Source organism: Gastrolobium bilobum, unplaced genomic scaffold (assembly GCF_033153095.1).
Source record: "Gastrolobium bilobum isolate Gb01-03AN ecotype WA unplaced genomic scaffold, APGP_CSIRO_Gbil_v1 utg81816, whole genome shotgun sequence".
Classification (NCBI taxonomy): domain Eukaryota; kingdom Viridiplantae; phylum Streptophyta; class Magnoliopsida; order Fabales; family Fabaceae; genus Gastrolobium; species Gastrolobium bilobum.
The window spans coordinates 1-62,724 of record NW_026898789.1 but is presented as its reverse complement, the minus strand read 5'-3'; the positions used below and the strand labels follow the sequence as shown (position 1 = coordinate 62,724).

Genomic DNA, 62,724 nt, shown 5'->3' with positions numbered 1-62,724 from the left:
CATCAGATTCGGATTAGGCCGGAGGATGTGCCTAAAACGGCTTTTCGTTCTAAATATGGACACTACGAGTATCAGGTGATTCCATTTGGGCTTACAAATGCCCCGACAGTGTTCATAGACTACATGAATCGTAATTTTAAACCGTATTTGGATCAGTTTGTGATCGTGTTTAACGACGACATCTTGATTTACTCTAAGAACAGAGAGGAGCATAGTGAGCATTTGAGGACTGTGTTACAGGTGTAAAAGGATAAAAAGTTGTATGCGAAGCCGTCAAAGTGTGAATTCTGGTTATCTGAGATACAGTTTCTGGGTCATGTTATTTCTGAGAGGGGTGTCGCAGTTGATCCAAATAAAATTGATGTTGTTATGTACTGGGAACAATCGAAAACTGTTACTGAAATCCGCAGTTTTCTGGGTCTTGCTGGATATTATCGGAGGTTTATTGAGGGGTTTTCTACAATGGTACTGCCATTGACCCGATTGACACGAAAGGATACTCCTTTTGTGTGGACTCAGGAATGTGAGAGTTGTTTTCTGAGCCTTAAAGAGAAATTGACTACTGCTCCTGTGTTGACCCTCCCCGATCCGGAAGGTGAGTTTGAATTATACTGTGATGCTTCCAAGAAAGGTTCGGGGTGTGTGTTGATGCAAGAAAGGAGAGTTGTTGCTTATGCTTCGAGGCAGTTGAGGCCTCATGAAGAGAATTATTCGACACATGATTTGGAGCCAACTGCCATAGTATTTCCCTTGAAAATTTGGAGGCATTTTCTGTATGGGATGAAATTTTCTGTGTTCAGTGATCACAAGAGTCTAAAGTATTTGTTTGATCAGAAAGAGCTGAACATGAGACAACGGAGGTGGGTTGAATTTCTAAAAGATTATGATTTTGAGTTGAAATACCATTCGGGTAAGGATAATGTGGTAGCAGATGCATTGAGTAGGAAGTCTGTCAGTGTATCCCAGTTGATGTTGTGGGATAATGAATTAATTGAGCAATTCCGTGACTTGAAACTGACGGATGTCTTTATTGGGAGTGTGGTTGAATTCTGGACTACACGGGTTGCAGATGGGTTGCATGAGAGCTGTTGGGTGGAAAATAAGTTATATGAGAAGATTAAAGAAACACAGGTACGGAATGACAGTGTCAAATATTTGAAAGGGCAGAGTGGAATATCTGTGAATGAGCAGGGATTGTTATTGTATCAGGGCAGAATTGTAGTGCCCAAGGAGTTAGCAGGAGAGGTAATGGCTGAGGCTCATAAGGGTCAGTTTGCTGTACACCCGGGTGCCACAAAAATGTATCAAGATTTGAAAACTAAGTTCTGGTGGCCTGGGATGAAGAAGGATGTGGCTGAATATGTGTCAAAGTGCTTGATTTGTCAGAAGGTTAAAATAGAACATCAGAAACCGGCAGGGTTACGTCAGCCGTTAGATATACCAGAGTGGAAATAGGAAAGCATCTCTATGGATTTTGTTATTGGGTTGCCTCGGACTCAGGCTGGTCATGATTCGATTTGGGTTATAGTGGACAGACTTACGAAGTCTGCACATTTTCTTCCAGTGCGAGTGGACTTTTCTACTGAGAAATTGGCAAAGTTATATGTGAAAGAAATTGTAAGGCTCCACGGAATACCGGTTAGTATTGTGAGTGACCGAGATCCGAAGTTTACTTCTTGTTTTTGGGGAGCCTTGCAGCAGGCTTTTGGCACTCAGCTTCGGCTGAGCACTGCGTATCACCCGCAGACTGATGGTCAGACTGAGAGGACCATACAGACACTCGAGGATATGTTGAGAGCTTGTACACTAGAGCAGGGCACTGCTTGGGACAGATATTTATCACTGGTAGAATTCTCTTATAATAACAGTTTTCACTCCAGTTTGGGCATGGCTCCGTATGAGGCATTGTATGGGCGTAGATGTCGTACTCCGACTTGTTGGACAGAGGTAGGCGATAAAGAGAGGTTTGGGCCGGATTTTGTGCAAGAAACTACAGCACAGATTGAAATGATCAGAGAAAAACTTAAACAGGCACAGAATCGGCAGAAAAGTTACTATGATAATAGACACAGACCGCTTGAATTTGAAGAAGGTGATCATGTGTTTGTACGGTTATCTCCAGTTACCAGTGTTGGACGTGCATTGGGCGTGAGGAAGCTGAGTCCTCGCTTTATTGGGTCGTATCAAATAATGAAAAGAGTAGGACCAGTGGCCTATCAGCTTGCCTTACCCCCACAGTTGTCAAATCTGCACGATGTCTTCCATGTATCGCAGCTACGACGTTACATTCCGGATGAATCACATGTGGTGATACCGGATGACATTGAAATCAGAGAGAATTTAAAGGTTCCTATAGGTCCTAGTGAGGTCCTTGACCGCAGTGAAAAGAAGCTTAGAAGCAAAGTGATTCCAATGCTTAAAGTTCAATGGGAAGGACGTACACCTGAGGAGGCTACTTGGGAGCGGGAGGATGAGATTCTCCGGCTATGTCCTGAGTTAGCAGACAGGTATGATTTAATTTTGCGGACAAAATTCTAAAAAGTTGGGGTGAATATAACACCTCACAATTTTAAATCAAGTAATTAAAATATTAAGTGAGCAATCAAGTGATGGATTAGTGAAAATTCTAAAGATTAGGCCAAAATACAAAGAAAGGGCCAAATGGTAAAAATTGAGTAAAAGGTCTCATAGGGTAAAAATTACCCTGGAAATGGGTTCAGAACGAAAAATTGAGTGGATAGGCAAGTTTCAGAAAAATCATTGAATAGTGTTTTTCGCGGCTAAAATACCGCGTTACGATTGCACCGTAAAACGTGCCAGTTGAATTTTGAGCTCTAGGTTTCAAATATGAGTTACAAATGGTCTAATGAGTTAGTAAATATGATTATTGATAAAATTTGATGAAAGTAAGTCATTTTGGGGAAACGTGCCAACGGCGCGCGCGATAGCTTAAAAACAGTGTTTTCTCCGAACGGATGGAGGACTCTGAATTCATCTGATCAAGCCTAATTAAAGTGGAATAGTTAATGTTAAAAATTAGAGTTTCTAGATAGGCTTGATGGTATGATGATATAATAGGTTGTGTGAAGGTTAGAATGATTAAAATTGAATGGAAATTCCTTGGAATGCCATAGGGTAAAATTCGAACCTTTGAGGAAAAATTGAGGAATTGATGTTGAAAAATGATTTGGATGATGATTTGTGTAGTTATATAGTTTTTAGATGGGTTGTGTTTTGGTTGGAAAGTGTTTGAATCAATGGGAAAAAGTGAATTGTGTTTAGAGACCTAAATGAGCCTAAAGTGAAAAATTTTGCAAAACGATGCGTAAATGTTGTAAAACAGAAAAACGACGATTGAACTAGCCTCTAAACAACCTAAGGGAGTGTTATAAAATGAGAAAGAAAATTTAGAAAAATAAATCCCCAATTAACACCTATATGGTCGAACTTCCAAGGGAAAAAAGGGGGATTTTGCGGTTTTCGCGTTCTGATGTAATCCGACGCGAAAATGACGAACCGGCACTTGAATTGGCCTATTGACAATCTAATGAGACGTAACAAAATGAGAAAGAAAATTTAGAAAAATAAATCTCAAATTTACACTTCATTTGCCGAACCATCAAGGGAGGATGGGGAGGATTTTTGTGATTTTGCGTTTTGATGCTATTTGACGCGTACTGATGGTTGTACGTAATTGTATAGGTTGCCGTACTTTGATTTGAATCCCGAAACTTGAATCTGGGAGTTACCCTTGGTCTTGGACCAAGTGGATTGAGGTATGTATTTAGTTCAATGCATGTATAATTGTAAATTAGCATGTATTGTTTGAATTATAAGAGATTGGGAATGTCCTCTGTGTAGGCATTCCGCTGTGTACCAAGTTGTGGGATAAGCTGCTGCGGAGCTAGTGAGGAAATTACTTAAGGTAACCTCTTGGTACTGGGGCTTGTTCCCCTTTTATATTCCACCTTGCCAGTTGATGGCAACGGTAGGAAGTGTGCATGAATAGTATAGAACACATGAGCATGCATGCATTATTGCTATGGGTACTGCGGTACCGAGTCTCTGGCCAGTAGACAGTTTTATTAGCCTTCGGGCATTTTCGGAGTTCCGCTGGATAGGTCTCCAGGAGGGAGTTCCAGTTGACTGCGTGTCATGGTGTGTGATCCGGGTAGGAGCACACTAGGAATGTCTTTGGCGTTTTGGTTGGTTTGGGCATCATGGTTGTGGTTTCTGTGAACACACCTTGGATGATACCCATAGGCTTATATATGCCCAGGGCGTACGTGGAATTGAGGTTACCATCCCGTATCGTCGTAGTTTGTTTCTTTATATTCCCCATTTCTCTAAATCCCTTGCTATATCTCGTTTTCAAAGTGGTTGTTTTATTCTATTGATATGCATCGAAGTGAACCATTGGGTGGAGTTTTCTCCAGAACCTCTTGGTTACTGAGATATATTCGTATATCTCACCTCGTCTCGGGGCATTTATTACAGGAGGTAGCAGTGGAGCAGGAGCAGCAGACAAGAGGCCCGTAGAGTGAGCATTGGAGTGCTTCATGTTTTGTTTTGTTGGCCGTGTGGCCTAGGCTAGACTTAAGGCATGAACATCTCATATGTATGTTGTATGAGCTTCATTAGCATATTTGTTCATGCCATTTTGCCTAAGTCTAGTAGTTATGTATTTGGTTATGTTGTCATTTGAATTTAAGTTGTAATATTGGAAGAAGGTAAGTTTAAGTTTAAGTTTCAATTTGTAAAGTGTAAAGCAATATTGTAATCATATTTGATGCATGACTATTTATTATGGAAGGGCCTTAGGCCTATTTTAGGGTATGATTACATGTATGATGAAAATATGCATGAAAAAGGTGTTAGTGATTGAAACTACCTAAGAATGATTAATATGAACTATATGCCTAATGACTATAAACTGGATTGGGTTGTAAGTGCCCCAAGGCGTTGTTGGTCCTTGAGTGTGCCACCCATTGGATTATTACTGTATTATCATGTGATTATTAGGTACATTTGAGGTTTAAATGAATTTTACAAATTTGAGATTATTGGAAAAACAAAGGAAACTCTGGCGAATTTTCTGTAGAATTGGCAGATTTTAGGCGAACTTCGGGAGAGCATATCTCCCTCCATAGAGGTCCAATAGGGACGTGCCATACGCCATTTTGAAGGTTTAGATGTCCTCTACCTTGTGTCATAATTTGAGGAAATTCTGGGTTGATCTTAGGCCTGAAAAAAATAGAGAAACACGGACTGCTCATGTGCCCCTGCACCTGAGGCAGATTCTGGACCGGATTTAGGAAATTAATTCCCGCTTCGTTTCTCAGTAAAATTAAGCGTGTGATATATCAAAATAAAGTTTGAGATGTCTAGTTTGTAGTATAAAAATTTGAGAGAAAATGGTTGAATGTATTGAGTGCAGTAAATCGAGTAAGGTGAGTGGTTTGGAGCTGTTTTTGGGGTTGTTTGGCTATTTGCTGATCCAACTTCAAACAGCGATAACCGGAGCTAATGAGCTCCGAATTGAGCATATGATAGCTTGTTAAAAATTTAATTAAGTAAGACAAAGATCTAATCCGAGAAGAAGGTTTGGTTGCGAGCGGTGTGGTCGCAGAAAAATTAAGAGTGAAACATGTCCGAATAGGTAAAAACGTAAAGTTTGGAATTTGGCTAAGTGAGTTTATGGGAACTCCTTAGTAACTTATAATAAGTAATGTGAGTTATAAAAATAGTATAAATAAGTCTTCCGCAAGAGTTTACAGTTACGGTCACAGCTTTTAATTATTACGCCTTTTTATGTTTTAAATGCTCGCGTAATAATCGGAAAAAGTTTATTCGCATTTTTATAAATGAACTGCTGTGATTGTAACTGCGCTTAATATCATAATTAATGTTAACCATACCGGTGTACAATGGGCTGTTACACTAATCTAATCAAAAGATTGTCTCTAGGACATCTATATACTAACAAGCTTCCACTTGGCCTAAAGCCAATGTGACCTAAGTCGTATACCTAAAGCCTCATAATGACTATTATGTTTTCTCTGAGAAACAGTCTTCGTCAGAGAATCGACTACGTTATCATCTGTGGGAACATAATCTATCTTTACATCCATTCTATCAATGATTTCTCCAATCAGGTGATATCCGCGGAGCACGTGCTTAGATCTTTGATAAGACCTAGGTTCCTTTGACTGCACAATGGCTCCTGTGTTGTCGCAAAGTAACTGTATGGGCTCATCCACGCTTGGAACCACCCTTAGTTCAGATATGAACTTCTTGATCCACACGGCCTCCTTAGCCGCTTCTGAAGCAGCTATGTATTCAACTTCTGTCATTGAATCTGCTGTAGTCTCCTGCTTGGAACTCTTCCAAGACATTGCCCCACCATTTAAGGTGAATACGAATCCTGACTGTGACTTACAGTCATCTTTGTCACTCTGAAAGCTGACATCAGTGAATCTTTTCACTGAAAACTCATCAACCCCACCATAGACCAGAAACACATCCTTAGTTCATCTCAAGTACTTAAGGATGGTCTTGACCGGTGTCCAGTGACCTTCTCCAGGGTCTAACTGGTATCTGCTCGTAATGCTCAAAGCATATAAGACATCTGGTCTCATACATATCATGGCATACATGATGGATCCAATAGCCGAAGCGTATGAAATTCCACTCATGCGATCCTTCTTAGACTGTGACTTAGGACACATAGCCTTGGAAAGATGTACCCTATGACTGACGGGAAGAAAACTCCTTTTCGACCCTTCCATGCTAAACCTTTTTAGCATCTTGTCAACATATGTGGATTGAGATAAACCTAGCAGCCTCTTGGATCTATCTCTATAGATCTTTATACTAAGTATAAAGGTCGCTTCTCCCAAATCCTTCATGGTGAAGCTTTTGAAAGCCAGTCTTTCGTTGTTTGTAATGTGGGGATGTCATTTCCTATAAGTAATATGTCATCTACATAAAGTACCAAGAAAACGACATTACTCCCACTAACCTTCTTGTAAACACAAGGTTCATCCTTGATCTTGATGAAATCGTTACTCCTAACGACTTCATCAAAACAAATATTCCAACTCCTTGATGCTTGTTTTAGCCCATATATTGACCTTTGAAGTTTGCATACCATATGATGTTGGCCTTTGGCTTCAAAACCTTCAGGTTGTGTCATGTACACTTCCTCCTTCAAGAATCCATTCAGGAAGGCGGTCTTGACATCCATTTGCCAAATTTCATAGTCGTGATATGCTGTTATGGCAAGCATGATCCTAATAGAATTGATCATGGCAACTAGTGAGAAAGTCTCATCATAGTCAACTCCTTGTCTTTGACGATATCCTTTCGCAACCAACCTATCTTTGTAGGTTTGAACATTGCCATTTGCATCAGTCTTTCTTTTAAAGACCCATTTATTTCTGATAGGAACTATTCCTTGCGGTTTAGGAACCAATGTCCATACCTTGTTTTGATGCATCGAATCTATTTCAGATTCCATGGCTTTAAGCCATTTAGAGTAGTCAACATCCTCGACCGCCTCCTCATAGTTACTAGGTTCATTATCCTCGACGGTTTGTTGATTCTCAATCACAAGCCCATACCTCTCAGGTGGATAGATGACCCTAGTAGACCTACGGAGTTGTGTGTTTACTTCTCCATTGGAGAACGTCGCATGCGGAGCATAACTGGGTTCCTCAATCTGTTCTTGTGGTCCTTGAATTTCTTCAAGATCAATCTTACTCCCACTGGCTCCTTGAGAAATCAAATCCTTCTCAAGGAACTCAGCATTCTTGGACACAAACGCCTTGTGTTCATCCATGGAGTAAAAGTAGTATCCGTTAGTACCTTTGGGATACCCCCACAAATAGAAATTTAGTACTCTTAGCACTAAGCTTGTCTGATGCCAACGCTTTGACATATGCTGGCGATCCATATACCCTGAGGTAACTCAGGTTGGGTCTCTTACCATTCCATATCTCATATGGTGTGGTCTGAACAGATTTAGACGGTACCCTATTTAGAAGGTTTACCGCCGTGTCTAAGGCATATCCCCAAAACGATTTTAGAAGTTGAGTCTCACTCATCATAGACCTGACCATGTCTAACAAGGTCCTGTTTCTCCTTTCGGAGACACCATTTTGGTGTGGTGTGTAAGGTGCAGTAAACTGCAAAAGAATTCCATTTTCTCTCAGATAATCCTGAAACTCGTGGCTCAGATATTCACCACCACGATCTGATCGCAATGTCTTAATCATCTTGCCACGCTATTTCTCTACTTCATTCCTAAACTCTTTGAATTTTTCAAAAGCTTCGGATTTATATCTCATTAGGTACACGTACCCAAATCTCGATTTATCATCAGTAAAGATAATGAAATAGGAGTATCCTCCTCTAGCCTCTATAGACATTGGGCCACAAACATCAGAGTGAATGAGTTCTAATAACTCATTAGCCCTATGACTCTCAAGCCATTTGGGCTTGTGACGAATCATTTTCCCAGCTAGACAAGATTCACATTGTCCATAGGATTCCAAATCCATGGAATCTAGGTATCCATTTGCATGCATCCTAGACAATCTTGTTTCGTTTATGTGCCCTAGTCTACATTGCCAAAGATAAGATTGATTATCTGTCCTAGGTTGTTTCACATCTATATTGAGCACTTCAGTTCCCATTTCCAAAACATATAAGTCATTTATTAAAGAAGCAGTACCAAAAATAATATCATTCGAAATGATAGAAAATGTACTATCCCTAATAGTGAAAGCAAAACCATCTTGTTCTAAACAAGTAATAGAAATAATGTTTCTAGAAATGCTAGGAACATAAAGACAATTATTCAAATGCAATAAAAGGCCCGTAGGCAAAATGAGGTCGGTATCTCCAACAGCATAAGCAAGAACTCTTGCTCTATTACCAACGCGGAGGTCCACCTCGTTCTTCTCCAATCTTCTAGGGCTCCTAAGTACCTGCAACACATTGCAGATATGAGAACCACAACCGGTATCCAATACCCATGAAGTCGGATTAGCACAAGAATAATTTATCTCAATCATGTAAATACCTGAGGTAGAAGCATCACCATGCTTCTTGTCCTTCACACCCTTCAGGTAGTCTAGACAATTCCTCTTCCAATGGTCATTCTTGCCATAATGGAAGCACACAACATCGCTTTTGTCCTTGGGTGCACTCTTACCTTTCTTTTTGCCTTTCTTCTTATTGGGTTTTCCTTTGGGCTTAAGGGAGTTGCCTTTGCAGGCTCCTTGCCCTTACCCTTGGCCTTTTTAGGCCCACCAATCAGAGGAGCTTGTGTCTTATCCTTCTTGATAGACACTTCAGCAGTTGTTAACATACTTAACAACTCTGGCAAGCTCACAAGCATCCCATGCATGTTGTAATTCATAATGAATTCACTGAAAGAAGGAGGAAGTGGTGATAGAACTAAGTCATTAATTAATTCAGCATCCATTATGAAGCCTAAAACCTCTAGCTTCTCAATGAGCGCTATCATCTTCAGGACATGGCGATTAAAAGACATGCCTTCAGTCATCTTGCATAGGAACAATTCCCTAAAGGTCATACCTTTCATGCTTATGCTTCTTATCATACAACTCCTTGAGATGAAGGACAATGGAGGGGGCATCTTATGCTCGTGCTATTTCTGTAGCTCGTGTGACATGGATGCCAGCATGATGCAACAACCCAACACATTATCATCCATGTGTTGCTTGTGGGCCTCGAACTCAAATTTCGCGAACCCATCTTCCCCTTCTTTAGGCGCAATAGGTAAAGCAGTGTCAAGGACATAAGCAACTTTTTCGGCTCGTATAACATTTATGACGTTCCGATACCAATCCATAAAATTAGGACCGGTTAATTTGTTCGTATCGAGTATTGAGCGCAGTGACAGTGGATTAGTCATACTATAAACCAAAAAATGTAAAGATAGATTAATTAATATATATTGTCGTGTAATAAGAGAAAATTATTAAATAATATGCCCCTCCCACTATTTTATCTAAGTCAACGACCCTTAAACTTTGACTTAGGGTTGTTCTACTTTTAGATTTTACCTTAGTGGGATTATAAGAGTGCGATTAATTATTTTAACCCTTGTCTGAGACGCAAGATTAAATTAAATAATGGGTTGATCTTTATCAACAGTATCTCATACCCTCTCTTAACATTAGGTTGAACACTCCTTGTCACATAGTGGTGCATCTCATGCAACCAACCTAGCACTATTACCCTAAGCACATGAGCCTGGCTGAGCTTGCAACTCATGTTCTCAGTTAAGCACTAACCAGCACCGTAAGTGTCTAACACTTCTAATACTACTCTTACTCAACGAAACAGTGGGTCCCAACTGAGTTGTGGAGCGCCACTATTTAGAGGAGGTTTGAGTAATATTGGTGGTGGGAGGTAATAATGCGCTTAATAATTTATTCCTTTTAAGGGTTCTTTTTATTTAGGGTTTATTAAGTTTCATCAAACGCATATGTATTATTATCATGCTAGTCGAAACCTATGTCAAACATCTATATGATTACACTAGTCGTAATTGGACGTGCATAATAATACATACAAACGCGATTTGTCCAATTTCATGCATACTAGTCGTTTTTAAAACATAAAAGCATACATCCGCGATACACTATCTCATGCATACTAGTCGTTTTAAAAACATACAAGCGTATAAAACAATTTTATTTGAGACAGTCATGGTGCTCGCGCATTCTTCCATCTTGCTCCTTAGGCTTCGGCTTCTTCTCGTCTAAATGCCACTAGCCTAATTCTCTAATTACAACATAATTAAAAAACTCCAAAACATCTTTGGAGGGACAAATGAATATACAAAATTTAAAATTCAAATTTACACCTCTATTTTAAATAGAGCAAAATTACACCTTTAATTTAAAATTTAAAATTTAAATTCGGGCACCATGACCATCCCCTTCCCTTTTGCGCCTGGAAATTTAGACAACTTGCAAGCACAAAATATTATATTAAACATGTTCTCACATATATCTTGATAATTTAACAATTAAAATATCGAAACAATAATCAAAATTTCAAAATCTCCTAATTTTCCAAAATGGCCGAATCTTGTATCATTATACATAATTCAAATCCTTTTAAATTCTTTCTCAAAGAACACAAAAATTAAACCATAAACACAACATATCACAATATGGCCGAACCACACATTCACATGTATGAGAAATTTTATCACAAAAATTTATGCTATGATCATGAACAATTCATCTAACCAAAGCCCAAAATTATCAAGATCACAACATCAAGATCAAGAACCCTAACTTTATTCATGTGATCAAGATATGCCATGAACATTTCATGCATCTTGAAATAAAATCATGGAGAAAACCAGGCATTTGAATATTCACATCATGGCAGAATCATATTCCTTTTTTAAAAAAATGTTTCTTTTGAAAACTTTCACAAAGAATTATAAAGAAACTAAACCATGAGTACATGTAGATATATGAACATCATAATCATATTAATCAAGTTCATAAAAGACAATCTTTAACATTTTAAAGTATTGAAATTTATATCCATATGCCAAGAATCAATCTTTAACCTCTTTAAAGAACTTTTGACCGTGAGAAAACAAATTTCACAAACAAAGTACCATCACCCGCCGATAGTAAATTAACTGGGCTCTGATACCACTTGAAACAAAATGGCCTTGAAGGCCGTAGGCATGTGAGGATGAAAACAAATTTTTTTCAAAAACAGAAACACACATGCCAATCAAGATATGTACTTTAGGACGTAATGATATACCTTGTTCGTGATTAAAACTCCAAGGTGATCAATGTAAGGTTTGAAAGGGTTCAAACCCTTTAATGTTGATCCACACCACCCTACGTCAAGATGCAAGAACCCTTCTTGAAAAGCCACCAATTAAACACCACAAAGAAGGTTGGCTAGGCATTCAATAGATGAAGGAGGAGGCAAGGTTAATGTGTTTAGATGAGTGAAATTTTCAACTTAAAACTTCACAAAAGTGGCGCATGGAATTGATGAGAAGTGGCTAGGATATTCTTCAAAACTCTCTTAAGAAAAACCTAACTAAAGGATGACCAAAGGAGATGAGAGAGTCTAAGCATTCAAGTCATATTTTTCACTTAAAAATCTGATCAAAGTGGCACACACCAAGGGAGAAAAAGGTGGAGTTGTTGAAATTCATATTTTTCCAACAATTAAATATACATCTATTCCTAGCATGCATAGTAATTGTTATCTTACCCCCTTTCAAGATGAAAACCCCAATATTCCTATCTAGGATTCTAACCCTCAAACTATCCTCAACTATTAGATTGATCAAGTCTAACAAAAAATATATAAAATACGCACAAGGTAAAGATAAAGATAATTATATGAACGAAAAACCATAAATCAATCCATCGTAACAAGGGTTCATATAGGGTTCGTGACCCTAACTACAATAAAAAGTAACTAGCCAAACATAATCATGGCCAAAAATCAAATATTCATAAAAGCATAAAGTAAAAGAGAAGAAGAAGAAGAAGTAGAAGAAGAAGATCAAGAATTTCTCTCCGAAGCTCTCCTTCTGACGCACGACGGTCTCCTTAGGTCAAGAATACCTAATTCTATGCTGAGCCTCCTTTTTATAATCTTCTTTTTCATCTTCCAAAACTACCCTTTAGGAAGCACGGTCTGTGATTTCGCAATCTGGCGCTCTTAGCGTCAGATCCACGCCAAGAGCGTGGATGCCTCTGAATGCTGACGCCACTAGCGTGGGTTCCACGCTATCAGCGTGGGAGCAATAATGGTTTCACGCCATCAGCGTGAGTTCCACGCTATTAGCGTGGAGGTCTCTGATTCTTCACGCCATCAGCGTGATATCCACGCTATGAGCGTGGATCTTCATTTTGGCAAATCTCCATTTGGCTCCAGTTTTGTCTGCTTTTCCTACAAAATTAGAAGGAAATCAGTTGCACAATCTTTGATTGAGATTTATCAAATTAATAGTAATTCTAGCCCTTTTTCTCCAAGATTAATCAAGATTTCTTTCTCATTTTGGCTAAAAATCATATATATGCTAGAGGCATATCAAATCATTCCCATATTTAAACGTTGTTGTCCCCAGCAATGTACAAGACTCAATCCAGGACATATTCAATTAATCCAACATAACAATCCATAGACACTCTCAGACACAATATGCCATGCATGCCTGACCCAATATCATAAACTCCCAACAATGTCATCAGCTACTTAAAGATACAAGTCTACATTGATTACCCCTCACACAGATAAATAATGTCCACTCAACACTCAGTGTTTAAGGGTATCATGAGCACTCAATCAATCACAGCTATAACACTACCATAGGCTTGATCATATTCTCAAAAATTCTTAAAAATGAAGAATCAAACACATGCATCAATTGATCAAAAGGACTTCACAGGTTATAACTTGGCCGGGTTAAAGGGTAGGAATATATGGACGGTAGCTCAAACAACAATGAGATTGAAAAACTGATATTATTTCACCTTTTATGCACATTCGCCCTTTTTTTCTTTTTCTTGCTTTTTTTTTAAGGGCACAGATGAAATTTACATCCCCTAATTACTTGACCTTGGTGGAGCTTACCTCAATTTCTTTGTTTTATTTTCAACACATCAGTAATTCAATCTCAATCAAGGTAAGTCACATGGATATAAGCTAAGCCATCAATCAGGCACATGTCATTTATCAACAAAATTAAGTTCAGGCTCAAGGGGCTAGCAATGGAAAAATTTCATATAGGTGGATTATTTTGGCCAATAGCTAACAAGAACAAAATGCCTTTATCATATCAACCAATGCATGCTTTACAGAGAAACAGATCAAGTTCTAGAGTGTTACAACAGTGAGGTCTCTCAACAAGAAAATTTAGTGTTTAAGCTCAAACCTCACAGCTATAGTATCAATATAGACTCAAGAAAATTGACTTCAGACATTATCAGAATTCCACAACATCAGTTCAGGAAAACGAGCAATCATGTAATCCAATTGTATCTATGCAATGTCATGCCAGAAAGTCATACAACATGCTTCCAAGAATTCAGTCAAGCACATTAACTAGATAAGCACATTTAAACCTGAGAATTACTTGAAAAACATATCATTTTTTTTTAAATCAAGGGCACACAAAATACTACAAAAATAACTAAAAAAATTAAAAGAGTTAGAATATCTCCCCTGATAGAAGAATTGCAGCAGTTCTAAGATGCAAGCCTACCATTCCCAGATTTAGAGAATTGTTGTCCTCAGCAATAATTAAACCACAAGAAAGAAGAAAAACCTGCACGATGGAACAAACAGTGGCATATAGGATAAACTATAATGCGCACGTTAAAACATCAGAGAGAGATATACTAACACAAAGTAACTAAAAATACGAAACAGAAAAATAAACTAATATACAAAATCTCCGTCAGCAAGGAGATATCAATCATCCACGTCATCCCCCTCAGCAGCGTGGGATGACTCAGCAAATGGAAGATCTGGTGGTACGGGATGCTTTGGTGTATGAGACCACCATTCCCAGATTTGTTCCAAACCATGAAGCCATGTTAAGAACTCTTTGAAGCTTTGATTTTTCTGAGAGATAGAGTCTCGGTGTCTCTTGTCAAACTTCAGCTCCTGGTGTCTCTTCCAACTCGTATCAAAGAGTTTCACCACTTCCTTTCTCATTTCCTTCTTCTTGGTTGGATTACGTCTCCTTTGAGGCATCTTCACCTCTTTGACATCATCTTTTAGAGTTTGAGGAGGCTCTTTCAATTCCACTTTTGAGGTACCATCGTCTTTGTAATCTTCAACTTTTTCAGGAACCTCAACCGTTACATTTTTTTCTTCTTCCTTAAGGACTTCAAGACTAAAACAATCCTTTTTGTGAGAAGACTGTTTTAAAGAATCAAAGACATGAATAGTAATGGTTTCATCACTCATTCTTAGCTCGAGCTTCCCGTTTTCAACATCAATCAGTGCTCGAGATGTAGCTAAGAAAGGTCTACCCAGCAAAAGAGGCATCTCAACTCCCCCTTCCATGTCCAACACCACAAAATCAGCAGGAAAGATGAACTTGTCCACCTTCACAAGAACATCTTCCACTATTCCACTAAGCTTCCTTATAGACTTATCAGCAAGTTGAAGAGATGCCAAAGTAGGCCTCAACTCGGTGATCCCCAAGGATTTACAAATAGAAAGGGGCATCAAATTAATGCTATCCCCAAGATCACATAATGCCCTGCCAATTTTGGTGTTGCCAATTTTGGTGTTGCCAATTTCAATTTGAATATTGAAGCTCCCTGGATCACTAAGCTTGGGTGGAAACTTCTTCTGTATTATGGCACTACACTCCTCAGTGAGTGTTACTGTTTGGCACTCTTGCAGCTTATGCTTTCTTGATAACAAGTCCTTCATAAACTTGGCATAATTGGGCATATTAGCCAAGGCTTCAGCAAATGGAAGATTGATATGAAGCTTTTTGAATATATCAAGGAACCTGGCATACTGTTGCTTCTGAGCATCCTTCTTGAACCTTTCAGGATAGGGTGCCATGGCTCTCACATATTCAGGACTCAGCTCAAACTTCTTCTTTTCAACTGGCTTCTCCACTTCAGCAGGTTTTTCAATTTCTTTTTCTTTTTCGGGCTCACCTGCAGTACCTAGCTTTTTCTCAGCTTCCACATTTATGCACAGCTTTTCTGGAGCTGCCACCACTTTTCCACTTCTAGTTGTGACAAACATACAATCCTCCTTGGGATTTGTAACTGTGTTACTAGGGAAAGTGCCTGGAGTTCTATCAGCAACTTGCTTAGCCAGCTGGCCAATTTGATTCTCCAAATTCCTGATAGAAGCACTCATGTTTTTAGTATTGGCCCTATCCTCTTCCATGAAGGCATTGGAGTGTTGAGCCATTTGTCCCACTAGCCTCTCCAAATCAGAAGGTTCCTTGGTTTGGACTGGTGGAGGCTGCAAGTAGTTGTTTGAATTGTAATCAAGGATTGTGCCTTGGATCTTCCGTTGATAATTATTTCCTCCAGGAGCAAAATTCTGACCTCTTTGAACATTTTGCTGTTGAGGTCTTTGATCATACCAGATGTCATTCACTTGTACTTGCTGAGGTGAATCAGAAGGAATCTCAGGACATTCATTAGACTCATGATTGCCCTGGCAATATTCACACACAACAGCAGCTTTAGTCTGAACACTAGCAAGCTGCATCTTGTCAAGCCTTGAGGTCAAGTTTGCTACCTGCTGAGATAGCAAACTATTTTCAGCCAACACTGCATTATTACCTTCCAGTTGAAGGATACCTCTCTTAGGTTTGGATGACAGCACTTCATTTTCATTGGCAGCCATCCTCTCAATCAACTCAAGAGTCTCATTTGCTCTCAGAGTTTTAATAGTGCCACCTGCTGCACCATTCAACACCATCCTCACCTCAGGTTTGCAACCATTGAAGAAGATTCTAACCTGATTACCAGTAGTCAAGTTATAATGAGGACACCTCCTCAATAAATCCTTGAATCTGTTCCATGCTCCGCACATAGTTTCACCCTGTAGCTGGGTGAAATTGGTGATATCATTCACCATCTGATTGTACCTTTCCATCGAGAAGAACTCAGCAAAGAACATCTGAGACATATCATCCCATGTAGAAATACTTGCTGCAGGCTGCTTCTCCAACCAACTAAGACCTTTTCCCTTAAGAGCAAAAGGGAACAACCTTAATCGAATTGCATCATTAGACACTTGAGGATGTTTGGTGGAGTCACAGAATCTCAAGAATCTGTCAATAAATCTGTGAGGGTCTTCACTCTCCCCTCCTCCAAACTGGTCACTCTCCACTAAATTTATATGAGAGGACTTGAGCTCCCAATTGTGGGCAACATTCGGCTGAACAATGCTCGCATTGGGCCTGTTGAATAATGGAGTGAGAATGGAATCCATGAATGGATTATCTGCTTCATCGTTTGCTGCCATCTTGTGTGCTTCTTCAGACAGATTTTCTAACTCGTTGAAAGCAAGCTTCTTCCAAGCAAATTTTCTGTTCCTCTTTTTTGTTTTTGTAAACTTCAAATCAAGTGGAAATTCTGGCTCTTTACCTCGCATACAACTCAGAAAAGAGATTAGTAGCACTGTTCAAGAATCAAAAATAAAATAAAAAAATTCAATCTTAAAAATCAAAATCAATTGATATAAGAAATGTCAATCCCCGGCAACGGCGCCAAAAACTTGATGCTCACCGGCAAGTATACCGATCGCATAAGTAATATAGATAGTAAGTAAAGTATCGTCTCCACAGGGATTGGGTCGAATATCAATTAATTGTTCCTTTTAAGAATGGAAGAGTTCAAAGGATGTGACAAATATTGTCGAATTGTGTGAAATTGAGAACTGAAAATAAAGACTTGTTTTGTAATTTTTCTGTAATGAAGAATAAAAATAAGAACAAGAATGATTTGATTTGTAAAAACGAGAAAAGCATTGTAGCTAGGACACACTCACCATATGATCCCCACTTCTTACTCTGAATTGATTTACAATATTCAATTATATAATTACTCAGATAAATTATTATCTAGAATTAATTAGTTAAATCCCAATCCCTTGGCAATTTAACCCTTTAACCTCAATTGGAATCCTAATCCCTTAGTAACCCCTCATGAAAATTAAGCAATGAACTCAATAATTTAAGCATCTGCAATTAAATATACATTTATTCCTAGCATGCGTAGTAATTGTTATCTTACCCCCTTTCAAGATGAAAACCCCAATATTCCTATCTAGGATTCTAACCCTCAAACTATCCTCAACTATTAGGTTGATCAAGTCTAACAAAAAAGATATAAAATACGCAGAAGGTAAAGATAAAGATAATTATATGAACGAAAAACCATAAATCAATCCATCGTAACAAGGGTTCACATAGGGTTCGTGACCCTAACTACAATAAAAAGTAACTAGCCAAACATAATCATGGCTAAAAATCCAATATTCATAAAAACATAAAGTAAAAGAGAAGAAGAAGAAGAAGAAGTAGAAGAAGAAGATCAAGAATTTCTCCTTGAAGCTCTCCTTCTGACGCACGACGGTCTCCTTAGGTCAAGAATACCTAATTCTGTGCTGAGCCTCCTTTTTATAATCTTCTTTTTCATCTTCCAAAACTACCCTTTAGGAAGCACGGTCTGTGATTTCGCAATCTGGCGCTCTTAGCGTCAGATCCACGCCAAGAGCGTGGATGCCTCTTAATGCTGACGCCACTAGCGTGGGTTCCACGCTATCAGCATGGGAGCAATAATGGTTTCACGCCATCAGCGTGAGTTCCACGCTATTAGCGTGGAGGTCTCTGATTCTTCACGCCATCAACGTTACATCCACGCTATGAGCGTGGATCTTCATTTTGGCAAATCTCCATTTGGCTCCAGTTTTGTTTGCTTTTCCTACAAAATTAGAAGGAAATCAGTTGCACAATCGTTGATTGAGATTTATCAAATTAATAGTAATTCTAGCTCTTTTTCTCCAAGATTAGTCAAGATTTCTTTCTCATTTTGGCTAAAAATCATATATATGCTAGAGGCATATCAGTGGGCTTCCAAACTTCTTCTTGGGCTAACAACCTTTATTAGGTCCAATACCTTTAATGCTATATCATCAAGACAATAAGGTGTTAGTGTGTGACCCATTAGGCCCAACATAGCCACTGACATAAATGGGCTTGGGCCCAACAAGCCCACAACCCATTTAATGACAACACAGAGCACTCGCAATGCTTTGTTGCCCCAGAGCTAGTTAGGTTAATGACATGATCATCCTATTACATATATTTGGTTACCGTATGTATTTCCTTTTGTCTCGGTTACCTTCCCTTTAAACCTAGGGTGAGAAAATGTATCAACCCTTTTGCTGTTTAGGGTAAGCTTTAATTCGAAATAGGGAATTTTCAATTTACTGACTCTAAAGGCAGATCATCTCATGATCTCTTTTACTATGCATAGATTCCCGAGTCCTGTAAATGTCATCCCGATTTATCCGGTTTACAGATAACCTAATACCTTACAGAGATTTGACGAATTCCTTTAACTTATCACCCTAGGCATGTGCTCTTTCAGGACATGCCCAAAAGTATACCTATGAGTCTCCATGTTTCAGGCAGACGAGGTATACAATCAAAATATGCCTTCTAGAAGACAGTCTAGGTGACAACTTAGGTTCTAAGAAAAGACATACCCAAATATTAAGAGACTGCTCTAATGATACTTTTGTAAGATTTCCTCATAGAGTCTCTTTTTGGGTCTATTCAGTGCGAGCTATACCCTTATAGGTCCACCCACGACTTTAGCTAAGACATCTCCATATCTGTAGCTCATGAGGTCTTTACCTTGTATCCGAATACAAGTAGATAAGTCGTGCTAGTCTTACCCGAGATTACTGATCCCCATTCTCAGTGTCTCTAGAGTAGGAACATAAAATTAGGAATAAACATCTGGTATCCTTAAATCCTCATGATCGTGATCTCATCACAGATACTCAAGAGATACCTATTTTATTTCAAGGGGTTTATCCAGTTACTCATATAATATATTAACAATAATATTGAGACAAAATATGAAACAGGATAAAGAGTGCTTATTATTTATTTCCGAAAATATAAAAAGGTCCACATATGTCCTAATCTAATCAAAAGATTGTCTCTAAGACATCCATATACTAACAATCTACACGCCTCGGATCAAAATCTTCATCAACATGGCTGATTGCACCCTTTGGGATTGTCTTCATGACCGAATCATCTTCATGAACTCCCACAATCAAAATTTTACATCCTTAATTCTATTGCATATTTGTATATCAAAATAATGATATAAAATTTAAATCAGGACAAATACAATCTCATTTATCAAAGAAATTAAAAAAATTCAATATTCAAAATTCAAAACTTAAACATACATGCAAAGCACCATGGCCATCCATATATTCATGTACCTAAAAGAAAGTTTAGAAATGAACATACAAAAAATTTGCAAATTCTAAGCAAATATTGAATCATCTACAATGAAAAACATCAACACTTGATGATGAGCCAAAATTCATGATCAAGATTCGAACTTTATTATGTGATAGGGTTGCTTTGGCTATACTTAGGCGGCGACTAGGGTTTGGAGGTTCCAACCACTATGGTTTCAGCACTCCTAGTCTAACTAGGCTTATACGAACCAACCTAGCCCCAAGACAGATCTTGGCTGCCACTCTTATCCCCACAAGGTGGTGTTTTTACCATGAAAGGTTAAAAACTTATCACAAAAAGAAACATGCTTTCATAAAGACATAATTTTTAAAGAATCTTGTTCAAGAAAATTATAGATTTTAAAATGTTTTTGACAATTCAATAGTAAGAAACCCCACATATCAAAAGTAACGAGCATGGCTCCGATGCCACGTGAAAGTTAAAATGCATGTTGCTTGACATTCAAGCAATATGATCATGAGGGTGAAAAACAAAAATTTTATTCTTGTTAAACGATGCGAAACCCGTAACCCATATAGTCCTAATGAATTATGCCTAGAATCTACCCATTAAAATGCATAGGGTTTAGGATTACCTTTGTCACTTGAAGGCGTCAAAGAGTATGATGCCCTCTAATGGTGACCCACACGATTGTATCTTGGTTGCTTGTGGAACTTTTTCTCCTTGAATCCTCCTTCTCCTTGGATGCTTGCTAGGCAATGACAAGGTGGAGGCATCAAGTGTTTGGTTTATTTCTCAAGACAAGGATGGTGTCTTGAGGTTAGTTATTTGGGCGCAACAATGGAGGAATGATGGAGGTGAGATGGCAGCCAAGAAAGCTAGAGTTCTTGGTCTTGAAGGTTGACCGAATTTCTCGTGTGTGTTACTACATACTTAAGCTCCACTTTTCATGCTTATGCAATTAGGGTTTTACAATCCTAATTGAATAACACTACTTTGGCCCACATCCATAAAGATATGGTTAATCCTCTTAAGATATGGTTAATCCTATAGTCTTAGAAAACCCCAATAACAATTATTGGCCTAAACATTCTAGACCAAGCAAATGAGAACAACCTTTAGTGTGTGACCCATTAGGCCAGAGTAATCTCGTATATAAATAAACTTGGACCAACTAAACTTCTTTAACGGGCCTAATTCATTTAATGACCACGTAAGACACTGCCAATACTCTACGACCCCAGAACTAATCGAGTTGATCAAGTGATCTACCTTTCTAATTTGGATACCGTGCCGACATCATCCTTCACATCGTCATTAACATTTAGTCGAGAGCAAGGATAGAGTATCATCTATCTTAATTGAATAAATATAGCTTATCATAAAACTAGGAATCTTCTTCTAATGACTCTAAGACGGATCATGACTCCTCATGATCTTTTACTATGCATAGATTCCCAAGTCAACTAGAAGTCATCCAAGTCCTACTGGTTATTGTGAAAGACTAATCCCTTGTAGGGGACTATGAGTCTTTTCGGCATGTCCATCTATACTCATGTATTCAAGTTATACCCAAGAGTATATTATTCTCTCTATTTTCAAGCGGATAGAGTTTTACAATCAAAGTATAACCCCTAGGACATAGTATTCGATGACATCCTCAAGTCTAGGACGATCTGCACTACTAAACGATGAGAGACTTTACAAATTCAATGATACTCTCTCCAATGAATAATTGTGGAGTCTCTCTGCGGGTTAGTCTAGTGCCATTTGTTCTCTAACAGATCCACCCACGACATCAGCTAAGGCATCTCCACGCCTAAATTTTATGAGGTCCCTACCTTGTATCTCCATACAAGTAAATGATGTCGTACTAGTCTTGTTAAAATCATCAATGCCCTATCTTGGTGATTCAAGACTAGTAATAGACATATAATGTCATCGAGTCCTCATGATCATGATCCCTATCATAGATTCTCAAATGAAACACATGTTCTATTTCTAGGGCCTTTATTTTTAAACGCATATTAATCATATTATTCAGGCAAGACATAAATATGATAAAGATAAAATTTGCTCAAATTCATTAATCATGAAATATTAAATAGTACAAGGTGTTCATCTGATTATATAGATTATCTCTAGAACACATATATACTAATAGGGTCTTTTAACCTTACGTTGCGGATGCCATTTTGTAAAACCTTCTCTGTACGGTGGATATATGCGCTAAGTTAGTATTACCTCTGATACACGGACACGACAATTTTTGAAAAATTTGCGTGTCGGACACGGACACGCGGTCAACATTTGAGGACACGCGGTCAACTCTTCGACACATTCCGACACATTTTTCGGACACGCAATCAACTTTTTCCGACACGCGGTCAACGCTTGGACACGCTCGGACACGTTTTTTTTTTTAAATCTTAATTTTATTTTATTAACTAAAACAAAAAAATTATTTATAAATTAATTTTTTTCTATTATGAAATACGATATGAAAAATTAACAAAGTACAAAAAAAAATTTATTTACATTTATGTTATGAAATTTAAATATTTGATTAGTTATATGATTAGTTATATGACTTGTTATGGACTCTTATATGTATTAAATATAAATTATATTATATATATTAAAATTTTTATTTAATATCTAAATGTGTCCCAACGTGTCAAAATATGATATTTTTTAGAATTAACGTGTCGGCGTGTCGTGTCGTGTCCCGTGTCAGTGTCCGTGCATCATAGAGTATTATTGTCTTACTTTTTATCCCATGGTCTATGCTTGTTGGGAATTATTTAAATAGTAGACATGTAGTTATCATTGCCGACGCGTGGCGTTACCGATTACCAGATAATTATACTTCGATATGTCATTTAAAGAGTTCAACAAATTTATGTATCATTATATTCATTAAATAATTTGATAACATATTATTAAATCATAATATAAAAGTTTAACAACTCATAGTAATATAATAATAAATTATTAAATAATAATATAAAATCTTATGAGAGAGCATCAAATTTGCAAATTAAACATTAATTCATAAAAATATTATCGACCAATTTTTATGTTTTATATATTTATATAAAAAAAATTATACTTACAAAAAAAATTATACTTACAACATCTTTTTTCTTATAATACATCATTCGTTATTATGTCTATAGTATGAAATGAAGATAATTGTTTTTTATACTATAAACTATCACTTGTTTTGGATACTATAACAAGTGATATATTATACAAACTTTGATTTGCCCGTGATTCTATTTTTTTTTTATATGGCATCAATTTTAAACACATTATATGCATGATTGATATATGTTTATGTATAATAAATTTTAAAATAATTAATATTAACATATATAATTGAAGTTAAAAAAATTTAAAATAAATTATATTTAAGAATGATATTTTAAAGTTTTATACTAATTAATTTTGTTTGAGTGATATAAACTAAATTTAATTATAAATAAAATTATTAAAGAAAAGGGACATGACACACTTCACTTGTACTAATTATTTTTTATTGTGCACTGCATCACATTATGCAAACTGTTATGGAGATGTTTAGTTTTTTTATTGTGCACTTCACTTGCACCAATTATTTTTGATCGTGCACGAGAGAAAGTGAACCTTGATCTACATGTGTTAAGAGTCTTTTTTTTCTATGACTTACATCCAATATGACAATTTGTCTTTGTGGGCAAAAAAAATTTAATTATTATTTTTTTAATAAATATTTACGAAAATATAGTCATTTTACCACTAAATACGAATCTATTACACTCAAACACACTTAGAATAGGTGTGACCACTCACGCCCATAAACAGGCGTGACTCAATAGAGAGACACGCCTAAAATAGACATGACCGGAGAGGAAAGAAATACGTCCCATTTGGACGTGACCCAGGAGGGAGACATGCCCAACCTGAGTGTGAATGAGGTCCTCCGTAATAATTTGCTTATACTGACATATGAGATAATAGTACTTTCTCCTAGTTTGTTTTCTTTTACATAATTACATGCACCACTGGACAAGGTTGATATAGATAAAATATGAAAAGAAATCAATATGGTTTCTAAAATAAACAAAAAGATAAATTGAATGTATAAAAATATATTTTGTTTGATGCAAAAATTAAATATGATTATTTACTTAAAATCCAACATACTTTTATATGAAAGAATAAGAAACAATAAATCCAACATAATTTATGATTTATGATTATTTTTTAATGTGTAGAATTAAATATTGTGCAAAATGGAAGATGCAAGGCACTTGGCGATATTCATGCACTGATGTGCACTGTCGTTTAAAAGTTAGAATTAGATTTTTTTTTTCTTTCCGGAATAGAGGGAATAGGTATAGTTTGGAGTTTGGAGAGCTTTCACATGTACGATTGAAAGTTATGTTGTGAAAATATCTGTTAAACTTCGGAGAGAAACAACGTGAGAAGAGATCTTGGCCTTCAAGACAAGTAAAAAATCAGTGGCCTTTAACCAAAAAAAAGAAAAGAAAAAAATCAATGGTATCTCGAAAGCTGGAAGGGAAAAACTTGGGGACTTGGGGTCTTTTGTTTGAAGTAGTGTAAAGTTAATTTTAAAAAAAAAGTAAACTTGATAACACAATAATGAGCAGTGGAGCAAATTATTACGGAGGATCTCGTTCACGAAAATTTCTTTCTGTTACGGATGCACTGTAAATTCGGTGTATCTACCACTCATATTGTAACATGTGTTTTATTTTTGTCAAATCAATAATAAATAAATTATTTTAAAATTAGGAGAGAGAGTGATTTGATATAAAGTAAGACACGTGTCACAATATGAGTGGAAGATGCACCGAGTTTTCGATGAATCTGTAGTACCAAAGATATTCTCCTCATTCACGTCCAGGTGGGGGCGTGTCTTCCTTTTGGGTCACGTCTAAATGAAGTGTGTCTCTTTTCTCTCCGGTTATGTTTATTTTAAACATGTCTCTTTCCTCTCCGATTATGTTTATTATAAGCATGTCTCTCTCTTGAGTCACACCTGTTTATAGGCACGAGTGATCACACTTATTCTAGAAGTGTTTGAGTGTAATAGATTCGTATTTAGTTGTAAAATAATATATTTTTGTAAATATTTATTAAAAAAATAATTATATTTTTGTAAATATTTATTAAAAAATAATATTTAAATTTTTTTTTGCCAATTTTTGTATAATGAGAGCATGATGACTCGTATAAGATTTAAACTTAATATATATAGGTTAGAGAAGAGACTTAACATAACTCTTGTCAATAGTTTATATACAATTAAGTCCAGTCAATACTAATGACTACAATGTGTTGTCCAACTAAACACAATACGTACCAATAAATCCATAAGCTCAACTTATCATCATCACAATAGGCTCATTATATTAGTTAAATTAAAATATTCATCAAACCGATTAATTTAAAAAATAGAAATATAATAATTGATATTGTTCATGTATAAAAATTTCTAAGAATTTATCATTTGTTGATAGGTTTATGTTTTATTTTTAATTGGGATATAAAATAAATAATTATAAATACGATATATTTAAAAACAATTTCATCGATAATTAATAAGAATTTATAATATATTTATATTTAAAATAAAATAAAAATAATATTTTAAAAACATTAAATTAATATCAAGATAGGTATTTGATTCACATAAAACACTCAAATCAGTGGTGAATACTATTTATATATCCTCACGAAATTTAATTTAATTTGTAAATTCTATATTATTTGAATTTATTAATTATGTTACGTATTTTACAATTTTGTTATTAATTTTTCATAGTCTAAAAATATTTTATTGGGTGCTTATTGTTAAATCAACGTTTCAAAATTTATAACGATGCTCAATCAATATACATCTTATTGTACATTTTTTAATCTATATAGCCAAGTTTCTAAAATTTTATACATACATATATGATATGTATGTAATTATAAAGAGCGGAAATATAAATTGCAAAAATATAAATTGGTGTAATATAAATTGCTACAGCAATTTTGCATTAACTTAGAGTAAAACTCACTTAAGTGAATTTTCTCTCATCTTTTCACCCCAAAAAACCGAAATGGCCATCTTCCTCCATGGAAGTTTTTGTAGTATATAAATTTTTAACACGGTTCTTAAATTTTAACATACCATAAGAAATTTCTAATAATAGTATAATCGCTGCAACCAAACTAAGATTTTTAAAATTGTTTGAATCTAATTACAAGCTTTTAATTTATAAACATAATTGAATATCCCCTAAATAATATAGAGACTTACCTATTGATTTCACCAAATAAAATTCAAAGTCTTCAGCGTGAAATCAATGATGCTGACCTCAAACTTTTGGGTTGAATTTGCAAATTTAAGATAACTTCACTGGCTTTTTAGCATTTTTTTGAATTATTAATTCTAATAATATCTAACAACATAAATTTAAGTTAAAATGATAATAAATCGTTCATATACATGTTAAGAAGTTATTAACAAAGTTTTTTTCACTCTAAAATAAATATTTTTTAAAGTTCTCTCATAAATTTTTTTACAATAAATTGTTTTAAATAAAATAAGTTAATCTAAACGCATATTTAATTGATCTAAATAGTCACTTATGTTAACAAAAGAATAATATTATCTATATACACTTATACATATATATCACCTCATATTTATATAATTTTAATTATGTGATTTTAATTGATCTCACCTAACTTGTTGTGCTCTAAACTTTAGTCTCACAAGTAACAACCTCATATAATGTACTTGATATTGATAAACAATAAAAAAATTTGAATAATACTCACATGGGATTGGCTAGTGATGTGAGAATTGTGTTCCGGAGAAAGAATCTAGCTCTAAGAATAAGGATTGATATACATCTTGTATATGTCTACGTCATCTCACCAAACGATAAATTTAGAATGTAGATGTATTAAATGGAAAATAACACCAATTATAATGTCTAAGTAAATATGTATGTGAGTTTTGTTCTGACCAAATTAAGTAATTATGTATGCTGGTAACAAAATTTTCTTATATTTCATTTTGCTTATTAAAAAAAAAATTATTAAATAAATTTTCTTACGTATGTAAGTTTTTATTTTTTTAATTTTTTTTCTGATCCTGTATCCACGATATGATTCGGCCAACCCAAAATCTTTTCACGTTTCTCCGATCATATTCTCCCATCATGCATATATTTACTGATTTTAGTGTAATTATATATAAATAGGGCAGGATTCATTTATATCGATATAAAAAAAACATATATCAAATTTTAGTTATTAATCAATGTACATTCGACTGTGGTAATTCATTAAAAATTAACAATTAATTAATGAATTAATTTTCAAAAAATATAATTGTTAGATGGGAAAATATTTGTTATTTTAAATGATATAACTTTGTGTCTTTTTATATCTTAATCGTAAATTTTCGTCAATCAATGATTATAATTTATTGTGAATTAATAATTAATTAATAAGTTTAACCTGATAAATTATAATTGTTAATAGACGAAAATTAACAATTAAAATCTAAAGTGTCACAAAATTATATCTTTTAAAAGGACAAACGTTTTTCCCTAGTTAAATATACAAAAATTAATTGAGATTTAATATAAGATTTATTATTTTTAAATTGATCACATCTCATATATATATATATATATATATATATATATATATATATATATATATATTAATAATTTTTTTGAAATTATAGAATTATGGAATTATTGCAACTACATAGTTATTGCCTGGAAAGCACGGACACGCTCCAAATTGGAAAATTTGTGTGTCCGATACGGACACGAGTCCGACACGCGGTCAATATTTGATGACACGTTGTCAACTCTCTGACATGTTTTTCCGACACGCTGTCAACTCTTTTCGACACGCGATCAACGCTCAGACACGATTTTTTTTTAATCTTAATTTTATTTTGTTAACTAAATATAAAAGAGATAATTTATAATTAATTTTTTTCTGTTATAAAATTTGACATGAAAAATTAACAAAGTTTGAAAAAATTATTTATATTTATGTTATAAAATTTAAATATTTGATTGATTATATAACTTATTATGGACTCTTATATGTATTAAATATAAATTATATTATATATATTAAAATATGTCACCGTTTCGTGTCGTGTGTCAGTGGATAGTAGGTTATTGCTCGTTAACTCAAATTGATGACACGTTCTGTTTCCAAGAAAAAAAAAAAAAATTTGATGACACAAATGATCTACAAAATTAAGAATCCCCGTTTGTGTTGTTAGTTGTCACTTGTCACTTTTGTCACCTCTTTGGTGTCAAACACGCACACTCACACATTCATAGAGAGAGCGCAAAACCTTAGTCCTCCACCGACAACACCTTCCGAAAATGGAGGCGGTGGGTTCAAGGCTGGGCCGAGCCTCCTCCCGTTACGGTGCACCCACCGTGTTCAGCGGCCCCGTCAGGAAGTGGAAGAAGAAGTGGGTTCACGTTTCCTCTTCTTTAAACAACAACTCTCACTCTCACAACAACAATAACAACAACAACGCTTCTTCTCGTCTCCTTCTACGCCGTTGGACTCCTATCACTGCCACCAACGCCGCCGACGACAGCTCCGGCAACGTATCCGAGGAGCCACCCAGAAGGAAGTTCCGTTACACTCCTGTATGTCTGTGTTATGTTTCTTTTGTTTCCCTTTTATTTTAAAAAAGAAAGAAATAAAATATTTAATTGGTTTTTTATATTTTGATAAAAAGTTTCGATTTTTATTCTTCCACTGTGTTGATGGGCGGTGATGTTTTGGTGGGTTTGCGGCCTTTTGTGTAAATTTTTGGGATTTTGCTATAGCAAGCGGTTGTTATGGAGTGAAGAAAGAGTATTGGGGTTGTTGGATTGTTTGCATGTGGCATGGCATGAATTGGGATATTTTTTTTTTTAGTATAAGTTGGAGGAGACTAATTCCCTTTTTGAGGAGAGAGCCACGCCCTCTGGCCCCAAAAGATTTTTTAAGAATTTGCTTGAGACAGGATTTGAACCCGTGACTCAACCAAACCCTTGGGAGTTCAATTGCCAACTGATATACATTTAGGTGTTATGAATTGGGATTTGGGGTAGTGGGTTTTGGGTTTGAATTTCACTGCTCCTTTTTTTTCCCCTCCTTCTGGGGTCTGGGCTGTTTGGTACTTTTGGCACTGAAATGTTTTCTTTATGGTTGTTTGGGTCTTTATTAAGATAAAGATTGTGGTTCCATTGACTATTGAAATTTGCTTCTTAGGTTTTTGGTAGAAAGTGGGTTATGTTATATTATTGTGTATGGCTTGGTGTGTGGGTGGATCGTTGCTATGACTATTGGTTTCTTTAGTTGGAATTGGCAAAGGAATTCCCTCACACAAGTCTAGTAAGTTTTAATCAAGAAATTTTGATAAAGAAAAACCTGGTTGTACATTATCTTATCAGTTACATCCCTCTTTATTTTTTCTTGGTGAATTACAATTTCAGTTAATAACTGTTTTTTCATTATGAGTGAGGGTTTGTCAATGTCATGATGCAGATTGCTGTGCTAGAAGAACAGAAAAAGGTGGTTGTCGAAAAGGCTAAACATGAACCCACAACTGATGGTGATCAATTGACAGCTAGGCAGACAAATGTGACTAATGAGGTGCATGGGAAGCTGAACATGAATGAAGTTTCAGAGGAGACCAAGGTAAAGTAACCGAATTCTCCGTTTCTGCTTTGAATGGTTTTGAACATTTCTCTGGTTTCAATATTCAGACTTTTAAGGTGGACATAGGACTTTGATGTTCTTCAAAATTTTGATCTTGTCTTCCCTTGCATCAGGTTGCTCTTATATTATCCTTTGCTTACAATCATAGACATATGCTATACAAAAAATAAAATAAAAAAATCATGGACATAAATGGCTATTTGATGATTATTTAATTTAACATTGTACTGCTACTGATTTTTGAGAGTATGAAGTAATCATAAATATTATTAATCATAATATTATATCGTAGAAAGAACTATTTAAAAAACATGACATATTTACTGAATCATGCTTAGTACATGGATTATTTATGATGCTTAAAAATAATTATTGTTTGCATTTGCAGAATGTGACAATGTGGTGGGCCTATATAGAGTCAATTATATGAATTACAGTGTCAAGTTACCTTCTACTGGCATTCAAATTTGCATATCCTGTTAAAAATCAATACTTGTGCATGTTATCAGTGTTGGCTTAAATTCTTAACGCACTGTTGATCTGCAGTGGAATAATTAAATTTCATCGGTAGTATTCCACGAAAAGTCATTGCCAGCCTCTGGTCTGGTTATCATTTCTTATTAGATTATGGAAAAGAATGAATAAACATATTTCCTGTGGTGATTATCACGTCATAGACATTTAGGAATGATTGTGAGTTCATGCAATAACTTTGACACCATGTGAGGACCGCTCGCATTTGTCACTAGGTGATTTGGAAATCATTTTGCCAATTCAGATATAACATTGTAAAATTTACCTATGTTGTGCTTTGTCATTCCAAATTAATACTTAGCCGGTCCTACGTCCGGATAAAAGAGGAGAGTTGTGTTATGAAATTGATAGCATGCACAGACAATATGATTGTGTTAATGTTTGGTCATTACCGGTAAGGACTTGATTTTTAGTAGAACACAATGAGGATCTATGTAGCTAACCCCACCAAGTGGGAAAAAAGTTTTTTTGTTGTTGTTGTTGTTGTTGTTGTTGTTGTTAGGTGTGACATTATTATGATTAATAACATTGGTCTATATATCATTTGGTGTTGCAGGATTCAAACATGAACAAGTTGGATCTTGGGTTAGGCTTTGAAGGTAGCAATGGTGAAAACAGCCAGAACAGTGATGATCAATTGGAAAAGAACTGAGAGTATCTGGAAGTAGAAAATCAAGCTGTCTGCAAGCTAAGTGATAGTTCAAGAAACACTGAGCCAGTACATATGACCTGTTACCACCTATTTTAACATAAATGTAGTTTGCCGTAATCTTGTGAATAATCAGTACTTAATTAGTGCTAGTAGTATAGGAATGATCAGTAAATAGTGTTAGTTAAGCGTAGGATGATTAGCTGTATTATGTGATCGGTCATACATGATGTGAGGTTGTACTAAGTGGCAGTAGTATATATATAAATACATAAAATCTTAAGAAAATTTGACTGCTTGTATTTTTAAGACTAATAGGAAGGATTAATTATCAATGCTCGTCCCTCCTCTGGGTCCGTCACTGTGCCTATGCCTTACATTTGTGTGACTTTTTGGAAAATGACAACAAAGGGAAAATGACTTTTTGGGGGGTTAAAATAGCTTTGCGGCAATACCAGTTTTCAAGTAGTTAGTTCCCTATGTCAGTCTTCAATCAGTGGTAAACTGTAACTGCTTCACAGTTCACACCATTACCAGGTGTTGCACTAAGGATGAAATGGAATTCATATGCCAATTCCAGAACTTCTATTTTGTGTTTTCAGTAGTTGCTCTGAACAAGAGTTGCGAGACAGCGTAAGTATGAGAAATCCTTTGACAACTATCTCGTTTGTACCATCCTTATTGCTCATAATTAGCAGTGAATATTTTTTTTTCCTTCAATGAAACCAAAACCAGATGTTCCCCGTCAATGGATATAATGTCTAAATGACTTAGCTAAAATTATTGTTACTTTGTTCAAGCTCCCAATGATGGTTTACCTACCTCCAGTTGAACTGGAACTATTTTCAAATTCTTCGCCTGATCTTCAAGTTTTTGACTTCTCAATCGTTTAAATTCTTCAACTGAGCTAAAAAACGATTATAACATTCCTCCCTCAACTGAGTTTTTCCTTTTCAACTATCTTGGAAGTTCAATTTACTATTGCCACTTTTAAGTATGTCTACAAAAAAAAAAATTCCATTGCCAAATTTGCAATAATATCATCAAAGCAAACTCAATAATGGCAAAACATGCAAGGTAGCTTGAAAGGATGGTCAGTTACCTCTGAAATGGACAGAATAGACCTATGAAGGGTCTACAATTTATCATTGGTTGTGAGTAACCCCTTGATCCCACAAAATCTAACAAAATCTCAATTTGAGACGTAGAATAAGACCTGAGCTTCATAGCCAAGTCCTATAATTGGAAACTGGTCAGAGAATGGGACAACCATTCACAAAGAGCTGGTAATTGTGTCTGGGTGTCAGCCCCATCCACCAGCTAGCATGGCCATCACCCCTTTAAAATACTAAATCATGCAAAAACACACACAAAAATGAAAATGAGAAGTACAAAACCCCTTGGAATAAAAAAGACAGCAAAACAAATAAAATAAAAAAACTGCATCCTCTCAAGACTAACTTCAAATCTTACAATGACTGGTCTTCACCACTTATAAATCATGATTTGTTTAAAGAAAGGGACTGGAATTTCCTTAATTTAGTGCGGGTATGTAGAGGTCCCACTACAAAAGATATCACTACAATGAATCTGTAAATAGCATGAATACAACCAAAATCCCATGGAATAAACCCATAGTATGACATTTTGTTATTACAAAACAAAATAAAACTTTGGATATAACGAGAAAAGAATAGTCCTTTGCGTGCAGGACAAAATACAGTCCTGCAAAAGAGAACTAGTGCCGAGGCATTTTCTTCATGCCACAATCACTCTGCTGCATTGTTATTCTCTGCTTCTTGGGTTACACCAACTTCCGCTGGACGAATAACACGATCATAAAGCATATATCCTGCCTGCAAATATAACCATAGTATTGGTTTTCATTCATGCTTTCAATCTCTAAACCCTTGTTTGGATTTGATGGTAAGGAATGGAATGGAATGACAGGCAGCATTGTTTGAATGCTTAAAAATGAACCACCAAACAAAATCAAGAATATGACCACATTTATTCCAACATCAAGAAAAACAAAACCTCCAATAAAAAAGGAATTTAGAAAGTAAAATCCTTTTGCCAATCATAAATGGAAATAATCAGCATGATTGATGTAATAAACAAAAAAGTTTGTCATAAGTAGTGACACGCACCAACCTAGACTTCTAATATAGCAAATTTTCTGTTCGAAAGGTATTAACTGAATACAACAAAAACAATTTTGAAGGTCCAGGCAAATTTTCAAATTGGAAAAAATAAATAAATCATGCTACTATGATAAAACAATTATGTAAAATACCTTGAGAACAACTCCAACAGTGCCTGGGGGCTTAGAGGCATCAGGTATTTGGAAGATGGCGTTATGCCTGTGCGGATTAAACGGCTCATTTGTAGGATCAAATTTTTCTACGCCAAACTTTTTAAGTACCTGTAAGCAGAAGTTGTCAACCTTAAAGAATAAGATTAACTGATTAAGCACTAGTACTAGAAGCACATTATTTTAAGCAAACAATGATGCAAAACATAACTAGCAAGCTTACATTTCCTACACCATACTTTGAGTATTGGGATTATGCAATAATATTTTTGAAGTATGTAAACTCTTACAATTCAAGTTTACCTAAACTCTCGAGTTTGACAACTTTGCTTTCTTTGATTTTCTATACAACTAGGGCTACTTTCCTTGCAGACAACATGAACAATTCAATCCATCAAAGCCAAATTACCACAGTTCATTCTTCCTTCAAATTCCATAAAACCATTCTCAATCCTAGAAAGTGTGCACAACACCCAGACAACCACCAACCGGAGCCAAAAAACCCCTCCTAATCCTTGCAAATCAATCTCCACCCTTTACACACACACACACACACAATGAACCTTCAAAATTCACCTATTTTCTACCATAAATCCAGAAAACCATATAAATGTAGAACTTTGCAACAAGAGTTAAATATAACCATATAGCTTTGGCTATTGCAAGTAAACAGCCACATCATAAAGTAGAACTGTCTACCTCTGCAAGTTGTTTCTCAGTCATTTCAACACCATCCAGAAGTGTTTTCAGGAGTTGTGCTGCTTCAACAGAGTCCTTAGGTGATTCAATTTTTGAAAAGCTGTCCTTTACAACGGAGGAAGCTCTTCCCAAATTGTCAGCAACATCCAGTATACTCTTTGCAAAATTCTACATCACATTTGAAACCACTCAGCACAAAGTTGAAAAATAAATAATTAGGGAGCAAGAGATCTAAATCACAAAAGTAAAAAAGGTCAAAACTCAGACCTGTATACCAAATTTTTTTGAATTCTCTGCTTCACGTCTTGTCCTGTCCAACACATTCTCCATCTCTGCATAAGTACGTAGAACTTTGTCCTGCATTTTCTCAATCTCTTTGTGCTTCAATTTCAAAAGTTCTTTCTTCTCAGCAACAAGCTTTATTAAATCATCCCTCGATAGTTCACATTCACTCTCTATACCTGAATCAGAAAATGCAGTTCATTCAAAACCTCTAGTCTTTCTTTTAACATATTGAGATAGAGATTAAGATTGAGATTCTGAAATAGAACCTGATTCTTTGGTTTGGTCTGCAGCTTTGGCTTGTTCAGATTGATCAGTTACCTCAGCTTCTTCACTTGTTTTTGTAGGTTCATCACTTGTAGGTTCTGGTGAGGCCACCGAAGAAAATCCAAATCTTGGAGTCAAGGATGAGTTTATTGGTGGATTCATCAAAATGGCTTGAATTGGAATCATCTGGAATATTAGAAAGCAGAAATTAAACTTATGAGAATTTTGCATTGCATAACTAAAACTAAATTTCATCAATAAACAACTTTAAGGGACAAAATCAGATCACGGAAAAATAGAACAATAATAACCAGTAACTACAAATAATTTTCATACTGTCATTTATATAAGAAATGCAAGAAATTCTTGGGGCCTATTAAATTAAAATTCATAAAACAATAAAAAAAGAAAAGGACAAAGACTGGAAATGAGAGAAAAAGAATAAGAAAACGAAACTTATTTTATACTGTGATAAAGCTCAGGTAAAGTTTTTTGCACCCCAGAAAAAAAGAGGCATAATCAATCGATTTTTTCTTTCAAAATCAAGCAAAGAATGACATCCTAAAAAATCCGTCAATCCAGAAAAAACACTTTACAACGATTTTTTAAAGTAAAAATATCCAAAGAGCACTTGTTAACCTTAAACAAGCCGAAAACTTTACAATACAAAAGGCCTAGCTAGAAGAGATTATTTGACTTTAAAAGAAATGAAAAATCAACAGTGAGGTATTTTCAAAATATGTAATGCAAACAAGAACATCTTATTTCAATCAGCATCAAATATGCAAATACCAATCTCCCACCATAATTTTTTTTTTAAAATAAAAAATAAAACAGCAAAAAGAAAACTGAACTACGATCTATAAGCTTCAAATTTTCATATTAGTTTCACACATAAATCCTAAACTCAATTATACCATCCACAATCACAATTTTTTTAATAAATCCTAAAACCCTAGTAAAACCCTACTATAAAAAATTGCCAAAAATTATACTTTTTCGCTCATTTTGAGGGCTCTACCTTATTGGGTGATTGATGAACGAGGAAATGGAAGTGGTGATTGGAGAGAGTGGTGGAGAAGGGTTGGGGCTTCTGCGAAGCAGAGAAAAGCATGGAGCTTCGGCACACTGTTCTTGAGACACGAGATACGACCCTAAACATCTCTGAAGAAGAAGATGATGAAGAAATGGAAAGGAAAATGGATTGAGTTGGAATTGGGATTGGGACAGAGGAGGAAGGTGGCGAAGCAGTGGAATCAATTTCAGACAAAAAAAAAAAACAAATAAAGAGAAAATTGCGTGGAGAGAAAGAAAACTGGGTTAGGCTGAAGAACATGGGGTTTAGGGTATATGGGTCATATTTTTTGTTGACCATATTGCCCTTTATTTTAGTTTCATGAGATAGCAATTTTTTTTTTCATACATATATTTTTAATTTTTTCTTTATAGTAAGATGGATAATATGGATATTTTATATTGGGGAATATTATAGATTATAATTATAATACATAATTATAATATTAAAATTACTTTTTTATATCACATTAGTCAATAAAAGGAGAATTTTTTTTTTAATATTATAATTATGCATTACGATCAAATTTCTCTGTGATATCACAAATCGCAAACCCTTTATATTGATATGCTAAATATAACTGGATTATTTCTTTTATATACTTAATTACCAATGTACAGGGTTATTAAAACGATTGGATAATGATTCATATGTACAGGGTTAATTAGGATATGTGTGAGATTTTAATATATTCAAAACACACACTCACACTATACAAATACAATACTAGTATTGTTATATCAAGCAAGTAATTAATAAATAATTGGAATGGGATCAATGAGTAACCCAATTTATTTCGACATATTTTTTTTCTCTATATTTGAATTTTTGCTTCCCCGGAAAAAAAATTATGAGTATTAAAAATATTAACCCAAAATATATATTCTTTTTTCGTATTATTCATTTTGTTAAAGTGGTAATAATTTTACCACTTCATACAAAATCGTGTTTAAGAATAAGTCGTATGTAAGTCATGATATATGGCTAAACTGCGACACACGTAACACATGTAGGATGTAGGAAGAAGAGAACGATTATACTAAAGGTGACAGGTGGTAGTACCTAAAAAAAAAAAAAGGTCACAGGTGGTGTCATGCCAATCAAAAATACAACTAATATATTTGGTGAGTTTAAATTGTTAGTACATAAGTGTCCTAGAGACAATCTGAATGTCAGATGGATCCATGTGCTTCTTTATTTATTATAAATAAATTTTATGAATAAAAATATTATTTATCTTGTTTCACATTGTATGTCTCAAATATTGAATATGAGTAATTGGATAAAGCCCTTGGAATGGAACGAGTGTCACATTAAGGATCTGTGATAGGGATCACGATCATGAGGGCTCAATGACACCACACGTCCATTGCCAGAAATATGTTCCTAGTCTAGAGATACCGATAATGGACATTGGTTATCTCGGGTAAGACTACCACAACTCAGCTACTTGCATGGAGATGCAAGATAGAGTCCTCGTGAGCTGCAGATATGGAGATGTCTTAGCTGACTCGTGGGTGGACCTATTGGAGAATAGCTCGCACTGAACTGACCCACAAAGAGACTGTTGTAACCCAACCCATGGCCCAGCCCATCAGGGTACAACCCAAACGCATGAGGACCAGCCCAAGATATTTAGATGACTACCTCACATGATCTGAGGCCAGCTTGCTGATTATTGTTCTGATTTTATTTCCTGTTTAATTAAGATAGTAGTCATTCCTATTTTTAAGCGTTGTTATTTCCTTTAGTTGTTTCTTTTCGTAATCATAGGATTAGCTGTTGCAACAGCCTTCGTATTTGAATTCTAGATTAGGGTTTACTTTACTATAAATATTGGAAGCAAACCTCAATGAAGAAAGAGTTGTTTTGACAGAATTCTTATCTCTCCTTCTTCTCAAATTCGTTCTCTTCCCTATTTTCCCTCTACCCCCTTACATTTGGTGCTTTCATTCCTGAACTTACCTCCATGGCTGAAAAGACTACACGCATGGCCCAATTACAAGATCAGATCACCGCTGTGGACGAACGACTTACAACGTTCATCACATCCGCCAATGAGGACCGGCAAACATTACTTCTGCAGATGCAACGAACCAACCAGGAGCAACTCGACCTCAGGCTCGATAAGTTCCAGCGCGAAATCACAGCTCTTCTAGAGACCCAGCGTCTCCAGCAACCTGCTAGTAGCGTTCTTGGACCAGTTCCGCTTCGTACTGATCCAAACAAACCCAAACCGGTCCGCCTTGTCTTCCCTCGGTTTGCCCAGGGCGATCCTACTGATTGGTTGTTTGCCGTCGACCAATATTTTGAGTATTACTCCATTACAGAACCGGAGAAACTGCGTTTGGCTGCCTTTCACCTTGACCCACCAACCTCTCAGTCCTCTTCTGTTCCAATCAAGCGGCTTTCCCAAAGTGAAATGCTGGCACGAAGGGAAAAGGGACTTTGCTACAACTGTGACGAACGGTATGTTTTTGGCCATAAATGCAAACAGGGTTCTACTTTTATGTGCATGTTAGTCGATGACGACGAAGAAACTGCGCATGCCGAGGAAACAACAGAAGAAACTACTCCTGACAACCCTGAGTATCCTGAAATCAGTTTCAACGCCCTCTTTGATCACCATTCAACCAAGGCTTTTCGTCTCACGGGCACTGTTAAAAGCACCGCTGTCCAGATACTGATAGACAATGGCAGCACCCATAACTTCATTACAGAACGCGCTGCAACCCACTTGCACTTACCCATCCAATCCATCAGCCCATTTAAGGTCCAAGTGGGCAACGGAGACAACCTATTTTGCCAAGGAATGTGTACTAAGGTTCGTATCAACCTTCCAAATCAACACATTTTTGATATTGACCTCTTTGTGCTTGAACTTCAGGGCGCGGATATTGTCCTTGGTGTACAGTGGCTATCCACCTTGGGACCAGTAATAACAGATTACCACACACTTACCATGACCTTTACCCACCAATCTAAACCCATCACTCTTCATGGCAACACCAGTTTAACACCTTCCGCCATTACCAATGCCCAACTACACAAACTAGTAGCCCACGAACCAATCCAGGCCTATCTCATGTGTATGACCACATCACAGCCACGTACAAACCCAATGCCTAATATTCCACACACCATCTCACCCATCCTCACCGAATTCCAAGATGTTTTCTTTAAACCTACCAAACTTCCCCCACATAGACCAACAAACCACCATATCCACCTTCTTCCCAACACAAAGCCCATACAGGTAAGGCCTTACCGGTATCCCCATTATCAAAAAAATGAGATTGAGAAGTTGGTCTCCGAAATGATACAGGAAGGAATAATACGCCCAAGCACTTCTGCCTATAGCTCACCGGTCATACTAGTCAAGAAGAAAGATGGAACCTGGCGTTTTTGTGTTGATTACAGGGCCTTAAATGCTATCACGGTCAAGGACAAGTTCCCAATTCCCACAATAGACGAATTATTAGACGAACTACATGGTGCATCAATTTTTTCCAAGCTCGATCTACGGTCCGGATACCACCAAATACTGATGGATGCCTCTGACATTCACAAGACAGCCTTTCGCACACACCATGGCCACTACGAATTCCTCGTGATGCCATTTGGTCTGTCCAATGCACCATCTACCTTCCAAGCGACTATGAATGAGGTTTTTTCAGCATTTTTATGAAAATTCGTTGTCATTTTCTTTGATGATATCTTAATATACAGTCCCACACTGACTGCCCACAAGGAGCACCTACAGACGGTCCTTTCCACTCTAAAGGAACACTCATTTTTTGCCAAGCAAATGTTTGTTTGCCCAAGAGCAAATCCAGTTTTTAGGTCACATTATATCTGGTAAAGGTTTGTTACCCGACCCGGAAAAAATTAGTTCAATTATTAATTGGACGCAACCTAAGAACGTGACCCAGGTACGCGCTTTCCTAGGATTGGCTGGATATTACAGGAGATTTATCAAAAAATTTGCAACTATAGCTGCCCTTCTTTCAGATTTAACCTCTAACACAGATTTCCACTGGGGCGACAAGGAATCAGCAGCGTTTGAAAAATTAAAGCTATTACTCACCACTGCTCCTATTCTGATTTTACCAGATTTTTCTATTCCATTTATTTTAGAAACAGATGCATCCGGTGTGGGTATCAGAGCCGTTTTAATGCAGCATGACAGACCTATCGCGTTCTACAGTAGGAAACCATCCCCGGCAATGCAAAAAAAATCAACCTACATACGCGAAATGTTTGCTATTACTAGTGGCGTGGCGAAATGGCGACAGTATTTATTAGGCGCTACTTTCATCATTCGTACTGACCATAAAATCCTGTTTCATCTCATGAATCAAGTTGTTCAAACCCCAGAACAGCAACAATTCCTGTCACAACTGCTGGGCTTTTCATACACTATTGTTTACAAACCAGGCAAAACAAATGCAGCTGCAGATGCCTTGTCCCGGTTTCCAGAAGGAGGTCATGAATTACCTCACTCCCAGCTTGCCACAATCACCGGACCAACATGCAATATCACACACATTCTACAGCAGGAATTAAAGCAAGATACCTACGCTATTACAGTTATCCAGGGCCTTATTACAGAACCAAATAAATGGGAAGAATGGAAAGTAAAAAATGAGCTGCTTTTTCACAAGTCCAGAATTTATATTCCGGACCACTCCACTCTGAAGGAGAAACTACTCCACGAGTTCCATAGCTCCATGCAAGGGGGACACTCAGGAATCCAGAACACATTCCTTCGCCTCAAAACAGCTTTCACCTGGAAGGGAATGAAGCGAGATGTTAAGAATTTTGTCAAACAGTGTGAGACATGTCAGAAAGTGAAACCACAAAACCATTCCCCATACGGATTATTGCAACCCATTACCCCACCAAACACTATCTGGACCGAACTCAGCATGGATTTTATTACCCATTTACCTAACTCTAACGGTTTTAGTGTTATTTTTGTTACTGTTGACAGGTTATCTAAGGGAGGCCACTTTGTACCCTTACCAGCCAACTTCACTGCAGCACGAGTGGCCAAGGCATTCTGGGAATCCACCGGGAAGCTCCATGGGTTTCCAAAATCCATCATCTCTGATCGGGATCCAGTCTTTCTCAGCAACTTTTGGCGAGCGCTGTTTGATCTGCAAGGAACACAACTGCGTTACAGTTCCGCATATCACCCGCAAACCGACGGACAAACTGAACGTGTCAACAGGTGTTTAGAGCCATACCTTAGAGCTTTCGTTCACGAAAATCCGAGCCACTGGTCATGCATCTTGAGCTTTGCTGAGTTTCATTTCAACACCTCCTTCAACAGATCGACAGGTTATACCCCGTTCGAGGTCACGTTTGGTGTTCCCCCACCGAACTTGCTCACGTACTGTCTCGGCTCCAGTCCCTTGGAAGCCATTGATACAGATCTGTCAAACAGAAACAAAATAATGGAAAGCTTAAAGCAAAATCTCAATCAAGCGCAGATAGCAATGAAGGTTTACAGCGACACAAAACGCAAACATTGGGAGTTCAAAGAAGGAGAAATGGTTCTTCTCAAATTACAACCTTATCGCCAGCTCACGGTCCAGAAAAGATCTTCCCAGAAGCTCGCACTCAGGTACTACGGTCCGTTTAAGGTGCTGCAACGCATCGGTTCCGTTGCCTACAAGCTTCAACTACCAGAGTCTTCACGGATACACCCGGTGTTTCACGTTTCACTGCTCCGGCCGTTTGTCTCACCCACCTCGTTCAAAGTCCATCCACTACCACCCAACGCAAAGGAGAACAGCCCTCTTCACCTTGCCGTCACCATCCTTGGAGAACGAAAGGTTTGGAAAAAAGGGAAGCTGGTTAAAGAGGTCTTGGTCCAATGGACCGACGGTGCACCGGAGGACTCGTCTTGGGAAGAAGACTTGGGACAAACTTGCGCAGCGGACTCACTGTCACAAGCACCGGCTGAGGATATGGAGCAAGGAACTGATGGAAATACAATACCCATTGCTAATGACCACGATGAGGGTATAGAGCATGGAACGGATGGAAATGCTAGGCTCAATGATAATGCCCATTCACTGGCCCCTCCTTTCAAGTCTGCCTCGAACACAGCAACCGAGGACATTAACTTTTCATCTGATCTTCACGCTACTCCACCTCGAGACACAACCCAACGGATGGATGTTCAACTTGACTCCACGCGGTAGGCTCTAAGTGGACGGCAATCCAACGAAATCTCCATCCATGCGGACATGGATAATTTAAAAGGGGCAGGTGATGTTGTAACCCAACCCATGGCCCAGCCCATCAGGGTACAACCCAAACGCATGAGGACCAGCCCAAGATATTTAGATGACTACCTCACATGATCTGAGGCCAGCTTGCTGATTATTGTTCTGATCTTATTTCCGGTTTAATTAAGTTCTCTTCCCTACCTGATAGTATCAATAGGTAATGTCACTTATAGACCTGTGCTCTGGAAGACTTGCTTTGATTGTATATCTCTTCTGCTTGAAACATGGAGACTCGTAGGTATACTCTTGGCATGCCCTCAGGACTCGGGGCTAGTGTGACAAGCTAAAGAAATTCGTCAATCTCTGTGAGAGATTAGGTTATCCATAGACCGGTGAAACCGGGATGACATTACGGGACTCAGGAATCTATGCATAGTAAAGGAGTCATGAGATGGCTCACTCTTTAGAGTTCGTAAATGAAGATTTCCTCTTTCGGCAAAAGCTAACCCTAGACAGCAGGGGTTGATAGGTTTTCCTTGACCTAGGTCAATGGGACGGATAACCGGGACGAAAGGACAATTTATACGGTAACCAAATAGGTATAACAGGTTGATCATTCAATGAACTCAACTAGCTCTGGGACAACAAAGCATTGCTAGTGCTCTGTGTTGTCATTAGATGGATTGGGCCTAATGGGCCCAAGCCCATTTATGTCAGTGGCTATGTTGGGCCTGATGGGTCACACGCAAACACCTTGAGTTGTCTTGAATTCTAGCATATGTGATTTGAGCCCAATAAGGCATAATGGCTTAAGTTGGAAAAGCCAACATATTGGGCCAAGAGAGAATAGGTGGCATCATGGGTCAACTTGGACTTGATCCATGATGTAACCTAATTAATTGAAATGTTAAATTAATAAAATTAATTTGAATTCTAATTTTGAATTTTGAATTTGAAATTTGAATTTAAATATAATCATTAATTTAGATTTAATAAGGATGGAGAAAATAAAGGAAACCAATCAATTAGATGGATTGACCAAAATTAAGGAAACCAATTAATTAAATTAATTGGCTGAAATTGGGGAAACAAAGCAATTGGATTGATTGACCAAAAATAAGGAAACCAATTAATTAAATTAGTTGGCTAAAATTGGGGAAACAAATAAATTGGATTGATTGACCAAAATTAAGGAAATCAATTAATTAAATTAATTGGCTGAAATATGAAAAACTAATCAATTGGATTGATTGGATAAAATTAAGGAAATTGTCCAATAAGATTGAGATTTGATGAGGGTGGTGATTTGACCTAGTCTTAGGTTAATGAGGCGCAACATATATATATATATATATATATATATATATATATATATATATATATATATATATATATATATATATATACATCTTCTTCCTTAGTTTCGTAACTTTTCTTCTCTAATTTTCTCCATTGAAACCCTAGCCAACATATATCATTTTAATCTTCTTTAACATTGTTCTTATTCATCTTTTTATCTAACGAATTCAGTGGCAAGATGGGGAAGTACGTGGGAAAAATGATTGGTGATGTCGTTTTGTTATTTGTATTTATCACTTCTGAAGTTGGGAAGGAATTCCATGAACAGTATCCGTTCCTCGTAGGCTTTGTGTTCGCGGCCGTTTACTTACACTACCTGATCTTGATTCTGTCGGTGTATTTGAGAAAAGAGGACATGCATCCGATTTTTTCATTTTTGATTTTAGTGTTTGGAATTACAATCACCACTCTTCTTTACGTACTGATTTCCCCAGTTATTGGGGTCATAGTACCTTTAATGTTGATGGTGGAGAAGCATGGATTGGGCGATGTTATCCGATTCTCCGTCCCACTACTACTCAGCAGCTGCCTTATTAAATTTACAGGGTCATCTTTATTTGGATATTATGATTCTGTAATGGAATTGGATAGAACTATTTCTGAATTGTGTAGTATGCACCTATTTATGCTTTTGTGCGTGTGTGTTTGCACTTGTCAACCTAAATATTGTCATTTTTATCATTTGATTCCCCATGGTCACGCAAAATGACAAGAGTTGTACATAAGTCAAGACTATTGTATAGTTACTATATAAGAATCATATAGTTCATATTTATGAAACAACATGAACAACTTCATTGTATCCGAATAATCAGTAAATTAGATGCCTGAATTTCGATGTTTGCTATTCCCTTTACACTTAGCCTCAAGGACAATTGATTGTAAATAATGATTTTATGTATTACAATTCTACAAATAACTTTAATAGATAAACATTCCAATGCTTTTACTTTCTCATGTTCTTGGATATAATATTAGCGCTTTTTTTTTTTGGTACATAATATTAGCGCTTTTACATACATGAAAAATTATATTGATAATAATTGATTCAACTGAAATACAACTCATAAAAGTAAAATAGAGAAAGATTACAGCAACAGATATGAAGAAGAATTGTAAAATAACAAGAAAAACGGAAAGCTATTCCAAGAGAATTCGAGAGCTCTTCGTCTCTCCCAAATCACCCAAGAGGTGCCCAAAAGTTTCCAATCCCAAAGATGCTGAATGATCTAATACATTCATATGCTCATTAATATTTTAGTAGTTTACCTTTTTAATTTTTAATTTATTTATTTTTCAATCAATAATAGAATTAGATTAAAATAATAGATACAAATCAGCATTAACAAATATGTTGATGCTGATTAAAATAATTTATTTATTTACTTATGACAAAAGAATATAAGATTTGACACATCGCAAGAGTGCCTAAAAATATAGTGACATTCATTTCAAATTTTATTTTTTTCACAAATTTTAGTGCATGTTGAATAAAAATCCATTTATATTCAATGATTTTACACCTCATTAGCTTAATCAGTTCAAAAATGTTTCTCACAAGAAGTCTTTTCATTTATTGATATATATAATAATCTAAATAACTTCAACTAATTTAATATTGAATAAATAAAGAATAAAAAATATGTAAATTACAAACCCTTTTATCAGAAAAACTAGTTATATTGTGGAACTGATCATTTACAATTACCTAATTGTCGTGTTATGAATTAATTTCCGAAACAAATTAGAAAAAATTTCGCATAAATTTGGGGTTTGGAGTTAAAAAGAGACAAATAATGAAAAGGTCGACAAATAGAATGCAAAAGAATATATGACAAACCTGATTGCTGGTAATATGAGCGATGGTTGGTTAATTAAGGTGGTGAAGAAGCTGCTGGTTCCATGATGCCTCATGGTCATACAATAACTTTCATTTTACATTACTTTGCGTATTAAAGGCATTATCATAGTTGCTATTATAAATATACTTAACAATTCCCATGTAGAAAGTAGTGAGAAATTAATACAGCTGTATGCCACTAAAAAATGTTTAACTCTTTTTCCACCTATATCAATTTAAAAATCGAATTTCAAAAAAGTAGTGGGATATAAATAAAAATACTTACCACCAAATAATGTTGAACTCTTTTCCCACATATATCAAGTTTGAATTTTGAAATTTAAAAAAAATAATAAGATATTAATCATAAAAAATGATTAAATAGTTCAAAAAACATCAATAGTTCAATACAGTGTTATTAAACCGGACCCGACCCAGCCGGGTCAACCCGGATTCCGGTAACCCAGTTGGGTGATCGGTTTGGGTCAGGTTTTGGACCGGACAAGTAATCAACCCCCAATGATTCGCATGACTGATGAACCCTTAGTTCATCAGGTTTTTAAGCATGAATTAATATCAATTTGTGTGATTAAATGGATGGAAAAGAGGTTAATGTCCTGGAAATCTCTCAAATACAAGTTCTGAAGCTTATGTTGAAAATTTACATTGTTTTTGTAGGGAAATGAAGCTCAAAAAGCAAAAGAGAGAAGGAAGAAGATTCTGAAGAATGGGAAAATTCTAAGTGTTGGGCGCTAAAACTCCCAAAACTGAGAGTTTTAGCGCCCTGTTGCACAAAAGATGCTGGTGCTGAACATTAAAACGCCCAAAACTGAGCGTTTTAGCGCCTGAACATTAAAACGCCCAAAACTGAGCATTTTAGCACCCAAGTTAAAAGCAGTTGGGGGCATCCGTCAAGGTTGAGCGCTAAAACGTCCAGAAATGAGAGTTTTAGCGCCCATGTCAGTTTTCAGTTGTAATTTGTAAATTATAAAAGGACAAGGGGCCTTCACATTCTGACAGATTCCAGATATCAGATCCAATCTATCATATCTCATTCTGACTTTTCCCATCACACTAGGAGAAGGGAGATCAGATCAGGTCTTTCATAGATCTGATCTGACTCCTCATTTTCTCTGAATTCCCAAATTCTTTAGGATTAGTTCTTGTAATAGTTAGTATACTTTCATGTAATTGTACTTGAAGATTGAAGACTCAACTATCATGACAATGGAGTTTGATCTTTCTTCTTCTTCTCTTGTTATTATTTGTATTATGTCTGAGTAGAGTCCTTTGTAGTCTGATTCAATGGAACTCAAGTTTGAATTTATGAATGGTTAATTAGATGTTTTGTTTATCTATTATATGATTGTATGATGTTGTCTTGATTAATTCTTCATGTTGAGGAATAGTGTAGAACAGACATGTTTACATTGTTTCTCTATTTTTGACAACTTCATCATCAGTGTTCTAGTAGTCAAGGGATTGATGCTAGGATTCTGATGTGATCTTAAGACCTTAGTAATTAATGCATGTATTAAGAAAGGAATCACCAAGGGATTGGGGTTTCTGATTAATGTGTCTATCAGGGTAGTAAGGGATTACATCTTGAGATGATAAGAAAAAGGTTGATCAACATCACATAGTAGATAATTCATAATGGAAATTGGTTCATCTATAAATTCATGTTTGAGGGAAAATGACATCTGACTACTTGTTTACATTATAATTTACATTTTATTTATTTATCAAGTTTTAATTCAATTCAGTGTAGTTTCTGGTGACAAGAAATCTATGCAATCTATGAACTTTTGTTTGATTCAACTCAAGTACATATGGTTAGTCAGTGCTTGACACAAATCCTTGTGGGAACGATCTTTACTCATCATTTTATTACTTGTACGACTAGTGCACTTGCTAGATCCGCAACAGGTTTTTGGTTGCCGGGGATTTGTTCTTCAACATTGACAGACACCATTAATATTTGAGATTGAATCTTTTATTTTTCAGCAATTTATATTTTCATCAATTCTGGTCCAGAGCGCTAAAACGTTCAGACGTGACCGTTTTAGCGCAAGGCTACGCACATCAATGTGCACTTGTCTCGGGAGACCAGCGCTAAAACGCTTGATTTCAACGTTTTAGCGCTGGTCCACTCATATGATTTACATGTTTCTGGGTAGTTTTCTCTTAGTTTTATTTTGCTGTTAGTTTAGTTTTGTAATTCACTTAAGTACATTGGGATATTCACTGTTTTTGCATGATGCACATTATGATAGTACTGATGCTATTGGTTTATAAATGAATGTGTTTCAGTGATCCATTGCTGTTTCAGATTTGAATTAGTTGCTGGGGACAACAACGTTTAAATCTGGGAATTGGGTGTGAATGAATGGCATGCAAACATTATGGAGATGTCACACAAATTGATGAGCCAAAACAGGGAAATATCTCAATCTTTTTCTTTTTGTTTTTAAGTTTTCTGTGTGATTTAGATTTTAGCTGTAATATTGAATTTGGATTTCAGTTGTGATATGGAATTCCATGAGGATTTGACTGATCAAAGTTTTATATGATTGATCAAATTAAGGATACAATCTTATACCTTGCATGTTGAGCTTAAATGAAATGATTGCATGACTCATTCAATGTGTAAGAGTAGAAAGATTAGTTTTGATGCATATAGAGAAAGTCAAGCATACACTCTGAACTGTGAGGAAATTGAGCCTATACAGAAAATTTTGTTCAGAGAGCACTTCACTGCATGAATAGCTCTAGAACTTGCCCTGTTTCTTGCTTGAAATGGTTGATGATGTGTAGGGTAGAGGCATTTCCTTCTTGAACCAGAAAGTCAAATGGCCAACCTTTAAGTTCCAATTGCATGAAACACTTGAGCCTAGCCTGTTGTCTATCAAGCCAAGAACCACATTTATTCCAATCCTTCAGATTAAAAGTTTCAGATAAGTGATAAGGGATGGAGTGTTCTGTGGGGAGGAAAGTGTTTTTGCAATAAGTGAATGCAAGGTGTTGGAAACATAAGAAAGAAAGAAGGAAAAGAAAGAAAAGGTTGTGAAACACAAAGTGTTTGGAAGAGACAGAGGGAAGTATTAAAGACACAAAGTGTCTGAAAGAAAAAGAAATTTTTTTTTTGTTAAAGACACAAAGTGTCAGGAAGAAAAAGAGGAAGAAAGGTTCAAAGAAAAGAACAAGGAATGAAAAGGAAGAAAGTTGAGGGAATTAGGAAGAAATTGATTAATTACTGTGAATTCCCTCTTATCTGAATCTGATTCATTTGATCTGAACTTACCCTTTCACAGAAATCCTTACCTTTAGTCAAGCCACACACCAAGCCTCATTGCTAATCATACCAAAACCTTTTTGATCTACCTTATGGATCATTGTTACTATGAATAGTGAGAAGATGGGCAAGCCTATGGTAGTTTGAGTGCAGTGAAGAGTGAATGATAAGTACATCCTTAAACACTAGTGTGCAAGAGTGTTAAAATTCTCATAATTTTTGAGAAGTTCCTAGTGAGGGGGTGTTGTTGTTTGGAAGTCTCTGTATATCATCTTTACTGATTTGTTGAAAAGTCACAAATGATGTTGGGCAAATCATAGGAAATAAGAGATTGCATGGTTATAATTTTGTATCATGAAATGTTGATCTTTTGTTAATTGAAGTCCATCCTCATAAATTTCATCTGTAAAGAATCTCAAGTCCTTCTCTGTTTTAATTCATTGCTGAGGACAACAATGTTCAAATCTGGGAATTGTGATGAACCCTTAGTTCATCAGGTTTTTAAGCATGAATTAATATCAATTTGTGTGATTAAATGGATGGAAAAGAGGTTAATGTCCTGGAAATCTCTCAAATACAAGTTCTGAAGCTTATGTTGAAAATTTACATTGTTTTTGTAGGGAAATGAAGCTCAAAAAGCAAAAGAGAGAAGGAAGAAGATTCTGAAGAATGGGAAAATTCTAAGTGTTGGGCGCTAAAACTCCCAAAACTGAGAGTTTTAGCGCCCTGTTGCACAAAAGATGCTGGTGCTGAACATTAAAACGCCCAAAACTGAGCGTTTTAGCGCCTGAACATTAAAACGCCCAAAACTGAGCGTTTTAGCGCCCAAGACAGTTAAAAGCAGTTGGGCATCCGTCAAGGTTGAGCGCTAAAACGTCCAGAAATGAGATTTTTAGCGCCCATGTCAGTTTTCAGTTGTAATTTGTAAATTATAAAAGGACAAGGGGCCTTCACATTCTGACAGATTCCAGATATCAGATCCAATCTATCATATCTCATTCTGACTTTTCCCATCACACTAGGAGAAGGGAGATCAGATCAGGTCTTTCATAGATCTGATCTGACTCCTCATTTTCTCTGAATTCCCAAATTCTTTAGGATTAGTTCTTGTAATAGTTAGTATACTTTCATGTAATTGTACTTGAAGATTGAAGACTCAACTATCACGACAATGGAGTTTGATCTTTCTTCTTCTTCTCTTGTTATTATTTGTATTATGTCTGAGTAGAGTCCTTTGTAGTCTGATTCAATGGAACTCAAGTTTGAATTTATGAATGGTTAATTAGATGTTTTGTTTATCTATTATATGATTGTATGATGTTGTCTTGATTAATTCTTCATGTTGAGGAATAGTGTAGAACAGACATGTTTACATTGTTTCTCTATTTTTGACAACTTCATCATCAGTGTTCTAGTAGTCAAGGGATTGATGCTAGGATTCTGATGTGATCTTAAGACCTTAGTAATTAATGCATGTATTAAGAAAGGAATCACCAAGGGATTGGGGTTTCTGATTAATGTGTCTATCAGGGTAGTAAGGGATTACATCTTGAGATGATAAGAAAAAGGTTGATCAACATCACATAGTAGATAATTCATAATGGAAATTGTTCATCAATAAATTCATGTTTGAGGGAAAATGACATCTGACTACTTGTTTACATTATAATTTACATTTTATTTATTTATCAAGTTTTAATTCAATTCAGTGTAGTTTCTGGTGACAAGAAATCTATGCAATCTATGAACTTTTGTTTGATTCAACTCAAGTACATATGGTTAGTCAGTGCTTGACACAAATCCTCGTGGGAATGATCTCTACTCATCATTTTATTACTTGTACGACTAGTGCACTTGCTAGATCCGCAACAATGACTCGCCGGGTTTTTACCGGGTCCCGTTGACCCTCTGGGTTTTTTGAACCGGTCCGGATCAGAGTAAGAAAAATAAAAACAAAATAAAATTTTTACAAAAATGAAAAATCACGCAATAAGTGAAAAAAATAAAACTGTTGACGAAATCAGTCCGTAAAGTTTGCTGATATTGATGGTATTAGCTTGGGTTATATGTTGCTACACCATCCAAACAAAAGAAAATCTTTACATGTGCATACACTGATCAGGTAGAAGAGCTACTGTGTTCATTTTTCAAGATTTGGGATTTTTTTTGAAATCTTTACATATGCATCCAGTGAGCGGGAATAATTAAAGTTTCTCAAGGTGCACCCAGATGCTGATTCTTCATATTTATATATATATAATATATATAACTGGGTCAACCGGTTCGACCAGTGACCCAACGGTCCAACCAGTGACCCAGTACCCCGACCGGGTTTATGCCCGGTCCGGGTTTAACAACACTGGTTCAATACTATATTTTATTCACTAATATTCTTTTATTATACTTAATTAAAATATTAAAGATGTTAAAAATAATAAGTTATGCGTGATTTATATTTTAAATTCACATATATCTTTTTAAAATTAAATATAATTATAATTGAAAAAATATTTTTCATTTTTTATTTATTTATTTTAAGCAATTTATTTGTCCATTCATAAATAATATTAGCAAATTTTAAACGCGTGCGCGCACACACACGTACACACATATATATAATGCAGGATTTAATAAGTAGTACTTTTGAAATTTATTTCCTTATGTCTAATCATTTTTTTTTCTCTGTTTAATGAAATTCTGATTTTTTATAATTCCAATTTTTCATAATTCCAATTTTTGGATTATACTTTTTTCCCACCTATCAAGTTAAAAATTCAAATTTAAAAAGTTTAAATTATACACCTTAAATATTTTTCCACTCAATAGACATAATAATTAATATTATTAATAGGCTTCACAATTTTTCATGCAAAAAGTGATGAGAAACATTAAAATAGATTGTAAAATACTTAATGACAAACATCTTTTTATGATACAGGAGTTGGATGGTCGCTGGTAACTTAATGGTCATTCATTTTTATAGTAATTGAATTTTTATATTTTATTTTTTACAGAATGATAGATGTTATTTTTTTATGAATTATAGATATTATTTGAAAAATTAATTTTATTATCTTTTAATTTATGATTTCTATGCTAATTTTTTTTTTAAAAAATACTTGTTCGAATTTTTTCTCTTTTTGTATTATATTTTTTATTTAAATTTTTAATTTACTTTCTTTTATAGTATAAAGGTGTCATTTCTTATTTTTCTTTGCATTTTTATTTTTTAAAAACTATAGATTTATTTTTATAATTTTAAATATTTTTTCATTTGATCTATAATTTTATAGTAAATTTAAAATTATTATATATATATATTTTCGCATTTCAGAAACATTAAATACTGAACTCTTTTTCCACATACCAAGTTCAAAATTCAAATTTAAAAAGTTTAAAATTTAAATATTAAATATTAAATATTTTCACCCAATAGACATAATAATAAATATTATTTATAAGCTTAACAGTTTTCCATGCAGAAAATAATGAAAAACCTTTAAATAGTCTATAAATACATAATGGCAAACATCATTTTACGACGCAGAAGTTAGATGGTCACTGATCGCTGAATGGCCATTCATTTTTATAGTGATTAAATGTTTACAATTTATTTTTTACTGAATTATATGTCTTTTTTATTTAAATTTAAATTTTAATTCTTTTGTGTTAATTTTACATATTTTTGAAAAATTAATTTTTTATCTTTTATCTCTTACGATCCCCAATACTTTAAACTATTATTTAATTTGTAACTATACTTTTTTTAAACAGACAAAACATTTTATGGTTGAGAAGAAAAATACTTTTTTTTTATAATTTTATATTTTTTTAAATTAGTTATACACATATATTTAAAATGTTTATGTTAAATATTTTAAAAAAAATTACTTGTACAAAATTCTTTTATCTTTTTGTATTTTATTTTCGAATTAAAAAAAAAACATTATGGAATATTCACTTTTTTTAAGGATGTTGGTTTCAAGGCTAATTATGATAAATTTAATTAGAAGATAAAAAGTATCATATGCCTATATTATATTTTGGAATTGAAGAGCCACCAATTTCTCTTCTAGTTCATATTCTCAATATGAGCATGCAAAACAAAGCTTTCCAATGCATAATTACATTGAATTAGGCTAGGCACTTATACAATAGGCACAAACAAAATTTAAAAAAAGTACAAGGATAAATTAATAGTGATAATTAAAGCAAAAAAATTCCTAAAAGAAAAATTGCTTTGAAACTACGTTGTTGGGTTGCACTGGTCTAACATCTAGCACACTTCGAACATTCTTTGAAGAAATAAAAGGTGGTTTTATGAAGGTCAAACTAGTATCATCCCTATCCAACTCATCACTGCCACCATCACTATCAAGAAAAGACATAAATTAAAGAACAACAAAGACAATACGAAATAAATTATGTATGGACATGAAGAATAGAAGGGAAAGCTCATTTTGCTCTTGCAGACATTAAAGAGAGAAAATAGAAGGACTTTAAGATATAAGAGAAATTTTTACCATGTTGAATTTTGAGATGGTGCCTAAAGAGCTGTTAGTACATAGGTGTCCTAGACAATCTGAGAGTCAGATGGACCCATGTACTTCTTTATTTGTTATGAATAAATTTTATGAATAAAAGCATTATTTATCTTGTTTCATATTGCATGTCTCAAATATTGAATATGAGTAACTGGATAAAGCCCTTGGAATAGAACGGGTGTCACATTGAGGATTTGTGATAGGGATCACGATCATAAGGGCTCAATAACACCACACGTCCATTGCCAGAAATATGATGCTAGTCTAAAGATACCGATAATGGGCATTAGTGATCTCGGGTAAGACTAGCACGACTCAGCTACTTGCATGGAGATGCAAGGTAGAGTCCTCGTGAGCTACAAACATGGCGATGTCTTAGATGACTCGTGGATGGACCTATTGGAGAATAGCTCGCACTGAACTGACCCACAAAGAGACACTACAAGGAAATCTCACAGATAGTATCAATATGTAATGTCACTTATTATTTGGGTGTGTCTTTCCTTAGACCTGAAGTTGTCATATAGACCTGTGCTCTGGAAAACTTGCTTTGATTGTATATCTCTTCTGCTTGAAATATGGAGACTCGTAGGTATACTCTTGGCATGCCCTCAGGACTCGGGGCTAAGGTAACAAGCTAAAGAAATTCGTCAATCTCTGTGAGAGATTAGGTTATCCATAGACCGGTGAAACCGGAATGACATTACGGGACTCAGGAATCTATGCATAGTAAAGGAGTCATGAGATGGCTCACTCTTTAGAGTTCGTAAATGAAGATTTCCTCTTTCGGCAAAAGCTAACCCTAGACAGCAGGGGGTGATAGGTTTTCCTTGACCTAGGTCAATGGGACAGATAACCGAGTCGAAAGGACAATTTATACGGTAACCAAATAGGTATAACTGGTTGATCATTCAATGAACTCAACTAGCTCTGGGACAACAAAGCACTGCTAGTGCTCTGTGTTGTCATTAGATGGATTGGGCCCAAGCCCATTTATGTCAGTGGCTATGTTGGGCCTGATGGGTCACACGCAAACACCTTGAGTTGTCTTGAATTCTAGCATATGTGATTTGAACCCAATAAGGCATAATGGCTTAAGTTGGAAAAGCCAACATATTGGGCCAAGAGAGAATAGGTGGCATCATGGGTCAACTTGGACTTGATCCATGATGTAACCTAATTAATTGAAATGTTAAATTAATAAAATTAATTTGAATTCTAATTTTGAATTTGAAATTTGAATTTAAATATAATCATTAATTTAGATTTAATAAGGATGGAGAAAATAAAGGAAAATAATCAATTAGATGGATTGACCAAAATTAAGGAAACCAATTAATTAAATTAATTGGCTGAAATTGGGGAAACAAAGCAATTGGATTGATTGACGAAAAATAAGGAAACCAATTAATTAAATTAGTTGGCTAAAATTGGGGAAACAAATAAATTGGATTGATTGACCAAAATTAAGGAAATCAATTAATTAAATTAATTGGCTGAAATATGAAAAACTAATCAATTGGATTGATTGGATAAAATTAAGGAAATTGTCCAATAAGATTGAGATTTGATGAGGGTGGTGATTTGACCTAGTCTTAGGTTAATGAGGCGCAACATATATATATATATATATAGCACATCTTCTTCCTTAGTTTCGTAACTTTTCTTCTCTAATTTTCTCCATTGAAACCCTAGCCAACATATATCATTTTAATCTTCTTTAACATTGTTCTTATTCATCTTTTTATCTAACGAATTCAGTGGCAAGATGGGGAAGTACGTGGGAAAAATGATTGGTGATGTCGTTTTGTTATTTGTATTTATCACTTCTGAAGTTGGGAAGGAATTCCATGAACAGTATCCGTTCCTCGTAGGCTTTGTGTTCGCGGCCGTTTACTTACACTACCTGATCTTGATTCTGTCGGTGTATTTGAGAAAAGAGGACATGCATCCGATTTTTTCATTTTTGATTTTAGTGTTTGGAATTACAATCACCACTCTTCTTTACGTACTGATTTCCCCAGTTATTGGGGTCATAGTACCTTTAATGTTGATGGTGGAGAAGCATGGATTGGGCGATGTTATCCGATTCTCCGTCCCACTACTACTCAGCAGCTGCCTTATTAAATTTACAGGGTCATCTTTATTTGGATATTATGATTCTGTAATGGAATTGGATAGAACTATTTCTGAATTGTGTAGTATGCACCTATTTATGCTTTTGTGCGTGTGTGTTTGCACTTGTCAACCTAAATATTGTCATTTTTATCATTTGATTCCCCATGGTCACGCAAAATGACAAGAGTTGTACATAAGTCAATACTATTGTATAGTTACTATATAAGAATCATATAGTTCATATTTATCAAACAAGATGAACAGCTTCATTGTATCTGAATAATCAGTAAATTAGATGCCTGAATTTCGATGTTTGCTATTCCCTTTACTCTTAGCCTCAAGGACAATTGATTGTAAATAATGATTTTATGAATTACAATTCTACAAATAACTTTAATAGATAAACATTCCAATGCTTTTACTTTCTCATGTTCTTGGATATAATATTAACGCTTTTACATAAATGAAAAATTATATTGATAATAATTGATTCAACTGAAACACAACTCATAAAAGTAAAATAGAGCAAGATTACAGCAACAGATATGAAGAAGAATTGTAAAATAACAAGAAAAAGGAAAAGCTATTCCAAGAGAATAGCTTTTTTGAACTGGGTTACCAGAATCCAAGTTGACCCGGCCGGGTCGGGTCCGGTTTAATAACACTGTATTGAACTATTGATGTTTTTTGAACTATTTAATCATTTTTTATGATTAATATCATTTTTTATGATTAATATATTATTACTTTTTTAAATTTCAAAATTCAAACTTGATATATGTGGGAAAAGAGTTCAACATTATTTGGTGGTAAGTATTTTTATTTATATCCCACTAATTTTTTGAAATTCGATTTTTAAATTGATATACGTGGAAAAAGAGATAAACATTTTTTAGTGGCATAGCATTAATTTATGGTTTGGAGCTGTATTAATTTCTCACTACTTTCTACATGGGAATTGTTAAGTATATTTATAATAGCAACTATGATAATGCCTTTAATACCCAAAGTAATGTAAAATGAAAGTTATTGTATGACCATGAGGCATCATGGAACCAGCAGCATCTTCACCACCTTAATTTACCAACCATCGCTCATGAAAGTTATATTCTTTATTTATTCAATATTAAATTAATTGGTTTCCTTAATTTTGGTCAATCCATCTAATTGATTGGTTTCCTTTATTTTCTCCATCCTTATTAAATCTAAATTAATGATTATATTTAAATTCAAATTTCAAATTCAAAATTCAACCCCTGCTGGTTGTCCAATAAGATTGGGGAAACAAATAAATTGGATTGATTGACCAAAATTAAGGAAATCAATTAATTAAATTAATTGGCTGAAATATGAAAAACTAATCAATTGGATTGATTGGATAAAATTAAGGAAATTGTCCAATAAGATTGAGATTTGATGAGGGTGGTGATTTGACCTAGTCTTAGGTTAATGAGGCGCAACATATATATATATATATATAGATATATATATATAGCACATCTTCTTCCTTAGTTTCGTAACTTTTCTTCTCTAATTTTCTCCATTGAAACCCTAGCCAACATATATCATTTTAATCTTCTTTAACATTGTTCTTATTCATCTTTTTATCTAACGAATTCAGTGGCAAGATGGGGAAGTACGTGGGAAAAATGATTGGTGATGTCGTTTTGTTATTTGTATTTATCACTTCTGAAGTTGGGAAGGAATTCCATGAACAGTATCCGTTCCTCGTAGGCTTTGTGTTCGCGGCCGTTTACTTACACTACCTGATCTTGATTCTGTCGGTGTATTTGAGAAAAGAGGACATGCATCCGATTTTTTCATTTTTGATTTTAGTGTTTGGAATTACAATCACCACTCTTCTTTACGTACTGATTGGTGGAGAAGCATGGATTGGGCGTTGTTATCCGATTCTCAGTCCCACTACTACTCAGCAGCTGCCTTATTAAATTTACAGGGTCATCTTTATTTGGATATTATGATTCTGTAATGGAATTGGATAGAACTATTTCTGAATTGTGTAGTATGCACCTATTTATGCTTTTGTGCGTGTGTGTTTGCACTTGTCAACCTAAATATTGTCATTTTTATCATTTGATTCCCCATGGTCACGCAAAATGACAAGAGTTGTACATAAGTCAAGACTATTGTATAGTTACTATATAAGAATCATATAGTTCATATTTATCAAACAAGATGAACGGCTTCATTGTATCCGAATAATCAGTAAATTAGATGCCTGAATTTCGATGTTTGCTATTCCCTTTACTCTTAGCCTCAAGGACAATTGATTGTAAATAATGATTTTATGAATTACAATTCTACAAATAACTTTAATAGATAAACATTCCAATGCTTTTACTTTCTCATGTTCTTGGATATAATATTAGCGCTTTTACATACATGAAAAATTATATTGATAATAATTGATTCAACTGAAATACAACTCATAAAAGTAAAATAGAGCAAGATTACAGCAACAGATATGAAGAAGAATTGTAAAATAACAAGAAAAAGGAAAAGCTATTCCAAGAGAATTCGAGAGCTCTTGGTCTCTCCCAAATCACCCAAGAGGTGCCCAAAAGTTTCCAATCCCAAAGATGCTGAATGATCTAAGACATTCATATGCTCATTAATATTTTAGTAGTTTACCTTTTTAATTTTTAATTTATTTATTTTTCAATCAATAATAGAATTAGATTAAAATAATAGATACAAATCAGCATTAACAAATATGTTGATGCTGATTAAAATAATTTATTTATTTACTTATGACAAAAGAATATAAGATTTGACACATCGCAAGAGTGCCTAAAAATATAGTGACATTCATTTCAAATTTTGTTTTTTCACAAATTTTAGTGCATGTTGAATAAAAATCCGTTTATATTCAATGATTTTACACCTCATTAGCTTAATCAGTTCAAAAATGTTTCTCACAAGAAGTCTTTTCATTTATTGATATATATAATAATCTAAATAACATCAACTAATTTAATATTGAATAAATAAAGAATAAAAAAAATATAAATTACTTTCATAGTTATATTGTGGAACTGATCATTTACAATTACCTAATTGTCGTGTTATGAATTAATTTCCGTTAAAAAAATTTCGCATTAATTTGGGGTTTGGAGTTAAAAAGAGAGAAAAGGTCGACAAATAGAATGCAAAAGAATATATGATAAACCTGATTGCTGGTAATATGAGCGATGGTTGGTAAATTAAGGTGGTGAAGATGCTGCTGGTTCCATGATGCCTCATGGTCATACAATAACTTTCATTTTACATTACTTTGGGTATTAAAGGCATTATCATAGTTGCTATTATAAATATACTTAACAATTCCCATGTAGAAAGTAGTGAGAAATTAATACAGCTGTATGCCACTAAAAAATGTTTAACTCTTTTTCCACCTATATCAATTTAAAAATCGAATTTCAAAAAAGTAGTGGGATATAAATAAAAATACTTACCACCAAATAATGTTGAACTCTTTTCCCACATATATCAAGTTTGAATTTTGAAATTTAAAAAAGTAATAAGATATTAATCATAAAAAAATGATATTAATCATAAAAAATGATTAAATAGTTCAAAAAACATCAATAGTTCAATACAGTGTTATTAAACCCGACCCGACCCGGCCGGGTCAACCCGGATTCCGGTAACCCAGTTGGGTGACCCGGTTTGGGTCAGCTTTTGGACCGGACAAGTAATCAACCCCCAATGATCCGCACGACTCGCCGGGTTTTTACCGGGTCCCGTTGACCCTCTGGGTTTTGTGAACCGGTCCGGATCAGAGTAAGAAAAATAAAAACAAAATAAAAATTTTACAAAAATGAAAAATCACGCAATAAGTGAAAAAAAATAAAACTGTTTACGAAATCAGTCCGTAAAGTTTGCTGATATTGATGGTATTAGCTTGGGTTATATGTTGCTACACCATCCAAACAAAAGAAAATCTTTACATATGCATACACTGATCAGGTAGAAGAGCTACTGTGTTCATTTTTCAAGATTTGGGATTTTTTTTGAAATCTTTACATATGCATCCAGTGAGCGGGAATAATTAAAGTTTCTCAAGGTGCACCCAGATGCTGATTCTTCCTATATATATATATATATATATATATATATATATATATATATATATATATATATATATATAACCGGGTCAACCGGTTCGACCAGTGACCCAACGGGACCGGGTTGATGCCCGGTCCGGGTTTAACAACACTGGTTCAATACTATATTTTATTCACTAATATTCTTTTATTATACTTAATTAAAATATTAAAGATGTTAAAAATAATAAGTTATGCGTGATTTATATTTTAAATTCACATATATCTTTTTAAAATTAAATATAATTACAATTGAAAAAATATTTTTCAATTTTTATTTATTTATTTAAGCAATTTATTTGTCCATTCATAAATAATATTATAAAATTTTAAACGCGTGCGCGCACACACACGTACACACATATATATAATGCAGGATTTAATAAGTAGTACTTTTGAAATTTATTTCCTTATGTGTAATCATTTTTTTTTCTCTGTTTAATGAAATTTTCATTTTTTATAATTCCAATTTTTGATAATTCCAATTTTTGGATTATACTTTTTTTTTCCACCTATCAAGTTAAAAATTCAAATTTAAAAAGTTTAAATTATACACATTAAATATTTTTCCACTCAATAGACATAATAATTAATATTATTAATAGGCTTAACAATTTTTCATGCAAAAAGTAATGAGAAACATTAAAATAGATTGTAAAATACTTAATGACAAACATCTTTTTATGATACAGGAGTTGGATGGTCGCTGGTAACTTAATGGTCATTCATTTTTATAGTAATTGAATTTTTATATTTTATTTTTTACAGAATGATAGATGTTATTTTTTTATGAATTATAGATATTATTTGAAAAATTAATTTTATTATCTTTTAATTTATGATTTCTATGCTAATTTTTTTTTTAAATCTTGTTCGAATTTTTTCTCTTTTTGTATTATATTTTTTATTTATTTTCTTTTATAGTATAAAGGTGTCATTTCTTATTTTTCTTTGCATTTTTATTTTTTAAAAACTATAGATTTATTTTTATAATTTTAAATATTTTTTCATTTGATCTATAATTTTATAGTAAATTTAAAATTATTAGGTATTATATATATATTCGCATTTCAGAAACATTAAATACTGAACTCTTTTCCCACATACCAAGTTCAAAATTCAAATTTAAAAAGTTTAAAATTTAAATATTAAATATTAAATATTTTCACCCAATAGACATAATAATAAATATTATTAATAAGCTTAACAGTTTTCCATGCAGAAAATAATGAAAAACCTTTAAATAGTCTATAAATACTTAATGGCAAACATCATTTTACGACGCAGTAGTTAGATGGTCACTGATCGTTGAATGGCCATTCATTTTTATAGTGATTAAATGTTTACAATTTATTTTTTACAGAATTATATGTCTTTTTTATTTAAATTTAAAATTTAAATTCTTTTGTGTTAATTTTACATATTTTTGAAAAATTAATTTTTTATCTTTTATCTCTTACGATCCCCAATACTTTAAACTATTATTTAATTTGTAACTATACTTTTTTTAAACAGACAAAACATTTTATGGTTGAGAAGAAAAATACTTTTTTTTATAATTTTATATTTTTTTAAATTAGTTATACACATATATTTAAAATGTTTATGTTAAATATTTTAAAAAAAATTACTTGTACGAAATTCTCTTGTCTTTTTGTATTATATTTTCGAATTTTTAAAAAAAAAAACATTCTGGAATATTCACTTTTTTTAAGGATGTTGGTTTCAAGGCTAATTATGATAAATTTAATTAGAAGATAAAAAGTTTCATATGCCTATATTATATTTTGGAATTGAAGAGCCACCAATTTCTCTTCTAGTTCATATTCTCAATATGAGCATGCAAAACAAAGCTTTCCAATGCATAATTACATTGAATTAGGCTAGGCACTTATACAATAGGCACAAACAAAAATAAAAAAAGTACAAGCATAAATTAATAGTGATAATAAAAGCAAAAAAATTCCTAAAAGAAAAATTGCTTTGAAACTACGTTGTTGGGTTGCACTGGTCTAACATCTAGCACACTTCGAACATTCTTTGAAGAAATAAAAGGTGGTTTTATGAGGGTCAAAGTAGTATCATCCCTATCCAACTCATCACTGCCACCATCACGGTAAGCGTATCTATCAAGAAAAGACATAAATTAAAGAACAACAAAGACAATACGAAATAAATTATGTATGGACATGAAGAATAGAAGGGAAAGCTCATTTTGCTCTTGCAGACATTAAAGAGAGAAAATAGAAGGACTTTAAGATATAAGAGAAATTTTTACCATGTTGAATTTTGAGATGGTGCCTAAAGAGCTGTTAGTACATAGGTGTCCTAGAGACAATCTGAGAGTCAGATGGACCCATGTACTTCTTTATTTGTTATGAATAAATTTTATGAATAAAAGCATTATTTATCTTGTTTCATATTGCATGTCTCAAATATTGAATATGAGTAACTGGATAAAGCCCTTGGAATAGAACGGGTGTCACATTGAGGATTTGTGATAGGGATCACGATCATAAGGGCTCAATAACACCACACGTCCATTTCCAGAAATATGTTGCTAGTCTAAAGATACCGATAATGGGCATTAGTGATCTCGGGTAAGACTAGCACGACTCAGCTACTTGCATGGAGATGCAAGGTAGAGTCCTCGTGAGCTACAAACATGGCGATGTCTTAGATGACTCGTGGATGGACCTATTGGAGAGTAGCTCGCACAGAACTGACCCACAAAGAGACACTACAAGGAAATCTCACAGATAGTATCAATAGGTAATGTCACTTATTATTTGGGTGTGTCTTTCCTTATACCTGAAGTTGTCATATAGACCTGTGCTCTGGAAGACTTGCTTGGATTGTATATCTCTTCTGCTTGAAATATGAAGACTCGTAGGTATACACTTGGCATGCCCTCAGGACTCGGGGCTAGGGTGACAAGCTAAAGAAATTCGTCAATTTCTGTGAGAGATTAGGTTATCCATAGACCGGTGAAACCGGGATGACATTACGGGACTCACGAATCTATGCATAGTAAAGGAGTCATGAGATGGCTCACTCTTTAGAGTTCGTAAATGAAGATTTCCTCTTTCGGCAAAAGCTAACCCTAGACAGCAGGGGTTGATAGGTTTTCCTTGACCTAGGTCAATGGGACGGATAACCGAGACGAAAGGACAATTTATATGGTAACCAATAGGTATAACAGGTTGAGCATTCAATGAACTCAACTAGCTCTGGGACAACAAAGCATTGCTAGTGCTCTGTGTTGTCATTAGATGGTTTGGGCCCAAGACCATTTATGTCAGTGGCTATGTTGGGCCTGATGGGTCACACGCAAACACCTTGAGTTGTCTTGAATTCTAGCATATGTGATTTGAGCCCAATAAGGCATAATGGCTTAAGTTGGAAAAACCAACATATTGGGCCAAGAGAGAATAGGTGGCATCATGGGTCAACTTGGACTTGATCCATGATGTAACCTAACACGACAATTTATGCGTATCGAATTCTCTTGGAATAGCTTTTCCTTTTTCTTGTTATTTTACAATTCTTCTTCATATCTGTTGCTGTAATCTTGCACTATTTTACTTTTAT

The 62,724-nt window shown here is 34.8% G+C and overlaps 2 protein-coding genes and 1 non-coding gene across 3 annotated transcripts; 2 read left to right on the top strand and 1 right to left on the bottom strand.

Moving 5' to 3' along the window:
- Positions 1–16,552: 16,552 nt before the first annotated feature.
- Positions 16,553–16,658, top strand: LOC133284146 (small nucleolar RNA R71). Its single transcript, XR_009747867.1, has one exon. It is a non-coding gene; the product is annotated as a small nucleolar RNA R71 (small nucleolar RNA).
- Positions 16,659–28,307: 11,649 nt separating this feature from the next.
- Positions 28,308–31,309, top strand: LOC133284143 (uncharacterized). Its single transcript, XM_061481137.1, has 3 exons — positions 28,308–28,731; positions 29,618–29,770; positions 30,882–31,309. The coding sequence occupies exons 1-3, from the start codon at positions 28,456–28,458 to the stop codon at positions 30,975–30,977; spliced, it is 525 nt and encodes a 174-aa protein (XP_061337121.1). The 5' UTR covers positions 28,308–28,455; the 3' UTR covers positions 30,978–31,309.
- A 1,078-nt stretch (positions 31,310–32,387) lies between these two features.
- On the bottom strand, positions 32,388–35,794 carry LOC133284144 (grpE protein homolog 2, mitochondrial-like). The gene is made up of 6 exons (XM_061481138.1): positions 35,558–35,794; positions 34,539–34,722; positions 34,255–34,448; positions 33,988–34,155; positions 33,271–33,399; positions 32,388–32,830 (listed from the first exon to the last, which is right to left on the bottom strand). Exons 1-6 carry the CDS (start codon positions 35,696–35,698, stop codon positions 32,744–32,746), a joined length of 903 nt encoding a protein of 300 aa, XP_061337122.1. The 5' UTR covers positions 35,699–35,794; the 3' UTR covers positions 32,388–32,743.
- Positions 35,795–62,724: the final 26,930 nt, after the last annotated feature.

Coding starts and splice junctions, on each gene's coding strand:
- LOC133284143 (XM_061481137.1), top strand. CDS start 28,456: ATGGAGGCGGTGGGTTCAAGGCTGGGCCGAGCCTCCTCCCGTTACGGT. Junction 28,732..29,617: donor GGAAGTTCCGTTACACTCCT/GTATGTCTGTGT, acceptor GTCATGATGCAG/ATTGCTGTGCTAGAAGAACA. Junction 29,771..30,881: donor AAGTTTCAGAGGAGACCAAG/GTAAAGTAACCG, acceptor TTGGTGTTGCAG/GATTCAAACATGAACAAGTT.
- LOC133284144 (XM_061481138.1), bottom strand. CDS start 35,698: ATGTTTAGGGTCGTATCTCGTGTCTCAAGAACAGTGTGCCGAAGCTCC. Junction 34,723..35,557: donor TTCATCAATCACCCAATAAG/GTAGAGCCCTCA, acceptor CTAATATTCCAG/ATGATTCCAATTCAAGCCAT. Junction 34,449..34,538: donor AGACCAAACCAAAGAATCAG/GTTCTATTTCAG, acceptor TTTCTGATTCAG/GTATAGAGAGTGAATGTGAA.